Consider the following 52,269-nt stretch of genomic DNA (forward strand, 5'->3'; position numbering starts at 1 on the left):
AAGCAGCCTGGCTTAATAACATGAACCCCTCCTGAATGGGGCAGCTCAAACACACTTTGGGTTTGTGCTGCAGCTAGTAGTATGGGAACATTTAACCGGAAAGAACGCATTTATGTAAATGCCAACTCCTGGAAGCACATAATGATAGTTTAAAATCCATAACAGCAAGGGACACAAAATACAGGTTGCACCACAGCCCTCAGGCCCCTAAAGTGAACATCAACAATATATTTATAAACCTCAAAGGAGAAGAGCATACAAGACCCATACAAGAGAATAACACAACTACACATCTTGCAGGATGAATTGGTGAAAACTTGCCAAACAAGAATTGAGACTCTCAGTAGAAAGAGGGGGGAAAAAAACATCTGTATGGCTTTGGCAAAGAGGGTGTCATTAAGCAGAGACTGATCCTTTCCTTTTTTTTGTTATTTTAAAACTGTAAAAAATTTAAAAATTTAAAAAAATGGAAATAACAGTGTCATCTTGCTGAAAGTTTAAAGAAATTTAGCAACTTTCGGGGTGGCTGTAGCTCAGGAGGTAGAGCATGTCAACTGCTGATTGGAAGGCTGGTGCTTCGATCCCTGGCTCCCCCAGTTTGCATGCCAAATATCCTTGGGCAAGATACTAACCCCGACTTGCTCTCCGATGCATCCATCGGAGTATGAATGTGTATGAATGACAGTTAGAAAGTATAGATAACTGTGTATGGGTGAACCCAGCGTGTTGTATAGACTCCAGTAGAGTAGAAAAGCGCTATACAAGAATCAGTCTATTCATCTTATTCTTTAATCATTTGACCAAACTTCTGCACCTACAGTACAACTTACTTGGCTCTGTCTGTCACAGGGGTGATGAACAGGGTATGGATAGAGACATTCAAACTGGTCTGGCGGGAAGAGGATGCATCTCTTATGGCCTTTAATCTGTGCAAAGAAATTCTGCTGCTCGTCATAATGCGCTGGCGTCACATTGCCTGCGGTGACAGATTAACAGAAAACGTAACGCAGGGGTGACAAAAATAACTTTGAACTTATTTTCTTTCTGCTGCCAGAGCCTCACCCTCCATGCCTATGAGCAGGAGGTTGGATGTCAGCTGTCCCCAGCTTCTCTTGGCTTGCTGCTTGTTGATCCAGTTCCAGTTGAAACCAAGAAAGTCAACAACGATCTTCTTTCCTACTGTGTCGTTCAGCGTCTGCTGCAGATATACCCTTGAAATGCACGAGAAAAGGGCACATGCAAAATGTATGAGCCTGAGACAAAAGTGGTATAAAATACACTGGCATTATAGTGTACAATGACAACTTGTTTACCAGCTCCTGTTTCAGCTGACTACATCTCCTTTACACCACAAAGAGAAATTTAGCATTCAAGGAAGTGGCTAGTTTAAATCCAAATAGGTAAAAGCCGCTTTGCGTGTCGGCAAGTCAACAGTCAGCTCTCTTTAGTAAATGATCTGTCTGTGTGTGTGCTGCCAGGCCAAGTCAGGTCACAGGAATAAGCTTCTCCCATGGTTCTCTGGTGGAAATGCTTAGTCATAGCCACCGCTTTCCTCTGCTGCATTACGCTGCGAGTGAAAAAACCCTTCCCTGTTAAGTACACCTGCAGCACAAACACATCTTGTCCCTGACATTCAATGAGGCCCTCGTGCACCATATTTCTATACTTAGGGGTGCACATAAGTGGTCCGCAGGTGCGCATGCGCTGTCAAAATAAAAGACGCGCACCAGATAAGAACTTGCAACGCGCATTTGCATGCATAAGATTTTCTGGAGGAGGACAGACATTTCTTTAGAACTCTTAAAGATGTCGAAGAAGCAAGCTCCTTTAAGCAATTACTTTGGTGTTCCTCCACCTCCAAAGAAATGTCAGAAGGAGTCCGAACTGCAAAAGAAGCACGTATTCCCGGAAAAGTGGTTGCAGGAGGCGAGCTGGTTTCAAACAAATGATGAAAACACAGAGATGTGGTGCAGAATATGCCATGAAAATCCCACTGTAGTGGACAAAAACAGTGCCTTTGTACGCAAACGCGCGTAGCAACTTCTTAGCTGGTGCGTGTCTTTTATTTTGACAGCACATGCGCACCTGCGGACCACTTATGTGCACCCCTGTCGATACGCCTATATAACAAACACACCGCTTCGACTAAAATATCATTTCATCCTACCTTTCATCTCCTCCCCTTTCCTCCGTTTCGTGCATTTGATCCACAAATTCGTTAAACTTCATTTCCATTCGCTGAGACTTCGGGACAAAGTTCTCAAAGTTGCACATTTTTTTCTCATCGTAGTAAAGGAATTTGTGGTTTCCTGAAATGTAAACAGAGAAGTCTCCGTTTCCAATGTTGTCCTTGAGGTATGCGATATCCCATTTGAGAGCTGGGTACACGAGGTTTGTGTCTGTCAAAACCACCGGTTCCTGAAAAAAGTAATAATAAAAAGCATTTCAACACAACAGAAAAATCTAACTTTATTTCACGCAATTGAAAGGTGACGTAAGTGACTTTGAACATGGCATTGTTTATGGAGACCGGTCAGAATACTTCAGTCTGATAGGAGGAAAAAGTAACTCATCACCACTCATCACACCCAATGCATAAGAGCATCTCTGAATACAAAACACATCAAACCTTGAAGATGGGATAAAGCAAGAGAAGACCAGACTGAAACATGGACCATGTCCATTTCGCCTTGTATCAACCATTCACGCTCCCGGTGGTGGTGAAACGATGTGGAGGATATTTTCTTGGCACATTTTGGACCCCCTGAGACTAACTGAGCATTATTTAAACACCACAGCCTACCTGAGCATTGTTGCTGACCATGTCCACCCCTTTATGACCACAGTATCTTCTTCTGATGGCTGCTTCCAGCAGGTTAACATGCTATGTCACAAAGCGCAAATTATCTTAAACAGGTTTCTTGAACATAACAATGTTTACTGCATTCAAATGCCCCCCCTATTCACCAGCTCTCGATGCAAAAGATGACCATCACCATTATAGTGAAATGGGAGATTTGTATCATGGGCAGGACTCCAAAAATTCTGCACCAACTGCGTGATAACAGCATGTCAATATGGACAAAAATCTGCCGAATGGTTCCAGCAACTTGCTGAATCTACTACTACTTTTAATTCTTTATGGCAGCGTGGAAAAATCTCACAACTAGACTTCAGTAGATTGCAGATTACAGTCAAGTGATTTCTGTTTTTCTACCCCACCCAATTCAAGTGCCTAATCCTAGCTACAATGGCCATCATAGGTCAAAAAAACCCAAAACAAAAACAGCTGGCCACTGTTCGTCTGCAATTAGTGCAGGCTGTCAGTCCACTGTTTACCTTATCTGTCAATATGCCAATTTTCCACATCTATTTACTCTGAATGACAACGTCAAATTTTGTGAAAGGAGTCCAATATGAGTTGATGGATCAGTGAAGTTCACAAGCATGTTTTGCATTTTTTCATATTTCAAAGGTCTGACTTCAGTTCAGGAGATGAAACGTGAGGTGAGAAGGAAGAGGATGAGTGGAAAAGAGGGAAAACAGAGACATAATGAAAATATACATGTAAAACTGTTAAATAGTCAAACAACTACTGTATTGAAGATGGCCGGTCAACTTGGTGGCTTTTGCGAATCTGTGCCCTGTCTGTTTTTTTATGGACTAATTCTAGGCTGTTAAAATGCGTCAATCTGTTAGAATATGTAATTATACACTAATAAGTGTAATTCTTTGATTACAGTGTTCTTTTTGCCATTAGAAATCCAACCCAGTACTACCAGGCATACCTAATATAGTGGACAGCGAGTGTACAATGGTAGGATAAAAATGTAAAGTTTTACTTTACATTTCTCACCTTAATGACCAGCACATAACTATGCTGCATAAATTAAGAGGAATGCAAAAAGACTGCTGAAGTGTCTTTCAAGGGCGACTTTTCAAGCTTTTAAGTAAAAATAATAATAATAATAATAATTAATTAAATTATTAATTACACATAAAAAATAAACATTAACTGTTGCTGCGTGTATCACCATGTTGATTTTGTCGCATTACTGTTCATAAAATCTCCCAAAATATTTGTTTAATAACTGCTCTGAATGCCATTAAAATAAATATATCCCAGCAGCTTGCAGCGGGCTGCACGGGGAGTATATGGCAGCACACTCTGAGCTACGAGGCCTACGTGACTAACTGAACGTACACCGCTGCGCGCGCCCCCGCCGCCCGCGTGTCTCGTACGTTGTGCACTGAACTGGTTCTCGGTTTCACTTTCACCGGACAACTGGGAGAATTTTCGGTGGCAAAGGATTGAAATGATGCTGTAAATCCTCGACGCCGTCAACTAACTGTAACGTTTTGAAATATAGACACTTTAGTTATGGTCTGTGTTTAAATTAAGATGGCAGGTGGAAGCAAATAAGGGGGGAAAACTGCCATTTACTTCAAATACATCTTTTTTTTTTTCTTTAGTTTTTACGCCCGCGCTTTATGTGCGTCGTTTTAAAATAGTTAAATATATCTCATAATGTCCACTCTGCCTTAATACTGCTGGGAAAGAGAGTCTGAGGTCGTCGGGTAGTTTTAATATGGATGTTTTTGTTAACATTAAACAGCTAATAAGGCGACACAATTGACATTTGAAGCCGTGTTTGGTAGCTACAGGGGTCACTCCTAGCACAACCTGTGATCTACATTACACATACCCCTCAATGTGTCTTTTTTTTTTCCACTCATGTATTAATGGTTGAATCAGAATGGCTGCAGCTGTTAAAAGCAGTCTCTCCAATATGACAACACCAAATAAACAAATTCCAGTGTAAAAGATGCCTATGATAATGAATAAACAGGGGCAATTATACTCTATTTGCTAAATATTCTACACCATCATACATATTGCTTTTTTTTTTTTTTTTTAAACTGTTGCACAATTTGCACAGTAGAGATCTTGAAGCCCAAATACAGATAACTGCACCAGTTTTGAGGAAGTTGGAAGAGCACAATGTGTAAGAAAAGGTGTGAAAATGTGTAAGAAATTTTCACTTCCCTTGTGCCATATATGGTAATCAAAATGAAGTGTGAAACGTGAGTAAGCTTGACAATATTACTATCCGTGTTCTGTTACTATTCTTAGATAAACATGTCTCAAGAGCTGAAAACTGTCATGGATTAGTGTGCAGAAGAATAACAAAAAGCAGAGCAGGAAGCTGGTTTATTTTGAGAAGTATTAGTAAGATGACACATCTACTTCTGTGCAAACCAATTCTGATTACAAACAGAGAAAGCGTCAGCTCTATTAATGTGCCATTTTGCAATATGCTTTTGTTGGGCACATACACCTACTCCATAAAGTTTTATAACGCATACCATATCTTAAATGAGGAAAGTTAATATGGTTAACAGTACCTTTATAGCTCTATATTCCACATTAAATTCTTGTGAGACAACACTGAAGTGATTAGAGTTTTCTATGGAGAGTGACTTAGGTGTCACTTCTTTTTAAATGCAATGGCCTGCATAGAAGCCATTCACTTCTTTGCAGGCCATGCACCTATACATGATTGGTCAGTGGCCCATCAGTAAACTCCTGTAACAGGTACCTATTGTCTAGAGAGGTCTCTTGGTAAAAGGCTCCAGCTAAATTAAACAAAGAATAAGAGCAATAAAAGACAGTGGACGTATTATGATATAGTTTGCCTGCTCAAGATAGAAATTATTACAGCCTCAACCTTAAGCAGATGAGGCATGCATTTCACTTCCATTTGTTATGGTTGGAATTAACCTACAGCTGTTTCATCAAGAAGTTGGGGAGAGGTGAAAAACCTATATCAGATAAGACACCACAGAAACGCTGATTCTTATAAACACTTCTGTGTGTAGACCACAATGATGATCACCCCAAACAGCTCTGCAAAGTCACAAAGCACAGATACCGGATCTGCTTATATTAATACGTTTGCGTCCAAATGTGGAAGAAAAAGAAAGCATCTTGCTTTGGGTGTAATGTGCTGTCACGAAAACCCATTTACAGTGCCAAATTCTTACATGGCAAGCTGGAACTCTGAGGATTTGAGCTTGAAAATTAAAGTCTCTGTACTAAATTTAAATGCAACATACAGATTTATGTTGACCACACTGAGCTGATGTAGTGTTGTGATAAAATAAGGCTAAATCTGTCCAGGATGTGTCCTTGGACACTAAACAAAATTCTAAGATTGTTCGCGATCTTTCACTGTCACTGCGTTGGTAGATAACCTGAAGACTGATATTTCTTAGATGAAGCTGTTACTAAAATGTTTGTGCTGCAGCGTTACTTTTTTGGTTTCTGTAAAAACACGGAGTGCAATTTTAGCGAATCTTAGAAGTTCCCATAAGCTAACTTAGCAATTTTACCTCATTGTTTATTAGCATTTCTGCTCTCGGGTCCGTGTGAGACAGCCTGGGAATGGGCTTGGTGGGGAAAGAATACTTTCGGAGCTGGGATTCATCCCAACCCCGGCTCTGGACGCCAGAGAAAGCGGCACCACCTTCGCTCGTCGCCGGGTCAGCTTCCACCACGGTCGCCGCTGCCATGGTCGTCGACAAGCGCTGATTAGCCGCCTCAGTCTTCCCCTGAATAAAACAACCATACACCGGTTTTCGCTGCTAACGATATCCCGCTAGGCTACACAGTCAGCAACGGCACTCTCTTACAAGCTTTTCCATTCACAATTATTAATCGGTACAAGAAAATGTGCGCAGTCCCACAGAGAGCACACAGCTCCGCTCCGTGCAACTGTTTGTTGACAGCTAGAAAACAAACGAAACCAACTCATATATACTCTGGTCTGATAATGTGATGCTCAGAATATCGGACAGCGACTCCTAGCGTTGTGGCTGACTAAATGCTACTATTGCATCTATTTCCTTTCACCACAAGGGGGAGCAGTCGCACTTACTTTTTTCACAGTTGTGCAGAAAGTCGATAGCAAAGAGGCAACGAGCCCATCAGTGATAGGTTAAAAGTCACACTTATATCATCTAGCGTGCAGATACAAGCTGGAAGACTTTGTTAACATAATGTTGTTACTTCTGAAAAAATATGTCCTAATTAGAGCTCAGCCTACATGTAATATGAATATTTTATTTAAGTGCTTCACTTTATTCCTCTGTTATGCAAAATTTTATTGCATAAATGCGATATTGCATGGTTTTCAATACAGGAAACGCTAGTGTAATTTTAACAGGACTTTTAATTCACAGTGACAATTAGAATAGTTTAATATAATGGACATCAATTATATTGTTCTATACAATGGCAGGGCAAACGATGGGGCTGAGTTGGCATTGACCCCCATAGTTAAAGTACCATAACCCTCAATCAGTGTAAATATACCTCCACCATCCACTTTATTAAATACACCTTACTAGTACTGGATTGGACCCTTTTTTGCCTTCAGAACTCCCTTAATTTTTCATGCCATGCATTCAGTCAGTTGCTATCATGTCCAATATAGAGACAGAGTTGCTGCAGATCTGTAGACTGCACATCCATGGTGCACTCCACTCCACTCCACTCCACTCCATCCCAGAGGTGCTCTATTGGATTGAGATCTAGTGACTATGGAGGCCTTTTGAGTACAATGAATTCCTTGTTGTTTTTAAGAAACCAGTTTGAGATAATTTGAGATTTAAGGCATAGCACATGATCCTGCTGGTAGCAGCCATCATAAGATGGGTACACACTGCTCATAAAGGTGGTGTGGTGTTTGGTCTTTAAATGATGCACAGAGGAACTACTAAGGAGGAGCCCAAAGTGTACCAAAAAATGTCCCTCACCCCGTTACACCACGGCTGAAAGCCTGAACTGTTCAATGTTGTTTGTGCCAAATGTTGGCCCTATCTTCCAAATATCGCCATGTTCAAAGTCACTTAAATTGTCTTTCTTTCCCATTTTGATGCATAGTTTGAGTTACACAGGTTAGCTAGACCATATCTACATGTCTAAATGCACTGAGTTGTTGCCAGGTGATTGACTGAGTAGACATTTGCATTAATAAGCAGTTAAAAAGGGTACCTAACAAAATGTCCAGTGAATGTGTAACTATGTAATGTTAAATAATAATATTTGCAAGTTTTAAAAGACAGACTCCCCCCTCACCTACCTCACAGTGGTTTGGTATAGTGGACTGAAACCTGTCTTAATATGACAAGACATCCTGAAAATAATGTAGAGAAACACAAACTCTTACTTTAGGGACAGAATGACATTTATTGGCGTGTTATTTAATGCCACCATAATCATAAAATGATATAAAATAAGATCAATCACACACACATTAAATACATGAAATACAATAAATTAGGACCAGAAAAAAAGGATGGCAGCGGCTTTATTGTGTAGTAGTATGTACATTTGTTTGTGAAGCCAAAGATCCCTGGTTCAACTGTGGGAGGAGGCACAGATCCTGCAAAAGCAAATATGTGGCCCTATCTACTGTGGTGACCCCTGTGTGAATAAGGGAGCAACTGAAAGTAGCTTCTATATAAAATATGTAAGGAAAAAATAACAAAACTGATGAAGTTAGAAGCTCTGTGAAGGGACTTTTACATTAAACAAACGTGTTAAAAAGCTCCACATGAGGATTGAAACTGTAAACCAAAAAGCAAGTATTGTACCAAAATACTCTTTTAAATACTTTTGTTGAGTAGTTCCATGTTAAAGTACTTCTACTCCATAAGATGTCAGGGGGAAATATTGCATTTCCCCTTCAGTGCTTTAATTTCTCAGCCATAGTGGCGGGGATACTCTTTCCTGTAATATTCTGAATTCAAGACTCATACTTTGAATACTAATTTAAATTTGATTATGTGTCCCAGTAACACCACACAGTAACCCAGACGAGCCACCTATATAAGTCAAACTTTCTGCTTCAGATAAAGGAAGACGTAGTATTTTGATAGTGTGGCTCTTATTTCAGGAAAAAGACCAACTGCTTACAACAGTACTGGTCTTAACAAAGCACTGCATATTAAAAGTTTCATGAAGGTTAATCAGTGATGATCTGAAACATGGGACAGCGTAGTCTTTTTTTACTCTAATATTTAGGTACTCACACACTATGCCATGCTCAGCAGGCTGATTAGCCGATGCTGCCTTGTTCTGTTATTTAAATAACAACTGCTTTTAATGCTACACATAATTTTAGTTCAATAATGCAAATGCACTTCTTTTATGTGTTTTCTCCTGATTCAGTATTTATGTTCCCATGCTTAGTGTTGTTTGTTGTGGAGATCAGTGAGCTGAGCGGATCCCTCTGATGCTTTATTTTTCCCGTAGTTACTCACAGCCAGGAGATCAAACAGCCTGGTGAGTCACAAGAAACTTGTTGCTCCATCCTGCTGACCAATACAAGCAAATCTACCACTGCTGTCTTTTCCCCAAACAGCTGACAGAGCAATCACTCTGTTACAGTGGATCTCTACTGACGAATACAAGCTGTTCATATCTATAGCACTTCCAAAAGTTGCAACAAATTTTGGCATTCATTGAGTTTTATAAAGCAGAGTAGAGCGCATGGTGGAAGTAAAACTCATCTGTACTCATCTGTGTTGCCTTTCATGCTGACCCTCTCCCCTCTAGGTGTTGCAGGTCTAAAACCCCTAAGCCATAAATCCTATTAGCTGAGGATTCTCTGAGGCATTATAAGTCATTTTCCCAACTTTAATTGTTTGCAAACAAAAATACTCCACATCAAAAGCTCAAAGTCTTAAAATTAGGTTTTAATACCGACGCTACTGTACAGATTCAAAGAAAAAAAATCTTTTATACATTATACCTCTTGCTGTTTTGGTTCAGATTAATTATTTAAACTGTGAAAGGAAGCAGCTGCTCTAAAACAGATCCCACAGTTACCGTGTGGTGGTGGTGTAACCTGCTTCCCTGTCACCTCAGGCTCATGTGTTACCACAGATTGAAAATGGCAGGGCCGGCCCGAGAGACGGAAGTTAAGATCGCTCGGTCAGAGGTCGTGTCACCTCTGCGTGGTAGGAAACTGTGTGCCCGGCTCAGCGACGAACACTTTGCGCTGTTTCACACATCCGTGATAATATTTGGTTAATTCAGGTCAGCTCTCTTCAGTTAATCAGGGTGTGTGGCAGCGCATTTGAGGAAAATGCTGGTGTTTGCATCAAACTTTATGTCTATCTGCCAGCTTTTTTCTTTATTGTAGTCCAAATATATTGAAGGTATTTAATAGTAATAAAAAAATTATAGTAAAGCAACGATTTAGAGTTAGAGTGAGCATTAATGTTCTCTGTCCTTGTGAATCTTCTCAGCTGATCTTATAGTCCAGCCCCTGATTTTAGATCTCATTCAGTGAACAGGAGAATAATTTCACAGATGTGTCAAACTGCTCAACTTTAACCTCCTAAGACCCGAACTCTTTCATGGCACGCATTTTTAGTTTCTCTTTGCTATTTGGGTTGATTGGGACCTGATGAATGTAAAAACAAAGAATTATGTGATTTCTTTTAACCTATTTTTACTTATTTTTGTTTCTGAGAAAAATGAGATCCACATATGAGGACATTCGCTTGAAATTCTGATATAACGGTATAATGTCCTTGTAAGTGGATATCAGGCCCTTGTAGAGCAAAAATTAATATTTTGGTCTAGACAGCCCAAAATGTGATGTCCACATATGTGGACGCCAGGTCCTAGGAGGTTAAAATGTGTTTTTCATGTTCAGCTTTCCCACACGTTAACCGATTGTTGTGCCAGCATGCTTTCCTCACTCTCTGGGGTGCTTTTTCACACGCGGGTGTAAGTGGGCAGCAAACGACTGCTGATGGCGAATTACTGGATGGCAGCATGGAGAGGAAAGCACAAATGAGAATCACTGCATTGTGCACACTGAGTCTAAAGTGGCTTTGTTAGGTTTAATCCAAAACGCTTGTCCTAATTATATTTCTGCATTACCTTTGAATGCAGTGAATGAACATTTTGTGCCTCTGTTGTACTCCCTAACACAACAAATTTGCAGGACTGCAGAGCCGCGGGGCTTTTGTTGGTGCGAGGGTTTTGCTGCATGCCAGTCGGAGCGATCTGACCAGCCCACGGGGGTCATCAGAGGAGAGAGGAGTTTTGATTATAATCATTATTTGGTAAATAAGATGTCAACAAGGTGTTTCCTTGACACTTCATTGAGTAAAAGGAGGAAGGTGCAGAAATGAATGCCCCCGTCTCAATAGGGACTCTAATCTCCCCTTTCATGTCTCTTCTTGTCTGAAGGGTTTCAGCTTCGGCTGCCATGTGCTAGTTTGCCTGAGCCTGGCACTTCTTACTCGCAGGTGGGGTGAGTATCCTGGCAAGCATGTGTTTATAAAACCCACTTGTTTGGGCACAATACTTGAACTAACTTCTTTTGAGCGAACAGTGTGAATCTGTGCAAAGCCTTTTCCCAAAGTCCTTTAGAAGGCGACAGCCCATTGAGAGTGGAGAAGAAGGGATTACCTTCCTCGACAGTGGTGCATTTCCGAGAGAGCTGATTAGCTCTGCATTCATTGTTAAATCGAGCAAAGGCAGGCCCTAGAGGAGTGAAAGGATCCAAATAGGTGGGCCCAGAAATAAAACAGCCACAGGAAGCCTTGCACAGCTAGCCCAAAGTTTTCCCAACACTTCTTTCCCCCACTCCTAAGGAGGTGCGGCGTGAAAAAGGAGATTAGCATACAAAATTAGAGGCGGGATGATTTTTAAGGGCAACTTGCCTCATGCCCTCCACCCCCATGGTCCTACTCTGTCTGGACAAAGTTAATTAAACTAGTATTAAACAGTGAAGAAACTTCCAAGCGCTCAGGAGTTAGGGGGCTCTTTGAGGATTACCATGATGAGGGAGAGAATGGGAGGTATTTGTTGAGGCGAAATTGAGAAAGGCGTGATGGAAGGAAGAGTATGCTGGAAAATTTTCTATTCTTGTTGGTATCCGAACCCCAGTGGGAGGAATGTGAAGCGTAATGCTGTGTTTACTCCAAACGGCAGGGTATTACTGTCACAAAGAGTGTGTTAAAGAAGGATGAGTACTTTCTCCAGGCTGAATGATAGACAGGGTTGACGGATTTATTATTCTTTTATGGCATTTTAATAGTAAACAAACCACAAAGAAAACTAACAATAAAGCAAAACTAGAAAATGCTTCGCAATAAATTAACAATGTACAGTACAAAGTGCTTCATTTTATGTACAATTAAATACATGAAGAGGTGGAGCAAAGGTCACAACAAGCCAAATGATGGGAGAGAAAATTCAAAACTTGACACTGATGGGTGTTTTATATACAAAGATTACTGACAGGTTCATATATATGTATATATATATATATATATATATATATATATACACACACACATAAGTTATTTATGCCACAATAGCCACATCCACCAAGATTGTGTATCTGCATGAAAATAAATACATGAAGTTGTGGAGAATTTTGAAAGCAGATAAAAACTCTTCAAATGCCCAGTGACTTTTCACGATGTTGTAAAATATATAAAAAATATATCTTAAATACATTTATTCCTAACCATCTATAAATTTGTTAAAACCCTTCTCATCTCCTCTATCTTGTGGCCGTTGTGTTTACTTTTAAAACACTGTGGACACTGACGACGGTCTGAGATCATCCTTTTATCCAAAACAAACTATCTAAAAAAGAATCTGCCGGGGAGCTGCAAGAAATCATTAAGATCCTCAGTGCTTCTTCCTCAGTCTGAGGTTCTTCCTGCGGCTCCCGGCGCTCTCGCTTCTTCCCCTCTGACCTCCTTTTTTCACACAAAAGTACTTGGTCACTGTCTTTCTGCACTGCTCGCACTTTACCGCACAGCACCAGTGAAATTTACAATTACAGCTCGACACCATCTCAGCCTTACGCTCCTCCACAGCCAGGCCGCACTCCCCACATAGTCTCTTGCAGCTTCGCTTCTCCCATTTGCTCAAGTTCTTGCCTTTCTTTAGGCACTCGCGGCCCTCAGTGCCAGGCAAACCCAGAGTGCGATTTTCCAGGCAGTAATCGGGAGAGTCCTCGAGGTGGACCAGCTCCTTACGGGAGATGGAACTAAAGGTCTCGGCGATGGCCCCCTTGCTGGCCGCGCTGTTCCCCGCTCCTCTCAGAAGGTCTACTTTCAGCGCCCTGTGGTACTTCTCCTTCAAGTAGTTCCCCACCTCTCTGAACTCTGGCAGCTGCAGCCAACAGGTCTGAGTTGTGCAGCTTCCTGACACGCCATGGCACTTGCATGTCCTCTGCATGGTTCCCTTCACAGCCTGGGCACACAGACACAGTTCATGTTATCAAAATAAATAGGAATAGTTCACTGCATTAAAGAAAACTGTGTTTTGCTCTGAGTTTAGTGGAAAAACTGTCAAAACATAAAAACCGTAATTGTGTGTTGGTGCATACATTTCCTGCAAATTCTTGATTGACGTGTGGTCAAATTAACTGATTGTATTCTCAAAGTTTTTCAGATAAAGGCATGAAAGCGGTGAAAAGGAAGAAATGATAGCTTCGGGGTCTATCGCGGAGTTCCTTGTCATCCATTGTGTTTCCTGACTTCAACCAACACAAAACAGCTGTCAATTGAAAAGCGGTGTTTTCTTTCCGTGAAGAGGGGATGAACTTTCTGTTGAAGTGAGGCTGAATCAAAGTTTCACATCGGGTCGCATTGTTCCTCGTAGAATAAATAGAAGTATTTATTTAGCATGTTCATTATCAACATGTTTTCTAGTGTGAGACGACCCAATGGAGAGTCCCATTGAGTGGATAAATGAAAAAGGAGGGTTTTTTCCCTCTCTCTTTCTATCCCCATTTTTTTCTGTTACAATGATGCTCCAGGTGCCATGGGGATCCCAGGGCCCAACAGGGGGGAGCAAAGGCACCGTAAACAAAGACCACTTCAGCTGCACGCCTGTGGTCCCCTCAGACTCCCTCGGGGCCAAACAAAGACCAACATAAATGTGGGATCCTTATTGCAAGAATAAAACTAAACACTTATTTTAAAAAAGCAGAATAATACAGAATGCCGTGCAATGTCTGGCTCCCCAGGATCTCTAATTAAGCGTGCACCAGTGATCCTGAGATTCTTGAGTTGAGGTTTTGTCATAAGGAGCATTCAGCACTGGTAAATAGGCCCTTCTGGTACACCGAACACGCTGTTATTATTGGAGACGAGTGGCACCTCACTTATAGCGACGTGAAAGGGATGCTTGGGTGGCACACTCAGCGTAATTCTGCGCAGGGAAAAATGATTCAAAAGGTGCTTTACAATCTGCAATCAGTCGGAGGGCCGTGTAAGATTCCTACATTTTAAGCCAGGATGCCACCCAGTTTAAATAATGAGTGGTTAATTAAAGCCATAATATTGCATGATTGTAGTGCATCTCATGCAAGATGCTCGTTTTTCATTTGCAAGTTGATCGGGTAAATTAAGAGGGCATACTGTACCTTGCGCCCAGCCTCATTGTTATGGAGATTCATGGCTGCCCGTGCATCCTGTCCAGTCTCTAAAGCATCAACAAACTGTTTGGAGATGGCCTCACCAAAGCCAACATTGTCACTGCAGCCACCCCAGAGCCACCCGTGACCACCTATAAAACAAAAAGAATGAAATTACTGGAATCGCTTTAGGAAGCGAAAACTGTCCTTTCGCATGTCATGTACGCGTTCGTGTATCTCTCTGACCTCGTTGTCCATTTCTGCTGTCATCACAGCCGCAGTTATCAAAGTCTCCAAGGCTGCAGTTCCGGGTTAGGGTGTACATAACGCCAGCCGAGCTGATGGCGTGGACAAACGCCGTCTCTCGATTTGCTGTCATCATCGGAGAAACTTGTTAGCTATGTTGTCTAATACATTCACACAATTATACTCCAGTTGCTTCCTTCCACTAAGTTAAATCAACTACAGAGAGAGTTTAACTTTATGTATTTTGTGTTGTTGCTGTTGTTTTTTTAATGAAAATTATTTTGAAAAAAAATCCCGCCTTCGTGCCAGGAGAGTAAAACCCTCACTGACAGTTATTATAAATATTCTCTAAATTAAACTAATTTTATTTTATATTACCTAACAAATCTGTCTCTTTGTGTTTGTGGATCTCTGTGTGTAGAGGCTGTGATTCGGTGGGACATGAGTGCTTTTTTTTTGGCTCTTATCTTACTTGCCTCTGTAACAATCCCAACTCTTTGGACTAAGCAAATATTTGTATGACACAAAGAAGACAAAAAAACTCAAGCATCAGAAATAAACCTAAAAAAAAAAAAAAAAAAGCACACAGTTGCATACCACTTTTTAACCATCTTTGAAAATCTGCCATGTTTGCCATGAGCTGGAATCTCAGCCTCGTAGGCGTGTGGGAATATTTGGGATGGCGTTGAGTTGTTCTGTGGGGGGGGGGGGGGTCAGGACTTACCACTGCGCAGGCTGCTGTGCGTGGATAGCTGCAGAGCTCGCTCGGGGCAGTTCCAGCGGTCCCATGCAAACTGGTATTTGCACTCCTCTATGCCACTCTGAGCTCCTGCTGCCACGCTGCTTGAGTAGATCAGGTATGCCTGCGTTATAATACAATGCACATTTTACAGCAACAGCAGTGTGATTTCACAACATGGCATCTGCTGTGATTTCAGTACCAGGATGCATCCTACCTAACAAGCATCATATTATATTTTTAGGAAACATGGTTGAACGAGCTTGATCAAGTACAGGGAAAGTCAGTCGCTGTTATCTGCGGGACTAAAAGATCATGAGGGACTGGATCAAGGATGTGCGACTTTCACATTTGTTAGTGTTAAATCCACTGCTTTCATGTCACTTTCTTATCAGTGCAAAATTTAAGTTACTATGTGGAGTTTAAAATGTGAAAGAAGCTGGTATAAAGTGGTTACTCTTTAACAGACAGATTAAATAGATGATATCTGTCAGTTACGTGACAAAAACACTATGAAGAGGCTCAGTTTGCATGTGGAGGTCTCATCAGCTGCAGTAAAGTCTCAAAGCGCCGTCTGTGCGGGTTTCGCCTGCCGCTCTGCTGCTTGTTCGGACTGTGTGAATGATAATATAACTAATATGTCTCAAGTGGCCTTCAGGGAGATGGAGTACCACCTCTTTCACAGGGGTCTGGATCACTAATGATGACCACCCACTACAGCAGTGCCTGCTCTTGCCTCTTAACACATTCAACCCTCGGCTACACAGAGCCTTTGAATAAGGTCAAGTGTACGGATGGGGGGGTAAAGAAAAAAAATCACAAAAGTCCAAGAATATCACAGATGTAGCACCATTGTTCAACGCAGACAGGTACCAGAATTTGTCCCTAAACTTGAGTTAAGATCTCATAAGAAGTGTCTTTCTCTTTTGTGGAAAAACAGAGAGGAGAGAAGATCAAAAGAAAGTTGGCTTACCTTGGGTCCAGTCATCAAGAAATTATTCACTGACCTGGAAAAGGAGACAGCTTATTCACCCTGGGAAGCTCAGTGTCCTCCACAAATTCCTCTGCTAATTCATCTCTCATTAGTGCACTTTGTAACATGTTAAACTATGACACCGGTGGGTATTCAAACTTTAGTGAACCACACTACTGAAAGATTTTTTAAAAGTGGGAACTGATGTGGGAATGTTATTTTATTGACTTAGTCAAGAAAAAAAAAAATCTCGCTGGTTGATGGATTTTAGTTTGTAAGAAATCTCAGGGAATTTTCAAAACCTGGCAACCCGCAAATCGACCTCATAAACGGCTTATATTTAGCCAACAGTAAGTGCTTATTAACCGCCTTCAAACCCAATAAGCCCTTTATAAAAGGTTCATTATTTAATAATTCTATTAAATAAATTGGGCTTTTATTTTTCGAATGAATAAATTAATAAAAGTTCCCCGCATGTGTTCAGTTAATCCTTTTCAGTAGGCTATTTGGAGCGGACGTTATAGCCAAGAAAGTGGCTAATATTTCATAATAAACCAACTTACCAGCAGCAGGTGGACCTCATGTGAGTCAGGAGAATGAAAATGTAATAAAAAACCTCCCAGTGCATGAACATCCTGACAGGTGAGGGGAGGGAAGAGACGGCAACTCGTCCAAAGCTGCAGACGGCGTGAAGATGGAGAGGACACTGAGCTACCAGCACATGAAACTTCACAAGGGCTTCCAGGATTCAAGGCGGGGGCTCTGAAATGGAGCTGCTCTCGTCCCAACAAGAGATTATCTGCTTAATTAAAGATTTTCCCCCTTCTTACTCTCTTGGCCAATCAGAAGTATTGCACCAAGGAGAGACTGAAATGATCAAAAGGGCACCCTGGGCCTTCAGGGCCGGGCAACGGTAGGTTCCCTGCCTTCCTTTAAAAGCAAAGGCAGATCTGTTTAATCCTTTAGGAAAAGTGTAACAGTGATCCCTTGAATTTCTGCGCAGAGAAAATGTTTATTTAGGCTATCGAAAAGCAGTTGATTTGTCGGGGATTAGCTGGAGGATAGCCGTTTGTCAGTTTGATGGGACAACAGAAAACTTTGGTTCACTTTAACAAAGGTGTGATTGAATCAGTGTATCTGTGATGGAAACTGTTACTCAACGAAATTTAACAGCACCGAGCGAGTGTGTAGTTTCATACAGGGTCAAATACTCCAGTGTTTAGTGATTGATTTTTAAAATTTATTTATTTATTTTAATTAATATTTGTTTATTTATAGGAGAGTTAAAGCAAAATTCTGCAAATGAATGATGTTTGGGGGTGGTTTTCTTGATAGATGCATTCTCAGAATAATGTGCGATGACGTGCTGCAGGGAGCAGCGATGTTTATTTTGAGTGTTTAGCAGGTTTTCCCCTAAAATTTTCTATTTATTTATTTTACTGATCTTAGTAGGAGTACATTTTTGTTTACTTGCCTGCTATATTTTAACAGCCACATAAAAGGTGGATTGTGACAGAGTGAAAGCCAAGCCACTGATCAGAAATAGGACATTTGCATCGCTAATCCAGACGGCCCTTTCCTGACACTGGATAAAGGGTTATTCCCCAATAACCTCGTCTGACCTTTAGGTCCCTTCCTTTATCTGAGGCAGGACTTTTGCGATCTTCTTGTGTGCAAATTGGGATTTGGGGGGGGGGGGGGGGGGGGTCATCATGAGGGACTTCTGAGGGATGTTTTTGGATTAAGATTTAAAAAGAACTGACAAGTAAGATGAGATGAAATCAGGAACCATGTTGCTGCCTTAGCTTCTTTTTTTTGTTTTTGTTTCTCCAAAAAACCACTACATTTATTTTTTTCTTATAAATGAATTGGTCCTTATTTGGCATTTCTATACTCTGACCACTCAAAGAGCTCCCCCCCCCCCCCCCCCCTTTTTTTTTTTTTTTTTTTACTCCAAGTCATATTCACCCAATCACATTCACACAAGCATTTTTTCTAACGTTTGTATACACCCCACTGGATTGGGGGCAGCTCTGGGTTCAGTATATTTCCCAAAGAAAATTTCTCATGCAGCCTCGAGTATCCAGGGATTGAATCACCAACCATTTGATGGACAAGCCACTCAACCGCCTGAGCCACAGCCACCTCAAACATAGAGTTCCTCATTTTTACATGTGGTCTCCCAACTAGGTACTAACCAGGCCCAATCCTGCTTAGTTTCCCAGATCAGATGAGAATGCTTAGGGTGCTATGACCATGAGCTACGACAAGAAGTTTGTTATTCCTTACCTGAAACAAACACCAAAAATTTAGCACTGCAGATTTCAGTAAACATGATGGAAACTGAGTAAATTTTTAGCTTCACACAGCATAAAAGTATAGCGTGAAGAGGCATTGTTTATGTATGTGTCATAATTGTTCAAATGTGTGACAGTGTATGAATATTTAATCCCAGGCACAGAAGAATACTGATCTTGCCACACTTGCAGTGCACAGTTTATTTTTATTTGTAAGTTAGATTAAATTCAGAGGTGTCCCACACAAATGCTGCCTTTGTCTCACAGCAAGTTTATCTGCATTTGGTCACCCTGCCACAGTAAAAAAGGACAATGTCAAAGTTTAATGGAGCAGACACGTAATGCTGCAAGTAATGTTCAGACCATATCTGAAAACCATGTCAAATGTGTGACCTGCAGATGGATATGATCCAAACTCACACAGCTATCAGCAAAGATAAGTGATTTCTATAAGGGTCATTTTCACAGAATCCAATATGTGGCGCTGAAATGTAATACTTAATGTTTTTGAGAGTTTTTAGATTCATTCACACAGTTCATGTTTTTGTCAAGTCATATTTTTATTTTTTTTTATTCTTTAAATAATATCAAAGTGCATAATATTCTTGTCTAAAGTAGCATTTTGATTAGTAACATATACTTAGCTGCTTTTGAGTGATTCTTAGTATAGATAGTATAAAAAAAACAAACAGCACTGGTTGTGATTCTTGCTTTTATTTCATTTTTTAAAATTTACATTATTTATTTATTTTTATTCGGAATGTGAATAGTTTTACAGTGCTCCAAAATTTTAAAAAAAACAAGAAGTCCGTTCTGGTGTGCAAAGAATTTGGTGCGTGCTTAAGGTTCATACATACAAAAAACCACAATAAAAAAAGTCTGAAAATCAAGAACAAAGTGCCTTTATCAGTGTAGCAAGTCATTCTTAAAAAGAGACAAACTACTGATTTGGTTGTTTGCAGCTGGAGGAAAGAAGAAGAAGGTCTCTTGATTTTTGTAGCATCCTTATGTGCAAATGGTGATGTTGTCTTTAATCTCCAGTGGACTGATGGAAATCAATAAGTCAAATGTCAGCAGTAGAAATCATGAAGCTGATAACCCCGTGCATCCATACAACAAACATGGTGTCCAACTGACTCTGCTCTCGAGGGTCTAAAAGTATTTTTTATGTTTTTAAAAGGAAAGAAGAAAAATACACAGTTACACTAGATAAAAAAATCAGTCTTGAGAAGACCACCCGACGAGTAAAATGACACCATCTTGATACAACGTTGTGTCACTTGCAGCTGTTTGACTTGTTGCTGCCGTCACCCGTTCGCCGCATGCGGGCCAAACCCAACGCGCGCATGAGGTTTATAAAGGCAGTGGTGAGGTTGAGCCTGCTGCCAAACTCACTTGCAGCATAGTCGTAGGGGAACGTATGGTGGTAGTTACGGAAGCCTTCTCCTGAAAAGCAAAAAGAACTTAACTTCAGAACCATAACTTCAGAACCATAACTTCAGTGACGAGGGCTGGTGATGATAACTCATCACAGAAAAGCAGTAGGGAGACAGACACTGGTTGAAGCATGTGAAGGATAATTTGATGCCGAGTACACTCGTTTTTCCATTTAAAAATCTTGAAAAATAAATAAATAAAAAGCTAATCAGACAACACACATTTGTATGTTAAGCTAAGCACCTGTGATTAACATCCTTCCAAATCCCTTACTTGTGAAAACATTTTCTCATTATATATATACTTTGATTACAATAAGTCTGGCACCTTCCAGGTCATTATGATCTTGATTTCGATGTTGTAAAGTCATTTGTCTACACCATGGAAAAAACTCTGTGATCATCTCTCTCTTCTGTAGTCTTTCAGGCCTGTCGCTGTTGCCGAGCTGGTTAGTACATTAGTTCTTACTAACATGCTAGATTTTGATTTGGCCTCTCCTAATTTTTTTTTCCTCTGAGGTTTAGTTTTGGCTTTTCAGCCTATATCTCTTTGAACCTTAAATTGAGGGTTCAGCTAGTAGATATTAAACTGAAGTTAAACACTTGGAATCAGACTCCATAGCTTTTATCTGCTTAACCTTTAATGAAATGAGAGCAGGCCTGAGCAGGCCTCACCTGACCTTATCAGTCAATTCTCAAATTAATTTAGATTCTCTGAAAATGAGAGCCTGTGGACAAAAATGACTGCAATTTCCAAACAGTTAATGCAAAAATAGTCTGTTTAATCCATTGAATTCAAGCTGAACATCTGCACTTCAGTTTTTTTTTTTTAATCTGCTGTTGTGGTATATAGAGGTTAAATTAAGAAATTGTGACACTGTCCATACAGTTAAGGACCTGACTGCAAATAGTAACTTTAATGAGTTGTAAAAGAAAATCTTACCTATGGCACTGAAAGAAACAAACTTGTTTTCCCTTGGGTTGATGTTCTTGTCATAAGGTCTGTTGCCCCACATGTGTGCAACACTGTTTACAAGCCAGGTGGCATTTAGGACTGCAACATGTCTGAGGAGCCCAGGGACAAAGCACCCCACAAACAAGGATTCACCCCAGAAGTACCAGGGAATCAGCGTGGGCACGAGGAACCAGAGGACCAGCATAGACACCACGTAATGTCTGAAATAAATCAACAGATAGCATCTCATACATCCATTCTTACTTGGCTACAATTTGGTTTGCAATGAACATTTTTTTGGACTAGTTTCAAAGACGCACAAACTCTGAATGGTAATTGGACAAATTCTTACATAGCGCTTTTCTACTCTCCCGGAGGACTCAGAGCACTTATACAACATGTCTCACCCATTCATTCAGCACTTTGTTTTTTACTTTTCTATGCTTAAGTGCTTTCTATGTAACATCCATATACATACTTGGGTTAGTATCTTTTCCAAGGAAGGCAGACTAGAGCAGATAGGGATCAAACCACCAACCCTCCGATTAATAGATGACCTGCTCTACCTCCTGAACTACCAGTGACTCCAAATGGAACAGAAATCAAACATAGCATGAAGAGCACCAACATCATCATTATTAGGGCAACAACTTCCTCAGTACCTCTGACCAGGTCACTGACCATCATTAGCAGAAGAGGATTTGCCCAGAACAGTGTAAATGTTTACTAGTGACTAAAAAGTTAACATTACTAAATCAATTCAAGGCCAAACTCACTTTTCAACATTGTTTTGCAGAAATCAAGCTCAGAAACAGTAATAAAGTATGTCTGTGTAGGTTCTCAGTCATCCAAGTCTTGGCACTCTAAGGAGCTTGGAAAGAAAGCAACTGGACTACCAATAAAGTATGAGGTGCATTATTGCACGCTGTGGCTTGTTGTTGATTGAATGAGTCTTGCATAACTGTACTTTTTTTATGATCCAAATCAGTGTCTGCATTAAGGTTTGCTCACCGTTTCTGGAACATAACCACTTTATCTGTCGTCAGGTCAGACAGGCTGAGTTTCTGTTTCTTTTCAGCGCAGTCAGGATGTTCTTGGACCAGGAGCCAACCAATCCCCGTGAGGCATTGTGAGGGTCTGCGTCTGTGCATACATATTTGTGGTGGAGGCAATGGTCCCTCACCCATTCATATATGTTCTTCTGCATACACATAGACAGGGAGAAGGCATGAAGTATATCACATCTCAGACTTCGCATTTTATTTCATGTACAAGTGTTCAAAAGAAGCATCACATCCGCAATTATGTTTTGTAACTTAATATTAAGTATTTAGGTACATCAATGTTTTATGACAAAAACCACCCAATATTTTCTTACAATATTACAGTATTTAATTTAATATACAGTAAAAACAAAAAGTGCAAATATTTTAAATTTAAAAAGCACTTGATTAACAGATCAGCAAGTGTGAACACATCTGTAAAAGCAGTAGCCAAATACTTTTCCCGTGTGGAATTACATTGCATGTTTTTAAATGGCCATTCAGTTATTTAAAACGTGTCAGGTTGGCTTCCTTTTTTATGATATTTAGTTTGAAGACATGCAGATTAGGGGTGCAACGATACACAAAATTCACGGTTCGGTTCGGTTCGATACTTTGGTGTCACGGTTCGATATTTTTTCGATACAAAAAAAATGTTCATGCCTTTTTAATTTGTCATTTATTAAAATTATAAATATATATTTTAACTCAAAAGTACAGTTTTTAAATTTAATGTTGCTGAAACAAAAGTAATTAAAAAAATTAATATATCTCAGGGCTCTCAAAATTTCAAAATCCCTGGTAGCCCTTCGGGCAGGGACTCTTCAGTTTTTGGTAGCCCAAAATAAATGTAAGTAGCCCGAATAAAAAAAGAGAGCAATTTTTTGATTGATGTTTTGTTTCCTGTTTTGTTTCCTTTACAATATTATACATTAAAGTATAATATTGTAAAGGAAACAAAACATTAATCAAAAAATTGTTGACAAACAAATTACAACATTGTATAAAAATTACAATCATCAACTCAAATACTTGGTTCTAATTGAACAGAAATTTCTATGAACTTGTAAGAACTGTGTAGGACATGAATCAGTCTGTGTCAGATCCTGAATTTGAAATTTCCACTGAAGTCACGGGTAAGAGACAAGTGGAACCAAGATCTAGGCCATTTGCTTTTTGAAGTTTGCAAAGACTGCTAAATTTTGCCAGTGGTAGTTCACTCTTTGCAACATAGTACGCTGTTCTAAACAGATTTTTCAGGTTTATTTTTAGTATGTTATTTGCAATTGGTGTTTGTTCTGGGAAAGATATTGCAGACTGAGCAATAATGCATTTCTTGCATTTCTCATGGGTTCTAATGGGGGCCTTTCTTAAAATGACTGGTCCCAGTAACAAAGGCGCTTGTCGACTCAGAAATCGAGAGAAAACCAACAACATACCCGGCAGAACATTATGTTATTTACAGGGGTGCACATAAGTGGTCCGCATGTGCGCATTCGCTGTCAAAATAAAAGACGCGCACCAGATAAGAAGTTGCAAGGCGCGTTTGCGTCCATATAAAAAGCACTGTTTTTGTCCGCTAGAGTGGGATTTTCACGGCACATTCCGCACCACATCTCTGTGCGTTCATCATTTGTTTGAAGCCAGCTCACCTCCTGCAACCACTTTTCCGAGAATATGCGCTTCTTTTGTGGTTCGGACTCCTTCTGACATTTCTTTGGAGGTAGAGGAAGACCAAAGTAATTGCTTAAAGGAGCTTCTTCGACATCTTTAAGAGTTTTAAACAAATGTCTGTCCTCCTCCAGAAAATCTTATGTATGCAAACATGCGTTGCAACTTCTTATCTTGTGCGCGTTTTTTGTTTGTTTTTTGACAGCGAATGCGCACCTGCGGACCACTTATGTGCAGCCCCGGTTATATAGCTTGTCATATTGCAGCCACAGAAATTCTTTTGTCCATGAAACCATAAAGCTGCACTTTCTTTTTGCCTTATAGTCTGATTTGTCATAAGTTTTCCGTTTTGTGGTAAGCTTTTCTTTGGCTGTCACTTCTTCACCCTGACCTGTCTTATTTGGCTCAGCAGAACTGAAATATATATCCTGCTGCTTTTACACACACACACATAACGGTCAGCGATTCTCTGCGCGATCAACCTCTTACATGTTTAAGCTTGCTGCGGGAGATTTCACTTGTCATGTTTGCATAGTAAGCTAACGATTGATAAGACGATGTCAGAGGAATTGGTGCGCAAATTATCATCACTCACCAATCAGTGCTGTCGCTCTCTATACACAGTTCGCCCGATTGCAAAGTGAAAGCAAAAAACAAGCGCAAATTCAAACGCGATTTCAATATGTCACATATTGACAGTGGCTCACCGATGCCAATGACATAATTACCCAGCTACATTTCCGAAAGAATGCAAAAGCATTGACATATATTTTTCCTTCCTACAATAGCCCAACGGGCAGGGCAGAGATAGATTTTGGTAGCCCGACTGGAAAAATCGCTAGCCCCGGGACGTCGGGCTAGCGATTTTGCAAGCCCTGCGTTACAGGCATGGCCCTTTAAGGATGAAGCCTGATGGGAAATGTATTCGGGATGTGTGTAGCGGGACTGCCTGGTGTGTGTGTGTGTGAAGAGAGAGAGCAGAGAAGGGGAAAAAGTAACGGTTAGCTACAGAAGAGACGAAAAGAAAATAAATAAAAGGAATATAATAACTCCCTTGACAGCCAGAGTTGTGTCGGCGATGCTCGCTGTGAGTAAACTGTTTCAGCCCACTGTACGAGGTGTTCGTGCCTTAGAGAAGAAATAAAGTTCGGTGAAGCAGTTTCCTACGCCTCCTTCGATCTTTTTGCTAGCGGAGTTGACCTGTATAGTAAGCTGTTGCCGGCTACGAGTCAGTTACGGAACCTTCAAGTAACTGCCAGAGGTTTCCTTAGTACGGTTCGGGGCCGCGGATCTGGCGCGGTAACACCTGTATCTGATTGAGGAATCACTCATCTTTGGAAAAGAGAGTTTATTACAGAGAAATGGCTCTTTCCAAAATAAAAGCTATACTATACGCTTCTTCTGGGCTATATTCTCAGCAGCATATTGTAGCGGGTCAGGGCTGTTCGGGGTTCTGTTTGTACAGTTATGTTTTGTTTATGTTGCCATAGTGACGGGTGACGCCCTCTCGCTGCGACGGTGTGTCCTTCCGGGGTCAGAGGGCGCCCTGTGTGTTGTTGTTGTTGCTGTGCGGTTGCCGCGCTGAGCAGTTAGCTAGCGGCAGTGTTCTTCTGCAGATGTCAATAAACGGCTGTGCTCCCTGGCTAGCTCACGGGAAGCAAGACCAAACAACACCTCCGTCTCCTCGTTGTCTGAGCTCGCCACATTGGTGTCAGAAGTGGGATGATGGTGGCACCCCATGTTCTGACCCGAGTGACTTTTCCCCTGCCGGTCGTGACCGGCCGGTGCGCCAAAAGAAGGCACCTGGACATTTGCAGGACTTTGTGTGGGGTAATGGGGTCGTCGGGGACGACTGACCCCTTAGGTGGGGGCTATGTAGCAGGTCGGGGCTGTTCGGGGTTCTGTTTGTACAGTTATGTTTTGTTTATGTTGCCATAGTGACGGGTGACGCCTTCTCGCTGGTACGGTGTGTCCTACCGGGGTCAGAGGGCGCTCTGTGTGTTGTTGTTGCTGTGCGGTTGCCGCGCTGAGCAGTTAGCTAGCGACAGTGTTCTTCTGCAGATGTCAATAAACGGCTGTGCTCCCTGGCTAGCTCACGGGAAGCAAGACCAAACGATACCTCCGTCTCCTCCTTGTCTGAGCTCGCCACAATATTAAACATATCAGGTCCCCATAAGGGGAATCATGTGCTAACGGCTGTCTAAATGACTCGGGTAAAGTTTGTAGCATGCTTGCTTGTTGTTTTTGTCTGCTTCCACTTGTCTTTGCACTAGGATGATGTCGGCGTAAATGTGCAGTCATATTCGTTGTGTTCCCACTAGTGCTGTCAGCGTTAATCTCCGTTAACGAGCTACCCCTGCGTGGGGCTAGACGGCCAACACGTTAACGAGCTAACTGCGCTAACACACTAGTTCCCACCCATGTAATTGAGCATTGCTGGCACATCCAACATACTGTTTTACTTTAGTCCATGACGCGCTTACCTTCAGGGTCATACGTCACATGAAAACCAAAATAATTCCAAACGCCAGATCTGAATGAGGGTGGGGGAGGTTCAATTTGCCATGTTGCAAGGAGAGCTTAACTTATGTCTCGCTAGCTTGCCCTGCTCTCTTCCTTCTGAAGATGCTGTCTGTGTTGAACGCTCAGTGGATCTGCGCTCGACAGTGCAGCCTAGGCGGAGTAGTCGAACGCAGATTCACTGAGCGCTCAACACAGACAGCATCGTCAGAAGGAAAGTTGATAAAATAAATTACAAATTTTGTATTGTTCGATACATATGCGTACCGAACCAAAAGCACTGTATCGAACGGTTCAATATCGATACGAGTATCGTTGCACCCCTAGTGAATATATCTGGGGACTGACTGTTGGATATTCATCTTTCTAATATTTTATAAACCAATAATTACTCCAAAACAATGGCACGTTAGCTGATTAATAATCTAAACAGTAACTTGTTGCACTGGTAGTACAGAGTCCTGAAAGCAAACAAGTGAGAACACGTGGGTCAAACATGAGTATAGGATGCGCAACGATTTATTTTATCATCTAGAATACAGTACATCATTATTCCTCTGCTTACAAGCTTTCAGGGTTAAGGCCAACCTTTGAACAAAAACTATTTGCTACCTCTCGAAAAGTATCACCACTTCACAATGAGGGGTATGTGGGAACATGTCAACGGGCACAGCCAGAGTTGGTGAAAATGCTTCTCCTGTGAGTTTCTTCTGTGAGTTAGGATCACAGCAAAGTTCCTTGAAGTTCCTCATAGCTTCTCCGTCTGGTTTACAAGAAACGTAGACCAGCCTGCGGATAGCCGGTTGGTTTCGCAAAGCCCGGACAACCCTGTGGTGGAGGCCGGCTCGAGCAGGATTTACCACGACTGTAAGGCATCTGCCTGCAAAGCTCAGCTGAGATATAAGGCCAGGAAGCACAGCTTCTGCCTTCCCAGATATAAACTCACAGTTTAACACATTATTGAGAGCTGCGTTGTGTTTGGCGTCTTCCACTGCCTGTTCTATGAGCTCTATACCGATAATTTTGTCCACTCTGGGAGAAATAGTGATTCCCATGGCACCCGTCCCACAGCACACATCTAGAAGAGTGCTGCCGGCTTTTGTTTGCCCTCCATCCTCCTCAGTGTTTGGGACACAAAGGTCTCTCACTGTGGCATAGAGGACTTCAGCAGCTGCCTGGTTCACCTGGAAAAAGGCGTCGGCCGAGATGCGGAACTTGAAGCCCAGTATCTGAGAATCACAAGATGACAGAGGAGCAATGAAAAAAACAATCATAAGGTAAAAACACATTAAACAGTAGCTACCCACTCTTCTCTATTGCCTACATAAATTCAATGTTTATAAGGATGGTTTTATAAGTAAAGCTAATGTTATTGTTTTATGGCAACTGACAACCAACATGAAGGTGTATTACTGCCACCTGCTTGGCTAGAGTAGTGGTACAAGACTCCAAAATGCAAGCCTGCAAGGGATGCAATGAAAGGGAGCAATGGCTGTACACACAAAAACACAGTTTTATATTTCATTGCTAAGTTTGAATAATGACTCCTGTCTTTTTTAAAGAGACAGTTCCCCCTGGTGGGCCACGAAGATACTGCAGGTGGGCCACAGTAATAACAGAAACTCAGTTTTAGTATATTCAAGTATACTAAGTTCATTACAAATGTATGAAAATATACTTATTTATATAAAAAGTGAAACAAAACTGGTAATATTAGGTGGTTAAGTTGTGATATTAGTCATTACTCTGACCTAAAGTTACAGCTCTTGTATTGACATTTCTGTCTTCGAGTAGCAGTCGGGTCACACACCGGCCTTAACACCCTGTGTATGACTGCGTAACATTAGGAATTTATAGACAACAGTCTGTGTTGTTTATGTTATTTAATAAAGTTGTCAAGGAAATACATCTCTTTCTCTTGTATTTTAATTTGGGCGAAGATTCAGGGCTTGATGGGCTCCGTTGGATTTTCTGGTGTTTATGAGACACAGTACTCTTGGCTTTGGGAATGGCCGACTTACATTTTAGTCATAAATGTTCCACTGCTTCCATGATGTATCTTGTGGGGGGTTTTCCCAGTACTTCCACAGCTGTAAATAAGCTGAATTTCCTACATGGCCTATTCTTAACCTCAAAAATATTATTTCTTCCCTTCTGCTTCTCCCTATTGCCTTGCTATGATAACTTTGCTATTACAAATAATGCTCTTACATGCCTCATTTACATGTCCTTAGATACATTACTGTGCAAAAGTCTCGAGCCAACCCTAATTTCTCCATATTTTGCTAGGAAAATATGTGCAGCAACTTACTGAAACATGCACAAACAAGTACTGAATGATGTGCAGCTCTGCATGAGGCAACTGACACCAGCTTTCAGTAATGTTTTTCCAATATTCTCCGATTCTTTTGTGCGGGAATGGATCGTGTTAAGACATTATATAGCCAAGAGAATAAAAGAATAACAGATTTCAAACACTTTGAATTTAAGTGTTTAAATGTGCACATTTACCTATTTTTGTTTCCTATTTTGGCAGTGAATCTGAATTAAAATATACATGAAATTATTCATGAGAGCAAGCACTTGAACAGTGTCTGTGCAGCTGGACAAGGGATTATTAAATCTCTGTGAGGTTACCTCCTCATATATGTGTGGCTGACCATACAGAAGCTGGTAGGGAGATTGCTCATGGGTGCACCGAGTCATGCTGCTCTCCTGGAAGTACAGCGAGTCCAGCTGACAGACCGATCCAGGACCCTGCGTGAAGTAATCCACCAATTCCGCCTTATGGACGGCCACTTCTGCTGGGGTGAGGCTCTGTGGGTGAAAGTACACGATGGCCATGGTGCAGCCCTCTTTATTGGTCCTCACTGTGATCTCTCTCCAGTGACCCCCGGTGTGGAACAGCAGGCAGGGCTCCAGTGAGGACAGGCGGATGAAGTCTTGGTAGCACCTGGCCACCAGTTTGTGCTTCTGTGGCATGTTGAGCAGGTGGTCTCCGCTGACACAGACGATGTTCCCCTTCCTGCCTGTGCCCACGTAAAATCCAACCGTCTTCGGATTGCCATCCACTCCTCTGTTGACTGAAAATGTGGACTTGTTGCGGTAGCCATCTCTCACTGGTGAGGGCAGAACAGGCAGCACAGGAAAGCTGAGTTTATCCCTGACAGGTGAGTCGCCAGAAAGATGCCCAGAGAGCTGGGACAGGATCTTCTCCTGATTCTGTTGCTTAAGCTCAAGCTGCTTATCATAACTCAGCCTCCACAGAGGGGTGACCACATCTGCCAGCCTCTCCTCCCACGACACATCATCAGTCCATGAGGGTGGTTTCTTCTCCTTACCTTTCCTCCATCGCTTCTTTGATGGTGGGTTCCCCTGTTCGGTTACAATAGTGCCATTCGCTAGAAACCGCGGATAAGTTTTCCTCAAGTAACGCAAAAGGTCACGTTTGACAAATATAACTGACTTGCTGCGTGCAGCTACCAAGGCCATTTTCTACTTTTGAAAAACTTGCTACTATGGCTGAGGGTCCTGCAGGAGGATTAGCGCATTGTAACATATAAGGTGTACACGGCAAAAGACTTTACCGGGTGTTCATGAAGCACATGCTGGAGGTTCAAAGAAACTCCTCTGACGTCTTATTTACCGGACAGATAAGCTTGCTGTCGACATCCCCCTGCGTCCCAGGGCAAGTAAACATTTCCGCTGTGTCGCGATGGACTCAAACAAGGACGAAGCGGAGCGGTGCATTAAAATAGCCCTAAATGCAGTCAGTAACAACCAGCCGGATAAAGCCAGAAAGTTCCTGGAGAAGGCACAACGCCTGTTTCCGACAGAGCAAGCCAAAAGTACGTCGAATAAATGCTTGTTTGGGAAGTGATTGGGGTTTTTTTAAATCATGGGTGCTAGGCCGTCGCTGTGAAACCGAAGCAGCTAACGCTAGCATTAACGTTACACCAGCTGCTAGCCGACACTGGTATTTGTAGTTTTTCAGCCTAGAGTCGCGTTTCTCTAATACGTTTGGTTTCTTCAACATAGTGGACGATTAGTCGGTATTCGCAGTTTTATCCCTTATAGAGTGGTCTTCGTAGCAGCTGGGATGCTAACAAGTAGCTAACCGTGGTAGGATTAACGACATAGGAAACGTGAACTCAGGTGGCAACCGTCGATAATGTCTCCTCTGTCTTTTCACAGACTTACTGGAGTCTTTAGCGCAGAATGGAAAGCCTCCGGAGGAGAACGGCAGTCATGTGAACGGAGAAGGACCCGCTATGAGACACCGCGGCGGCAGAGAGGAGCCCGAAGTGTCCGCACAAGCGACAGCGGACTCGGGAAAGTCCTACACAGCCGAGCAGCTGGAGGCCGTTAAAAAGTCAGTTCGCGTTTATGTGCTCCCTTTGTTGCAGTGAAAATGCTGGTAGAGCTGGCTGACGTCGATATCACTTGACGTTTATCAAAAAGTCAGTGTGATTATAGTGAATATACGCTACCTGACCAGTTTATTAGGTACACTTGCTGGCAAATGCAAGGATTTCAACAGCCAATGACATGGCAGCAACCTAGTGCATTTAGTTATGTAGACATGTCCCAGACGACCCCTTGAAGTGCAGCCTGAGCAGGAGAATAGGGAAGACGTGTGGTTCAAGGGACTTTGAATGTGGAGTGGTTTTAGGTGCCAGGCAGGCTGGTCTCAGTATTTCAGAAACTGCCGATCCACTGAGCTTGAGTGTGATTGAGATTGGCTAGACTTCTTCCAGCAGTAACTCAAATAACCTCTCATTAAAATCAAGGTATGCTGAAGAGCATTTCTATAGGCAGAACCCATCGAACCGACACCATTGAGGTGTCACTCCTGTCAGCTAAGAACAGCAAACTGAGGCCAAGATTCACACAGTCTCACCAAAATTGGCCAGAAGAAAATTGGTAAAAATGCTGTTTGGTGTGATGAATCTCAGCATTTGGATGCTAGGGTCAAAATTTGGCATAAACTGCATGGATTTAACCTGCCTTGTATCAACAGTTCAGGCTCTTCATTGTGGGGGATATTTTCATGGCATGCTCTGGCCTCCTTCGAACCAATTGAGCATCCTTTAAATGCCACACCCTGCCTGAGTGTTGTTGCTAACCATGCCCATGCTTTTATGACCTCAGACCACAAAGCTCACATCATCTCAAAGTAGTCTCACAGTGAGTTCACTGTACTCAAATGATCGCCAGCTCTCTATCCGATAGAGCACTTTTGGGATGCGGAGAAATGGGAGAGTCACATCATGGATGTACAGCCAGCAGATCTGCAGCAACTTTGATATTGTCATATAAATATGGAACAAAATCATGAGGAATGTTTTCCAATACCCATGCCGTAAAAGAATTAAGGCACCCCTGAAGGCAAAAAGACATCCCATTCAGCAAGGTGGCCCTCATAAAGTGTGCAGTGACTGTATTTCACACATCACTCAGTCCAGCAGATTTAGTTGACCAATAGGTCAACAGGTTTAGGTTTAGGATGACAAGATATCATTACTACTGGGATGTGATGACCACATTATCTAATCCATCTATATCTCATGGCTCCAGACTTATTAGTTCCTTTTATCAATGCTGACATGTTTTTGTTTTTTGTTTTTTTTTACCGTATTTTCACGACCATAAGGCGCACTGTGCTAAAAGGTGCAGTCTCAGTTATGTGTGCCCTTACTGTATTTAACACACACATAAGGCGCACTGGACCATAGGGCGCATACAAGTACCGTATGCGTATTTAAAAATAAAGCGGGAGCAAACCTGAATTCGGTACCTTACTCACATTTCTATTGCCGGTAATCGTCATCATCAACAACACACAAGCATACAAGTGTGCATATTTAAAAATAAAGCAGGAGCAAAACTGAGTTTGGTACTCACATTTTTATTACCAATAATCGTCATCATCAACAACACACAAGCATACAAGTGTGCGTATTTAAAAATAAAGCAGGAGCAAAACAAAGTTTGGTACTCACATTTTTATCATCAATCAAAGTCCTCATCCTCTGTGTCTGAATTGAACAGCTGTGCTAAATCTCCATCAAACATGCCAGGTTCACTGTCTTCACCGTCAGAGTCACTTTCCGTGCCGTGCGGCTCCTCGGAAACGATGCCGGCTTTTGCGAAAGCTCGAACAACAGTGCCAGCAGACATGTTAGCCCAAGCATCTACAATCCATTGGCAAATTGTGGCGTAACTCGCCCGGCGCTGCCTTCCACTCTTAGTGAAACTGTGGTCTCCACCGGTCATCCATCGCTCCCAGGCCGCTCGCAGCCTTACTTTGAACGGGCGGTTCACACCGATGTCCAGCGGTTGGAGTTCCTTTGTCAGGCCTCCCGGAATGACAGCAAGCTCACAGTTCATTTGCTTCACAAGTTTTTTCACATCGGCTGTGAGATGGGCACGCATAGAGTCACAGATCAACAGCGATGGTGATGCGTGGAAAAAAACCACCTGGTCTCCTTACATACACCTCCCTCAGCCAGTCTTTCATCATTTCCTCATCCATCCAGCCCTTTTCATTTGCCTTAATGATGATTTCTGCTGGAAACTTCTCTTTAGGCAAAGTCTTTCGCTTAAAAATCACCATAGGCGGCAGTTTCTGTCCATTAGCATGGCAGCCAAGCACAACAGTAAAAGAAGACTTTTCATACCCCGTTGTGCGTATCGCTACCGTGCTGGTCCCCTTCTTCTCCACAGTGTGACTCACCGGGATGTCAAAAGTGAGCGGGACCTCGTCCATGTTTGTGATGTGGCTGGGCTGGATGTTTTTGTCGCCGATGTGTTTGCTGCAGTAGGAGCGGAAGATGGCCAGCTTTTCCTTATAATCCGCTGGAAGTTGCTGCGCTACCGTAGTCCTGGTCCGGATGGAAAAATGGCACAGTTTCATAAAACGAAAGCACCAAGACGGACCTCCTTGGAAATGTTCAATGTTCATCTCTTCAGCTAGTGAAACTGCTTTTAGCCGAATGGTGACCGTCGAAACGCTTCTCCCGCTCGCTCTTTGCTCGATGATCCACCGCTCGAGTCTTTCCTCCAACTCGAGCCACCTCGCCTTATGTCCGCGGAAACTCAGCTGCGTTTTCTTGACCTGCCGGAGCTTGTTTTCCAGCTTCCTCCATTTGCAAACCATCGATTCGTTAATCTTAAATTCTCTCGCCACTGCTCGATTTCCATGTTCCTCCGCGTAGCTGATGGCCTTCAGTTTAAACTGTGCTTCGTAAGCGTGTCTCTTTGCCATTTTCAGGGTTGTTAAAACACGATGTCCTGCATAATGCACATACCTGTTCTTTTATACAGGTATGTGCGATTGTCCCGGTATATACGATCAACGCCCACACTTCACCCTTTAACGTTCTCATGGTGTTCTCTACTACGTCTTCCTTACAACACATAGGGCGCACCGCGCTATAGGGCGCGCCGCACTTTTTGAAGAAAATCTAAGACTTTTAAGTGCGCCTTATGGTCGTGAAAATACGGTACAATTGCAAAACAGTGACGTCAAACAGACGTCTTCTACACACCCAAGTGATGTGCAAATCTGTTTCCCCCCTCTACAGAAAATTGATCTAGAATCAATAAGAGAAGTGATAAAAGTATCGGACCCATAAGCAATGTCAGTAGTTGCACCGGTGTCAATATCGGTCCCTAAAGATGGCAAAGCAGGTAGAAATGATGCTTCATGTAAAGTTAAAGTAGTTAGATCTGAAGAGAGAGAGCGAGCTCAAACTGGGGATGTGAATGTTGTAAATATATATTTTTTTATTATTATTTGCGGAAATTAAAAAAATAAGCATCATAAAATCCACATAGTGTAAGACTCAGAGTCACATCTCTGTAGCTCTAACTACATATTGTGTTTATAGTGTTTTATTTTATTTATCGTGTGTAGTCTGCTAACAATCTCTGCTGTATAATTTTTTTCCTGCAGGATTAAGAGCTGTAAAGATTACTATCAAATCCTAGGAGTGGAAAAGACTGCCTCTGAGGAGGACCTTAAAAAGGCTTACAGAAAGCTCGCTCTGAAATTTCACCCAGATAAAAATCACGCACCAGGAGCCACAGAAGCATTTAAAGGTAAATTAAAAGTTATTTATGGGAAAGACATGGACACAAAGATTTAGAAAGTGCATAACGGTGGTGATCTTCTGTGTGTCTTGCAGCTATTGGTAATGCATATGCTGTTCTGAGTAACGCTGAGAAACGAAGGCAGTACGACCAGTATGGTGAGGAGAGAACGCACCCGAGCAGACACAGACACCATCATGAGTTTGAAGCAGATATCTCACCCGAGGACCTCTTTAACATGTTCTTTGGTGGAGGCTTTCCAACAAGTAAGTAGAGCTCAAAGGAATAATAACATCCCAGTAAAGATGTTTGGCGTGTTTTGATACACTCTTATCAAAGCAAGCAAGGGATCTTAGAAATTCTGCACAACACGAGAGTCAGCTAGTGGTTATTACATAACCATAATATGTAATCTTCCCTCATATCTGGCAGTTTTACAAAGCAGCTTCCCAGATTACCTTTCTAAATGCAGAAAGATAATCACTCCAGACTGAAAGCCAGCATATTCAGCTGGTTTTAGATGCTTACATGTGTTAGAAATGAGTTGAGTTCAAAGGTTTGAAAAACTCTTGGTAATCATCGAGGATCGTGTCGCCTTCACCATTGTCTGTCCTTACCACAAAGTGTCTGTATGGAGGCAGTGAAGGAGGAACCTGCAAACCAGCTTATTGTGTGAATCTACGCATTTGTTGACCATGCATCATTTTCATCCTCCACAACAAGAACATGCAGGCTGACACCGGCACAAACGGACCTGGGTACATCTTTATAGCACTGCTGCTTTATCATTTAGCATATGAAGAGTTTGGAGTTTAGGGAGGTTTTTGCCTTCAGAGACCCTCCTGGGAGGTTTTTTTTTTAAAAAACCAGGACAAACGTGTTCATGTTTAGTTCTCCAAAATCCCAACTGCACTGTGCTTGATGTCGATGACGCTGTGTTGAGTGGACTGTAACAAGGAAGGGGGAGACGGCAGCATTCATGAGGAATGGGAATTGCAAAAAAGCCATCAAAGGCCACAAAGCACAGCACGAAATGCACAAACAGCAGCTCCAGTGGACACTCGGATTCACATCAGCTCTTTGTGTGTTATTACTTCAGCTTGCTTACAGACCAAGAAGAGCACAAGCAAGAGTAGCCCCCAGACCGGTTGTACCACATATTTTTCACACTGCCCTCATCTGTCAGCAGACGCTTTCTGCAGGTAGCGGGCGTCCGTAACTGCCCGCACACTGCCAACAAGCTACCGCTACTGATTCATCACTTCTCCATAAATGTGGTCGGCTCCTCTGTAATGTTTAGTTATGTGGTAGTTGATTGCTGAAGAGATGCTTTCTCTGACTTTCTCTGTAATTGTTGCTCAAGTTGTGTTGCAGTATAATTAGGAGAGATGATGTCATGAACACCAGACTGGTTTCACCAAATAACATGATTCCTTGGACCAGTTGTTAAAAATAACAGAACATCCTTCTCTGTAGTTGAGCATGAGAATGCCATAAGTGATTAGGCAGAAAGTTTGAGTATGCTTTGGACTGAATTTTACATATCCAAGAGGCGCAGTTTCATAATCGTGATGTGTTCAAATTTTGCAGGTAACGTACATGTTTACAGAAATGGAAGAATGCACTTTGCACACCATAATAGGCAAGAAAGACGAGAACAACAGAGAGATGTGAGTACAAGCTTAAACCTTGTAAGACCTTCAATACACTTGATATTTATACCACCTGATTTAGTGTCTGATCTGTGGTTAAAAACTAATCAGTCCATTTTTGTTTTTTTTCTCTCTTCACAGGGAGGTCTGGCTCTGTTTGTCCAGCTGATGCCCATCTTAATCCTCATCATTGTTTCAGCTCTCAGTCAGATGATGGTCACCCAGCCTCCATACAGCCTTAGCTACCGCCCGTAAGTGGTGCATTGGTTAATGAGGTTGTGCAAAAGTGTCTGAACATCTGTCACACCCTCAGTTATACATGTTTCTATACCAGGTCAGCAGGACATATCCACAAAAGGCATACATCAAGCCTGAAGGTGCCTTTTTATGTGGGAGAACGTTTCAATGAGGAATATTCTGGAAATATGCTGAAGACTGTGGAGAGAAGTGTAGAAGAAGACTACATCTCCAATCTAAGAAACAACTGTTGGAAGGAGAAGCAGCAGAGTGAGTTTACAGCATTAGCTATGATTATTATTGAGTTTTACATTGCCGGAGTTTAAATATTTGAAGTAATTATTTGATTCAAGATCTGATGCGAAACAAGAAGAAAACTGGAAGATTTTCACATTTGTAGGGTGGAATTATTCTTTTTTTCTTCAAATTTGGCTTTAAAGATTAACTCTTATTGTTTACATTTCATTTTCTTTTCTTCATTGAATATTTTATGTCACCTTGTAGTGCTTGAGCTTGTTTGGTTAACATCCCAAGTTCTTTAAAACAACGTCCAACTGAGCAATTTAACACCAGTATAAAAAATAGATGTAGCCACCATGACATCACCTGGAGGTCGGAGGATTCCTGTTTTGCAGCCTTGGGTTGAGCTGTTATTGCTGCCTTGGTGTTTTGAAACAGAGTGCGTCCCGTGTGAAACCAAGGCCACTATACGACCCTGTATTATCTTTTTTAACTCCGAATGTGATTATAGTTTACAAAATGAACTTCAGGATTTATTCAGTTAGATTTTAGCCTAGCAATTGAGGTAATCAAGTCGTCAGAAAAGTATTTACTGGGATGACAGAGCAGAACCAGACCTGGAGGAAAGCTCCCCCTGCTGGTTGTTGGGAGTTGGCTTCGCACTTCAAACCAGGAGCCTAAATCCATATTTTATTCTATGTTTAACACTTAAGTTCTGCCTGATTTTGAACCAGTTAATGTGAATTGTACTGACAAATTCTCTTCTTGTACTTTCAGAGGAAGGCTTACTGTATCGTGCTCGTTACTTCGGGGATTCTGAGTTGTACCAGAGAGCACAGAGGATGGGGACTCCCAGCTGTTCCAGACTATCTGAGATTCAAGTCATATTGGATGGCTAGAAAACACTTCTGCACATATGGGTACGTTGCTGTCTGTGGCATACAGTATGAGTGCTACAGGATGCCGTATATGGACTGGAAAGAATTCAGAGTTTTTGCATGTTTTATCTGACACATCCCCCATTACTCCAGCCACTCAGAATGCTGTTTTAAATTTATTTTTAATATCTTACAAGAATCAGTCAGTACACCTTGTTTTTGCGTGGCTTGATAATCGAGCTGTGTCAGGGACTGATACCAGATATTCAAGAGCAGGGACGTCAAACTCAATTTACATCGCAGGCCACATACAGCCCACTTTGATTTTAAGTGGGCCGGATGAGTGACGCTCTTCTTCCTGTCAGTGTAAAGAAGTTTAACTACCCCTTTATTCCCTAAGATGTCTTAATATAAGGAAAACAAGTGCAATTTAAACAATGTGTCACAGTTTTTCTGCATGGTTAAAAAAAAGCTCCTGCAATAAATGAAAGAAATCTGTCTTTGACTGTGATTGTTTAGCCATATTGAGCTAAGGAAACATCCCTATAAATTAACTTTCCACCTTTTAAAGTAGGAACTACAATTCAAAAAGAGTGACCAGGTGTAAAGTAACAGTAGCTGGTTTGGTGAAAACATGCAAAATTATCTGTATAATTTAACCTTTCCACTCATGGTGAATGTTACTGAGTAATAGTGATAATGAATGATATTTTTAAGAAACTTAAATATATATAACATTGAAGTGATTATCCTGTGATATGAATGGCTGTATAACTGTGATTTATTCTCTTGGTTTTCTCAGGTTCGTCAGTACTTGAATCTAATTAGAAGAAATCGGTCGGAGCCCACTCAAATTTGACCACATTTCTGCAGCAAACCAAGAGAATCAAAAAATGCCTTACGTGTAGTGGGCAGCAGACCTCATCAGGGAACCTCTCTGCGCCTCGGTGTAGATTGACTTCCTGTAGAACTGTGAGAAGCTTTGAGTTCACTGCTGACATTGTCTTACTAGAATCTTTACAGTGGTGAGAGGCGGCCGGGTAGTCGTGCTGAAAAGTAAGAGCATTGTTGTCGGTACGCAAAGCTACTAAGATTAGCTTCCTCTGTCCCAATCGTTTTCTTTTTCTTAAATATTTTGAGAAACCCGATGGCCTTCTCATAGACAGATGTCTGAGCCACTCACAAGGAAAGCGTGTAATTTTTGTAGTTTTACCAATGTAAATATTCATTTTACTTTTAACAGTGCAGGGGTTATTGAAGTCATTTACATTGTTAAGTGGATTTGCTTGTAGCCTGTTGGATCATAATTACTGTAAACTGTTGCACAAATGAAAGTAAACCATATTTATTAAATTAACATGCTAAAATTGTATAAAAGTTTCTTTGAATTAAAATTGTCCAATGATTGACTGGTGCACGCCTTTTGTTTTACATCATACATACACGTACACACACTCGCTTATGTGCTTTAATAGTAATTCAGTTTTTGTTTCCCAAATTCAAACTTTACACTATGTAAGTCAGGGTATAAAAGAGGGTTTCTGAGTGTGCCTAAATGCAGCGTTCACAGGAAACTGGAATCACAGTTCAAAAGCTTTACATTTTTAATTTTCAGTTATTTCTCCACGTTTACAGTTTTGACGTCCTCGTTGGATTTTCTGTAGTAGCTGCTTAAACTGTGTGCTGCAGTGTATGTAGTAGATATGGGGGTGAGAATGATGACCTATAGCATCACAATATCCCCCGTTTTGGTATTTGCTGTTTCTCTGATGGCATAATGTTATTCTAGGACCATCACTGCAACTGATCAGTCATGCTGTTTGTGTCATATGTTTGTGACTTTGGTGGGAAATCTGGAAAAAAATACCACAGAAACACTTAAAATCTGGATGTAAAAGGCCTTCGGGAGTCAGCAACCGGCCTTCAGCTGGTTGTGGTGGGTGAACAGACGAGTTTCGCTCTGGGAAAGTAGAGATTTGTGTCCTCTGTGTTTTGTGGTTTTGTTTTTGTTTTTTGTTTTTTTGTTTTTTAAAAAAAAAGGAAAAAAAATCAGTGTTAAATTTTATTTTAGACGTCTTGCTTCACTATACTTTAAGGTTTCAGTTGCACTTCGGCTAGCATTTGGAAACAACTGTGGTTTGTTTTTTTTTCCATGTTTACTGTTCCTAGGAAAGCTTTTTTTGGGAGTTGGATGGCCTGAAGGCAAACTTCTCACATGTGTAGGAAAAGGTGACACATCTGCTTCGTGACGCATTCACTTCATGTGAATCATCACACTTTGAACCGCCGGTTTACACCTTGTCTAATGTTGGCTTTAGGTTCAGACACACACAAGATAAGTTGGTTCCAATGAGAGTTTTATTATGATGTACAGTGCTGCGTAAAAGTATTGAGCCTCTCATTTCTTCATATTTTTCCAGGGAAACTGATGCAAACACACATGGAAATATGATATATATAAGCAAAAACAGTTTGTACATTTCTAACAAGCTTCAAAGTCAATTTTTGGTGTGGCCACTTTTAAACTTAAACACAGCCTGAGCTCTTACCAAACTTTCTTGTCATTTCTTTAAGTAGTTCAAAGCTCTTCTTTGGTTGTTGACTGCTTTTTTATTATGTTCTCTGTCAAAAGGATCCCAAACTGCTTCAGCAAAGCTGAAGTCCAGTATCTGGGGAGGCCAATCCATGAATGATTGATGGAGTGCTCCATTGTGTGGAATAGTATGCTTTTTCTGTATTGGCGATTTGTTTGGGATCATTGTCATGCTGAAAAATGAAGTCGCTGACTGATTAATAACTAATTGAAGGTCTCTCAGGTCTTTCAGATGCTGTTCATCTGCTGCAGCTTTTTCAGGCCTGTTACTTTTCCAGATTTTTAAATTTTTTAAGGCCACACTTCACACCACGCTGTGCTACGCCAAGAATTTGGCTAATAGCTCTTTGGGAATCATCTTGTTGTTGCAAAAATACAGTTTTATGCACTTCGAACTATGGTAACCTTTTTTTTTGTAGGTTCAACTAAAGGTTTGTCATTCTGTTAAGTGCCTTTCTTATGCTTGAACGATGTCAAAGATTTTTAGTAAACCTGGCGAACTAATGCTTAAGACCTTTTTAAAATGTATAAAGTTGTTGGAAACAACATTTTTAAAACTGATGCGTTCCTCCAGACTTTTGAATATTACTGTTGAACATTCACACATTTCCTATGATAACCGTTATCAGACAGTACCATCTCACTTTTACTGGTGTCTGCCAGTTTCCCCTGTTATCTTTAAGGTTTCTTCTTCAAGATAAGTTGGTTAACTTCATTAACTACACCTGTTGACTACTCCACTCCATGTAGAGCAGGGATGTCAAACAAATTTTACATTATGGGCCACATACAGCCCACTTTGATCTTAAGTGGGCCGAACCAGCGAAACACCTCTTTCTGTCGGTGTAAAGTTTAACTACACATGTAAGCCATAAGATATTTTAATATAAGGAAACAAGTGACGTTTCAACATTATAGCTCAGTTTTACTACATGATAAAAAAAATTCAATTGCAAGAAATAAATGTGTAAAATTATAGAAAAAGTTCTGTTAGCTCATTGTGCAGACTGTCCTGTGACTACAAATTAAAAAACTGACAGAATACTTCTCCTTTTTTTTGTCTTTTTTAAAAAACTAAACCCACTTTCTGTGATTTATGTACTTAATTATTTTGGTGTATAATGGCCAAGGGGGAGGTAGAGTCTAAAATTGATATTTTCCTTCACATTTCCCATGCCATCCAAAGGGCAGAGTAGAGTCTTTGGTGGGCAGTTCTGGACTCCGGGCCTCATGTTTAACACCCCTGATGTCAAGTCATTAAGTACTGACTACTCTAAGAAAACTGCTGGAAGTATCTGTTTACAGCAGTAACATAACTGAATGGTTGGTGCAAGAGAAATAAAATACAATATACTGCTGCTTTACTGTTTTGTCTCAGCACTGCAGTACATAGCATGTATGAATTTGTGCGGATATGGGACACAGACAGATAAAACTCACAAAAAGTTAATAAAAAAATAATTTATTCTCTCATGTTAAAAAAAAAATACAAAACGAGTGTCCGTTGGTATATTTAAATGTCACATACATAAGGCATTCCCTTATAGGTGTGGCTTCACATTCACAGGAATGAAACTGACCCATGTGCAAACACTAATCTTCAACTGCACCCACATGAGTAGCTGCTATGAGACAAAGGTAGTTCAGTATTAACCCCGTCATACATCATCACAGACAGGTCATCATTGTTATGTCTCGACAGTGCTTTTGTTAAGACTTTGCATTAATTAGCAGCTTCGTTACAGTTTCTTTAGAGTTCAGCTTATCGGAGACAGGAGTGCCCAGCGATCAGCACTCCTCAACCAGCAGTGCGGCTGAACTGTACAGTTTCCTCTTGATAGCCCTGAAACTCGTGCTCAGCTTCAGGGTGTCGTGGTGCTTCGGAGACGATGAGGATGTCTTTGCTGGTTTGCTACTTTTGAAGAGCTTCTGAACTTTTGGCCACAGTCCACTGGACTCCACCCTCAGCACCAGTGTCACATGGAAAGTTGGGACAAGGGATGGATCTACTGCTATTTGATCCACAGTACATGGGGAGTCCTGTTTCCCCATGTCAACGCACAGGTCGATGAGCGCTCCCCTGAGACCACAAGGCTCTATCGCGGCCAAGTGGAGCAGCTCTTGGCTGATATTGTGTAGCAGGCAGTCAGGGAGGATGAGTTTGGAGCAATCCAAGCTGGTGTGCGATGCATCACTGAGACTATGTGCAATGGCAGTCACAACGTCTGCAGCCAAGGTCTCCTCCAGAGGATAGAAGAAGGAGCTGATGTCTAACTCTGACAGATCTGTCATAGATCCTGAAACAAAGGAGTAGCTACAAGTTAGTAAGGAATATATAGCAGTGTGGGATTCACCTTTCTTTTTTTTAAGTTTTCTAATCATTAAACAAAGTGGAAGAAAGACTGACAAGCATATTTTCTTTGTACTTTAAGACTTCATTCTCTCTTGTTCTCTGTTTCTCTTTCCAAAATGCATTTAAACAATCAGAAATTATACATATATATTCTTGAACAGTGTTAGTTCGATCAAATGACACTCACCAGATTCACTCCTGCAGTACTGATCTTCTGTCACCCTCTGATTGTGTCCCTTCAGCTCTGTCAGCTTGTGAAGCAAACTGCTCCAGGACAGCCGCTGTGAGCCCCTGTCCTCCGATGGAGATGGAGGAAAACTACCGTACAGAGACTGATTGCAAGACATCCTTAAAAACAAAAAAATTAAAGTGCTATTGTATCCTCGGATGGTGGCCCCGTCCCTTGAACCAGACCAGCTGGAAGACCTCTGCAACAATGGAACAAAGCCTTAAATACCCACGAAAAGAACACCCCGCCCATCGTATTTTTCCACCAATGACGATTCAGCTCACGTCCTCAGCATTCTGCCTTGCCTGGTAACACTGCTGATCCCTTTGATGATTAGGCAAAACCCCCCTCTGCCGGTATTGCAGCAACAGCCCGACCCCCATCCTGCATACGCGCAGAAGTTCCTGCTCTTTCTACTCTTTATTTTTTTACTCCTCTATTTGTTAGTCAGTTTAAAGGTAAAGTAAAGATTGCCACACAAATCCCACTAAACGATAAAGAAAGATCCGCCCAACAGAAATTTCACACGAAAGCCCAGAGGAAAAGACGATGACTGTACAGTTGTTGAAAGATCGATTCCTGTGAATGACATGGGGGACACGTCTCGCACGTAGACCTCGTTTGTCGTTTCCGTCAAATGGTCAGAAAGAGTGCTGACCATTAACTTTACAGCTTTTGTTTTAAACAGCGCCCCTGGGAATCATTTATAAACGTTTAAAAGTCTCTTCAGCAGGGGCCAAACATAAACTCAAACTGCCAACTCAAACTAAACTTCAACAGGCAGTTTCTCAGGCATGAAGTAAGCCCAGTCGACATTACTGGCACAAAAAAACAGCCTATGAATACCAGATTTTTTTTTAAAGGGGGCGTTGTAGTGATCATAGCCTAGATCTTATTATTTTTAATGAGTTTTATTTTCCCCTCTGCACATCCTCGTAGTTTCATTCTTCTTTTTCTTTTATGATAATTTTGTTTTAAAGTTAAAGTTGGTTTAAAGTCTTACCATTACCAAAATAGTTGGAGCACTGTGTAAAACAGAATGCAATCAAAGTCAAAACTCTTAAAACCATATATTATTCACAATAAAACATAGAAATCTTTTAATAATTTACTATTTTATTAAAATGTTATCTCATTCTGAATTTGATGGCAGCAACAATTGTTTAAAAAAGTTGTGAAAGAAACAGGTGGTGAAATATTTTTAACTAATTAAGTTAATTGGCAAAAAGTCAACAATAGATTGGATATTTAAAAGAGTTTGTCTGAAGTAAAGATGGGCAGAGGTTCACTAATCTGTAAATAAAAAATCAGCATTTACTAATTGTGGAACAATTTCAGAACAATATTCCTGAAGGTAAAATTGTAAAGATTTTAAATATCATCTAAATAAAAAAACATTATCATCAAAAGATTGTTAAAATCTGGAGGAATCTCTGTGTGCAATCAGTATTGGATGCTAGTCTTTGGGCACTCAGGCAGTATTGCATTCAAAACAGACATGATTCTGTCATGGAAGTCATTGCATCAGCTCAGAGACACTTTCAGAAATCATTATCTGTGACCACATGTCATGCTATTCCCAGATCTAAGTTAAAGCTTTGTCATGCAAAGAGGAAGCCATGTGCCAACATGATCTGGAAATGCCACTGCCCTCTCTGAGCCAAAGCTAAAAAATGGGAAAGTGGAAAACTGTTCTGTGGTTTAGACAAGTTTAAAGTTATACACAGGTTTTAGCAACATTTGCTCCATCCAGCTGATGTCCTTTCCAGGACCCACACATCCTAGATCTATTACAACAGCATGGCTTTGAAGTAGAAGAGTCTGGGTGCTGAACTGCCTTCAGTTCAATACAACAAAAATACAAGAAGATCCAGGACTGTTGACCACATGGAATTTATATCAGACAAGATTGGAAGAACAGTCCTTTCCCAGAAGTCCAGCAGCTCCTCTCCCCAGTTCCTAGACATTTATGGAGTGCTGTTAAAAGGGGAGGGGGTGATACACAGCCTAAAACATGGCCCTGTCCCACCTGTTTTCACATTTGTTGCTGCCATTTTCTCAGTTTAACCAGCTGATACGTCCCTGTGCTCTTCTGTGAATAAAATATGGGTGTATGAGATCTGAAAATCATTCTGTTTTTATCTACATTTTACACAGCTTACACATGCTAGTTTTTCCTTTTTAAATGTTAGTTTTTTTTCAGTCAATCAATAAGCTTTAGTGACAGATTAGTGTCACAACTTTATGACCATGTTGTTCACTTAAATTCTTTAATAAATGACTAGAAAGTGTGCTATTCTCAGAGACCCAAAGTTTAAGAAAAATCTTGCACAATTCTGGCTCATGATTTCTAACAGGGAGGCTTTACCATCCCCCACTGCTGCAAATGCCTCCAGACCTGTTTACAATAGCAGGTATTTGCTCTCCAACTTAAAGTCTTAAGCCTCTGTGTCCATTCATGCCTCTTATTTTTATGGGGATTGTAGGTTACTTACATCCCATTCTGGGGACTGACCTTCTCTTTGACTAGGTTTGTTGGAATAAAAACCCAAAGAAGCACAGAAAAGTACTAGTATAATTTTGAAAACTACCACTTGCTTTACACTGAAGTTGAAGCTTAGTTGATTAAAACTATGTAAAACCAAAAGTATATCAGATGTAAAATATACACTCAAATTGACTATATGAATGAACATTTGAGGAAATTATAACAATACAATACAAAAAAAAGTTGATATCTGATTCAGTTTACCTGGCTGGTCCTTGTTTAACGGTCTTAAAAACTAAAATAGCTTTACAGCACTCATATGACAAATTGCTATGATTTTACATTTGCAATATCAGAAAGCCCAGATAGCCTAAGTGTTGCAACAAGCAGGAAATAATCCTGTTTGACATTTGTTGATGATGTCATCATTACTACAGCTGCTAATGTGTGAGCCCTAAGAAACGGTTGCTGGCTGTGATATATATATATATATATATATATATATATATATATATATATATATATATATAGATAGATAGATAGATAGATAGATATATGTTTATTAACTTTTGTTGTTCATTGTTTAAACGTGTTCCATTGATTTATTTTTCACTCCTCAGTTTTCGGTTTGAGTCTTTTTATTATTATTATTATTAGTAGTAGTAGTAGTAGTAGTAGTAGTAGTAGTATTAATATTACTATTACTATTATTATAGCCTAATAAGATTGATATTTGTGCTGAGCAAGATTTCAAAAGTCCATTATTGCAAGTCATATCAAAAACTGACTCACAGTCAGTCACGTAGTCATCCCAGTCTCATAATATGCACGCACCAGAACCACCTGATACTGGTTGTGATGACACATTTGACCTCACTGACTAAGACTAAAACTCTCTTTTTTTCCTCTGCAGCTTTACGTAAGTATAGTTTTGTGAGCGCTAAACTTTTTTTTTTTAAGTTTACTTTTTATTTAGTAAATAAACCGTGTTGTGATAAGACTAAGAACGCTGCAGAGATGGTGCAGAATGTGTTGGCAGAAAGCCTCATTTGGTTAAAAAGAAAACACCACATTTGTGATAACTGAAATGGCACATGCAAGGATACCGATGGTTAGACCCTCGTGCAGTTAAAGTATGATGTATCGCGAGACACAATAAGATCGCTGATCACGTTCCTTTACTAATTCACCTACACAAGGCAGCTGTAGCAGTTGTTTGAATTTGAAAGACAACTTTATTATCCACATTTCAACTTTATTCTGAAAATGAACAACAACATATATATTTTTGGTGTTACCCTAATAGGCGTAGTAAAGAAGTAGTAAACAAGGAAAGGTAAAACAGGAAAATTTCAGTAGCTGACTACACAAAAAAATAAAAAAGCTGAACTACCTAACAATAAACTAATGCCAAAACTATTTAAACTACGTTCATTTCATAGTGCAGTTTGTGTGCTTAATCGCACTTAACCTAGTGTTGAAATTCCAGAGTCGGCCCCCGATTGATGTAATGCACTGCATAACCAGATAGTGGCGACACTGTACAAGCTTTAAGTTTCACACAACAAAGAACATGCAGCCAGTGTGGTGAAAGTGCTTATGTTTGCATGGGAAATGTTTATGCCCGGTTGCATCTATTGTTTGTGCCCGTGAACACACAGCAGGCTGTCTGACGTGTCGTTTTCACGGGCGTTTCAACTGTAGCAAGTGCGTTTTATTCTGCTCCATTAATGTTTCTCCGCACACAGCGCCGGTGCCGTTTTCCTGAGCTTAAGCCTGCAGACTACACTGTTTGGGGGGAAAACATTATTTGTACATTGTCATGGAAGAAAAGTAAAAAGGGAAACAAAGCGTGACAGGCAGTGTGTTTTACAATTCAAACAGGCCTGAGAGGGCTGTTAAGCTGGCCAGCCTCGGGCTAATTCATGTATAATAAATCTATTACCAAGTGGCTTGTTGAGAGTGCTTTTTTTGTTGTTGTTTTCTGGAAGTACTTCCTTTAATCAGAGGATCATTGGAGCGAACCACAAAGAAAATCCTACCTGTATTTTTTTCATCCCAGCAAACTACTTGTTTCAGTAACTGGTGCGAAAATAACCCGAGCAATTACGATGCACTTAACCAGAATGCTCAGATACCACCTTCTTCTTCACGCTCTTTTGCATACGCTTATGTTAATGAATTCAGTAAGAGGTGAAAGGGTCTCTGGATTGTGTTTGGGAGGCTGTGACTATAGCAACGGCATGCCGTTGTGAGCAGAAGTACTTTATTGCTGTTTATCACTCCTCGTGGCATGAAAAATGAGGTGGTGTCTGTCACTCTGAGGAGACACTTCCAACTGAAGAAGAATAACCTTTCCATCTCAGCCCTCCTCGTGTTTATCTGAAAAGGCTTTTGCAGTGCATGCAGGATCGGCTGTTTTGCTCGGCGAGGCTGCATCACCTGACGCTGGACCTGGGACAGGTTTTGATTTATTGCTGGAAGAAGCAGAAACAGACCCACACTCTCAGGGGAGTGGAAAATGTGATGTTTAGCTTTTTCTCTCTCTCTCTCTCTTTGTTTGTGAAGATACACTCTTCTTTATTAAAGCATTAAAACTTTACACAACACTCCAGAGGGTGGATCTGCTGGGCCTTTCTGTTCAAAGATGATAGATCTGAAAAAAAAAAAAAAAGAAAGAAAGAAAAAAAGAGGCCTAGATAAAATCTAGTAAGGAACATTTTACCACTATCTGCTTTAAATACATTTCCAGAGGTGTAATAAGCCCTGTGTCATTCATTTATTATTGTTGTTGGTCACAGAACATGAGCAACGAAACAAAAAGGTGTTATCGTCTCCTTTCACTGACTGCCAACTTGACATAAAGCACCCAAAGGAGGTGGATTATTTGCATTTTCCAGCTTTGGTTGCTGAGTTTGTGAACGAGTTTCATTATTGATATTGATCGAGTGTAATTTGGCACAGAGGCTGCATTGCTAAGTGATAGGTAGCAGAGCAAAAAAGTCACTGCATGCATGATGACTTAAGACAGAGAAAAGGATCCCGATCATTATTTATAAGTACTCTTAGTGTGACTTGTCCCAGAGTGAAGCTCTCTCTCTCTGTCTCTCATTTTAGAAGCATGTGCATTATTTAGCAATCCTGCCAAACACAGCTTTCCTCGGCTGTTGTGACTGCTCTTTGAATCTTAAAGTATCCTGGATATTGTCCGTGTTTACTGGACTAATACCACCTATTAGTCTTGAATGGACGTTACAGTTTAAAGGAAAAGTTGCAGTCTGCAGTTTGCTTTTTTCCAGCCCAAAGTTAAATAACATCATTAATATAATGATATCTGTAGGGAGACCTGAACCAATTGACTGACCCCTTAAACAGACTGCTAGAAAGTCATTAGTAATGGCACACATTCATTAAAAAAGTATTAATTAATAAGCTGACAATTAACTTAGGCTCCAAGACTGGCTCGTGGATACACACATCTGTTCTGGATGACAGAATCCAAAATGTTTCGTTAATGAACTTCACTTTATCTGTGCGGTCGTCACAATTACATCTCTTCCTCTGAGTCACAAAGCATCAGACCCGGGGAAAACACACTCACATGACAGAGGAGTGTATTCACAGTGCTTTTATAAGATTGCATTACAGCCTATAGTACTATGACTCAAGGATTTCTCAGCCATTTATTTCCTTTTCTGTCTCCAAAGAACGAGATGAAAATTGTCAGTTCCCGTGTTCCTTCCTTTCACTTTCTGCTTCACTGCTCCGTGACTGTCATATCACATCTGTCTGGGTTCACGGCCAGGCCTTTGCTCGATTCCTGCTGCAGTAGCTTCAGGTTTTCCTCCTAATATGTGACTTACAAGAGAGAAGTTAATCACACTGTAATTTTGCTTCATGCTCTTCATTGCTTTCAGTTTGATTAATGTTGCTGAGATTAAAGCAGGGAGATTGCATGTATTCGTGTCTGGCTACAGTTAGCTTTAGTTGAACGCAGGAAGTACAAACTAAGCAGAGTCCAACCAGCTAGAAAATTTGTTGTTTGCACACATGAATATTTTATTCAGCTTGAGTCTGTAGCATTAAAAGTAAGCATTTGCATGCTTGCTGTATGCTTCACTATATGTGGATTAAGCTCAGCTGCTTTCACGCACTTGATTGTATCACATCACATAATTTCCATGCATGAGTCCATGTTCAGTTCGAACAACTTCCTGTCTTTACGCCTGCCTTTATTAAGGTCTCAAATACACTTCTTTCAGGATGAAATAAAGATGGCATCAGTTAATCCAGCATTTCATTTACAAGCTGTCATTCACTGCTCCTCTCTAGGGCTGAGACTGCAGCAGGCTATGCAGATATAGTCAAACGCTATAGCCTGGCAAGGTGCAAATGCTGTACTTCCCCAAAAAATGCATCAAAACATTTTATACAACGCAACCGAGACGTATCATAGAACTACAGTCAACATAACCACATCGCATACCTCTTTTTGTGTTGTCATTAATCCAGATAACAATCAACATTGACTCTTTTCTGTGTTTTTTTTTTCTATTTTAGCCAACTGTGTTTCATTGTTATAATGTAGATACAAGGGCAAAATGCAAGGTTGTCAGTTTGTCAATCAAAATATAACAATGTAATTAACTATTGCTTTAACTTTATTCCATAAGAAAATCACATGGAATCAGACAGCACTGTGGTAATTTGTTTCATTTTTATTAAGACTGAGAGGTTTTGATTAAGTTCACATACAATAATGAGTTTTGACAGCATGAACAGTACAGTTTGAATAATTCATAACATTTGTTGTAGGTGTGTTGCACTTAGGTATCCCATTTCTAGGGCCTGGTGTCATGTATGCTGCCCCTTACTGGGACACTTAGCAGAGTTGTGTGAGATTACACCTTAGTTAACGCCTTTTTGGATGCCGCAGGAGAAAAATTGTTGTCCACTGCATCTTTAAAAGTTACATGAGAACAAAATCTTTTCAAAATTTCAGTCCGGTTTTAAACAGTATCACAGAACTGAGACGTTGCCTATTAGCGTCACAAATGATATTTTAAAAACTGCTGACATTGATGAATGTTCTGTCCTTGTTCTGCTTGACTTAAGTGCAACATTTGATGCAACAGTCCATAAAACGTTTTTGACTGAGAGGCTGCAGCATCAGGTTGGTATATCTGGAACAGCTCTACAGTTTTATTTTTGTTTTGTTTTTTTACTGGTGACCACAGCTCTCCCTATTCTAAAATCTGGAGTCCCCCAGGGGTCTATACTAGGTCCTATCTTGTTTTTTAAAAAATTACATATACATGCTGTCTCTTGGCTACATTATACAGAGAAATGATATTTTGTTCCACTACTATGCTAACAGCTTAGTATTAAATGAATGGTAAAATCCACAGACTTATATTTTCTAAAAAATTAAACTCAGAAAAAAACAGAAAATCCTATCATTGGTCCAGAAACGCTCCATTTACTCATCAAGTCCTCCCTTGGTTATCAGTTCATGTACAATCAGTTGTCAGATACCTGGGTGTGCTTGAGAAACACATAAGCAAGGTTAACGAGTCCTGCTGCTACAGTGTAGCAAGTGGCGCTGCTACACTGTTTACACTGGATGCCCTTTACTTTAAGAACTGGTTTTAATATTCAACTTATTATTTTAAAAAACATTCATGGCCTGGCTGCAGTTGCACAGCCTGAGATCCTCCCAGAAACCTGTTTACTTTTCCCATCACGCTCACACTTAAAGAGAAAAGGTGATCGAGCATTTGCTGTTAGGGCTCTTCAGCTGTGAAATGACCTGCCCAAGGAAGTCCAACTCGCTTCCTCAGTGTCTTCATCAGTGCTAATTTATAGCACTTGGTAGTGCTTTTATTATAGATTTTATATCTTTGACATTCTTAGCTTATCTCCATTTCATTCTTTAAACTTTTACATTTTATGTTAAATGTATTATTTCCTATGGAGTCACATTATATTTTATTGTCTCTTGCACTTGAGTCTCGTGTGGTTTTTTATAATTGATATGGAAAATTGTTTTTATAATTTATTCCTAGGGGGCTTTTAAAAAAAATTACGTTTATTGTTTGTTTATTGTGTGTTTTTGAGAAGCACTTTGTAAATGCTGGTTTTATTAAGTGCTATACAAATAAATTTTATTTTATTATCTTTATGGTTCATTGATTTTTAAGGCTCTGTTTGGGCAGCAGCTGTAATCTATCACTCCTAAATTGTTTTAAATTTTCATACAAGCTGCTGGACCATGAAACCAAATGATAATTTCTAAATACGTGTGTTATTCTTCTGAAAATACTTACATTTACTATTTTATATTAAATAGATGATTAGGTTTTGTCTATATGCAATTGGATTCGAACTTTATATTATATGTCATATCGTACTGTATTTATTATAAAGTCTCAACTTTGTAAACAAATGTACTCTTGAACTGAGTAAGTGCAGGCACTTACTAGATAATTAAATGAATTATGCGGAGCAGATTCATAGCCTTACTTTCAACAACTACAACAAATGCCACAGCCACAGTAATTGATTATGTATTATAAATAATAACGACATGGTCTCTCTTGGAATAGATATCTTAATCTCATGGACACTATTTTGGATGAATATATCTGGATGAATAAAGGATAACTAACAAGATAAGCATAAATAAAAAGAAAAATCCAGTCACTTTAGAAAAAAAGGGGGGGGGGGGGGGTGAAGTGAATCGCCTAATAGCTGCTGTTGATACCTGAAAAGTTTGATTAATTTGAAATTAATAAATTGTAAATAAAACAAAAACATCCCTGCCAAGTGATTAATCTCCATGACAACCAAGAGAGAGCCGCATTCATTGATGAAAGTCGTGTGATATGATTGAAGCCTCTGGAAAAGCTCTAAGTGGACCCAGTTGGTATTCTTTTTCCAAACTAACATCGCTAAGTACATTTGCATAGCTCTTTTGTAGATAAAGGGTCGCAAAGGGTTTCCCTGTTGCGGTGAAATTTTAATGAAAAAGACATCTTACCGTGCTGCAGCAGAACTGCTGGCTGAGTGTGTGTCAGAGTGGGCTTTTTACTGTCTGAAGGCTTTTTTTAACATAGACATGAGCTGGAATGATCAGGAAATCCAATCTACGACTATCCCGA

At 40.7% G+C, this 52,269-nt stretch overlaps 6 protein-coding genes across 7 annotated transcripts in view; 1 reads left to right on the top strand and 5 right to left on the bottom strand.

Moving 5' to 3' along the window:
• hif1an (hypoxia inducible factor 1 subunit alpha inhibitor) overlaps positions 1-6,801 on the bottom strand; it is a 13,737-nt gene extending 6,936 nt beyond the window's left edge. Inside the window, exons 1-4 of one of the 2 annotated variants that reach the window (XM_040001381.1) lie at positions 6,394-6,801; positions 2,168-2,418; positions 1,063-1,211; positions 831-976 (exon numbers count right to left, since the gene is read on the bottom strand). In XM_040001381.1, coding sequence (XP_039857315.1) covers positions 831-976; positions 1,063-1,211; positions 2,168-2,418; positions 6,394-6,573 — 726 coding nt within the window. In that variant the 5' untranslated portion in view covers positions 6,574-6,801. Of the gene's footprint in view, positions 1-830; positions 977-1,062; positions 1,212-2,167; positions 2,419-2,629 lie in introns of both variants that reach the window. The other variant, XM_040001382.1, reaches the window with a different exon arrangement.
• A 5,926-nt stretch (positions 6,802-12,727) lies between these two features.
• Positions 12,728-17,080, bottom strand: wnt8b (wingless-type MMTV integration site family, member 8b). The gene is made up of 6 exons (XM_040001390.1): positions 16,987-17,080; positions 16,424-16,457; positions 15,436-15,574; positions 14,712-14,837; positions 14,475-14,617; positions 12,728-13,297 (listed from the first exon to the last, which is right to left on the bottom strand). The coding sequence occupies exons 1-6, from the start codon at positions 17,055-17,057 to the stop codon at positions 12,728-12,730; spliced, it is 1,083 nt and encodes a 360-aa protein (XP_039857324.1). The 5' UTR covers positions 17,058-17,080.
• Positions 17,081-19,387: 2,307 nt separating this feature from the next.
• On the bottom strand, positions 19,388-22,789 carry scdb (stearoyl-CoA desaturase b). Its single transcript, XM_040001389.1, is given in 4 exon segments — positions 19,388-20,166; positions 21,100-21,332; positions 22,123-22,225; positions 22,228-22,789. Coding segments are annotated over 4 exon segments (648 nt in total). The 5' UTR covers positions 22,370-22,789; the 3' UTR covers positions 19,388-19,996.
• Positions 22,790-26,666: 3,877 nt separating this feature from the next.
• trmt2b (tRNA methyltransferase 2 homolog B) lies at positions 26,667-29,869 on the bottom strand. The gene is made up of 2 exons (XM_040001549.1): positions 28,983-29,869; positions 26,667-27,574 (listed from the first exon to the last, which is right to left on the bottom strand). Exons 1-2 carry the CDS (start codon positions 29,835-29,837, stop codon positions 26,954-26,956), a joined length of 1,476 nt encoding a protein of 491 aa, XP_039857483.1. The 5' UTR covers positions 29,838-29,869; the 3' UTR covers positions 26,667-26,953.
• On the top strand, positions 29,857-38,853 carry dnajb12a (DnaJ heat shock protein family (Hsp40) member B12a). Its single transcript, XM_040001550.1, has 9 exons — positions 29,857-30,193; positions 30,540-30,717; positions 34,303-34,448; positions 34,535-34,705; positions 36,030-36,109; positions 36,233-36,342; positions 36,426-36,598; positions 37,346-37,488; positions 38,249-38,853. The coding sequence occupies exons 1-8, from the start codon at positions 30,061-30,063 to the stop codon at positions 37,465-37,467; spliced, it is 1,113 nt and encodes a 370-aa protein (XP_039857484.1). The 5' UTR covers positions 29,857-30,060; the 3' UTR covers positions 37,468-37,488; positions 38,249-38,853.
• A 2,632-nt stretch (positions 38,854-41,485) lies between these two features.
• LOC120714933 (DNA damage-inducible transcript 4 protein-like) lies at positions 41,486-42,825 on the bottom strand. The gene is made up of 2 exons (XM_040001551.1): positions 42,580-42,825; positions 41,486-42,336 (listed from the first exon to the last, which is right to left on the bottom strand). Exons 1-2 carry the CDS (start codon positions 42,737-42,739, stop codon positions 41,828-41,830), a joined length of 669 nt encoding a protein of 222 aa, XP_039857485.1. The 5' UTR covers positions 42,740-42,825; the 3' UTR covers positions 41,486-41,827.
• Between the last annotated feature and the right edge of the window lie 9,444 nt (positions 42,826-52,269).

Source organism: Simochromis diagramma, unplaced genomic scaffold, assembly GCF_900408965.1.
Source record: "Simochromis diagramma unplaced genomic scaffold, fSimDia1.1 OVJJ01000421.1, whole genome shotgun sequence".
Lineage (NCBI taxonomy): Eukaryota > Metazoa > Chordata > Actinopteri > Cichliformes > Cichlidae > Simochromis > Simochromis diagramma.

What these genes read in the sequence shown, in the direction of transcription:
- wnt8b (XM_040001390.1), bottom strand. Translation starts at nt 17,057, where the DNA reads ATGTTCATGCACTGGGAGGTTTTTTATTACATTTTCATTCTCCTGACT. An exon ending in ATGAGGTCCACCTGCTGCTG is followed by an intron (nt 16,458 to 16,986) that starts GTAAGTTGGTTT and finishes CTCCTTTTCCAG; the next exon opens with GTCAGTGAATAATTTCTTGA. An exon ending in ACAATGAGGCTGGGCGCAAG is followed by an intron (nt 13,298 to 14,474) that starts GTACAGTATGCC and finishes CTGTGTGCCCAG; the next exon opens with GCTGTGAAGGGAACCATGCA.
- trmt2b (XM_040001549.1), bottom strand. Translation starts at nt 29,837, where the DNA reads ATGGCCTTGGTAGCTGCACGCAGCAAGTCAGTTATATTTGTCAAACGT. An exon ending in AGCCACACATATATGAGGAG is followed by an intron (nt 27,575 to 28,982) that starts GTAACCTCACAG and finishes TGTGATTCTCAG; the next exon opens with ATACTGGGCTTCAAGTTCCG.
- dnajb12a (XM_040001550.1), top strand. Translation starts at nt 30,061, where the DNA reads ATGGACTCAAACAAGGACGAAGCGGAGCGGTGCATTAAAATAGCCCTA. An exon ending in AGCCACAGAAGCATTTAAAG is followed by an intron (nt 34,449 to 34,534) that starts GTAAATTAAAAG and finishes TGTGTCTTGCAG; the next exon opens with CTATTGGTAATGCATATGCT. An exon ending in TACAGCCTTAGCTACCGCCC is followed by an intron (nt 36,343 to 36,425) that starts GTAAGTGGTGCA and finishes TTTCTATACCAG; the next exon opens with GTCAGCAGGACATATCCACA.
- LOC120714933 (XM_040001551.1), bottom strand. Translation starts at nt 42,739, where the DNA reads ATGTCTTGCAATCAGTCTCTGTACGGTAGTTTTCCTCCATCTCCATCG. An exon ending in GTACTGCAGGAGTGAATCTG is followed by an intron (nt 42,337 to 42,579) that starts GTGAGTGTCATT and finishes CCTTTGTTTCAG; the next exon opens with GATCTATGACAGATCTGTCA.